General features: G+C 40.9%; 2 protein-coding genes across 3 annotated transcripts; one reads left to right on the top strand and one right to left on the bottom strand.

The window, feature by feature from the left end:
* The first annotated feature begins 4034 nt into the window (after nucleotides 1-4034).
* LOC133900727 (CRS2-associated factor 2, chloroplastic-like) lies at nucleotides 4035-15448 on the top strand. Its single transcript, XM_062341953.1, has 6 exons — nucleotides 4035-4915; nucleotides 7831-7958; nucleotides 8621-8846; nucleotides 9725-9852; nucleotides 9972-10116; nucleotides 14789-15448. Exons 1-6 carry the CDS (start codon nucleotides 4150-4152, stop codon nucleotides 15226-15228), a joined length of 1833 nt encoding a protein of 610 aa, XP_062197937.1. The 5' UTR covers nucleotides 4035-4149; the 3' UTR covers nucleotides 15229-15448.
* A 37079-nt stretch (nucleotides 15449-52527) lies between these two features.
* LOC133900737 (S-adenosylmethionine synthase 1) lies at nucleotides 52528-54837 on the bottom strand. Of its 2 annotated transcripts, none has more exons than XM_062341965.1 (2): nucleotides 54733-54837; nucleotides 52528-54136 (listed from the first exon to the last, which is right to left on the bottom strand). In XM_062341965.1, the coding sequence occupies exon 2, from the start codon at nucleotides 54107-54109 to the stop codon at nucleotides 52925-52927; it is 1185 nt and encodes a 394-aa protein (XP_062197949.1). In that variant the 5' UTR covers nucleotides 54110-54136; nucleotides 54733-54837; the 3' UTR covers nucleotides 52528-52924. The 2 variants fall into 2 exon arrangements, with proteins under 2 accessions (XP_062197949.1, XP_062197957.1); XM_062341973.1 differs by having other exon boundaries at nucleotides 54667-54793.
* Between the last annotated feature and the right edge of the window lie 17252 nt (nucleotides 54838-72089).

The raw sequence follows: 72089 nt of genomic DNA on the forward strand, positions 1-72089 counted from the left end.
CTATGTACACTAAGTTGAATGCACGTTGAAAATAAATCAAACGGTACGGTGCCTTTAATTTATAATACTGAATTATCAATATATTCCTTGCAAAAATACACTTTCATCTATATTTATATATAGTAGTCCCTCAATTTCTTTTATAGGGCATATTAGGATTTAATAAAGTCTTTTAAAGTATATTTCAACTATTAAATTCTCTTACAATATATTATCAATTTCTACGAAATCAATATTTTACTAAAAGATATGCGAAATATAAATATATTAGTACATCTTTTATGCACTAAATATGTACATAATTTAATTAATTGTTAATCTTACGAAATTTGACATTATCGAATCCTAATATGCCATATATATTTTGAAATGGAGGGAGTATATACGTGATCCGACAATTATTCAGACAAACCAATAAATTAAATATTTCATTAAATGCTCAGCTTATATAAGAGAGCTGGAATAAATAACTGAAAAGAGAATTTCTGCAGCAACCGGCCAGGCCTATCAAGACTTTTTTATGTCCTGTTTCACATTTACTGGATTTTCTTGTGCCAGTATTTTATCCTTCGAGTAACTGTTATATTTCAGTTTTTCCAGTCACAGTACTGTCAAAACACTTATAGTCTTCAATTTTCAGTAATTTTGTTTTCTTTTACATATCTAGTTTGATAACAAGGTTGTTTAGGCATCAGTTGTCAACAAATCTACTGCATTCGAACATTATATTGTCACCAGGTCGCATTGTTAGAAAGAAACACATTGCTGCCACGTCATCTCTCCATCAACTCCTTCCTTTCCATGGTACTCATATGTTCAAAAATAGTAGGGTATTTTTTTAAAAAAAAAATAAATTTTATGTACTTTGACCAACAGTTAATCAAATTATAAGAATATTTAGTATATAAAATTATATAACTAGGTTCCTAATTCAAAATGATTTCATGCTATATAGGTTTTATAGTTATAAATGATATATTTTATAAGAAAATCTTAATTAAAATCTAGTTTCGAAAACCAAACTAAAAAATATATATCTACTATTTCTAAGGGAGAGCCAATTATAACCACCACCTCAAGCAAACTATCAGCCATCACTTCCTTTTGCCATATAAATATATCTCCTCTTCTACTTCCAAGTCTACATGGCCGTTAGATAATTCATTGCTTTCTATTAACCATTTACAATCTTGCATCTACCGCTCGTTCGACGGTTAGAAATAAACTAGGCGGATTGGTGCATCTATGTCACGTCTATTTTTTTTGACAGAGTGAAAGAACAATGATATCGTCTAGAGAGACTGAATAGATGATTTTACAAAAAAATTATCCTCTTTTACCGTTGGTCTAAACTGCAGTGGAAAATAAACTAACAGATTTTTCATAAGTGAAAATCCTAAATATGCTAGGTTCAACTAGTGCAGAATCACCCTAAATAAGTGTAAAAGTTACAATCCTAGAGTGACAAAGATTATTCAAAACTAACAAAAGATATGCAATAAAACACTAGTTAAAAATCCTGAAAATACTGTTCAACGGATACTCCGGGTACAAATCTGATTATACAATATCTAGAGTATCCGAGTTAAATCCGGAACCTCCGAGTTCAGCAAAGAATGAATTTGAAATTGAAATTAAAATACGTCTAAAGAGTTTTAGCTCAAACTAAATGAAGTCGTGTGTTCCAAGTGATGATTCTAAGTAGATCCACAGAGAACCTATAATAAATTTCACACGAGCAAGTAGATCGAGCAATATGCATAAATATTAAGAAAGAATTTAAGAACAAGAAAACAAGAGAGGAGATACAAGATTTATTTCCTGAAGTTTGAACATCTCCTCTAGAGGTTCCTATGTCTCCTTTAAAGGGCTCGATCACACTTGAGCCGGATCTCTCTTAACCTTTTTTCTCTCCCAGCTCGGTCACACTAGAGCTTGGGTTTCCACTTTTGATTTCTTCTCTTTTGGAGGTGTAATCAAAGTCTTCACAAATTTTCCATGGCACACCATAACCTTGGCTGCTCGCCGGCGACGCCTAGTCGCGTAAGAGCTTATAGCTCTAAGAGTAACAAACGCGACAATGAACTTCTTGTCGATGAACTCGAGTGCTCAAGATAGGATATACGCTCACTTGCACTCAAACTTGTAATCTCTCAAGCTAACTCACTTTTCTTCTCAAATCACACACTAGATTAGAGTGAGAGGAAATTCTTTTGCCTCTATAAGATTTTTCTTTCATGCACAAGCAGATGCAACAAAGAATAGGGGTGAGAGGGTATATATTCCCAACTCCCAAAAACTAACAATTACATAGCTTTTTTATTCACCCAGAGTATCTGGATCAACTCAGAGACTCAGGGTTGACACTAGAACGCTTAACCGAGAACCCTGACCGAAGCTCATCCTGGAGACTCCAGATGGAACATCAAAACCCAAAGTATCCGAGTGAAACACTTAGGCCCTAACAGACTACCTAGCTTGGAGCTAAACCCGGATACTTCGGCCAACCTGGAGTATCTGGGTTAGCCCGTAGTGTTCGAGTTCAGCACAGTTGATCCTTTGAAAAACGGCAATAACTTTTAATCCCGAAGTCCGATTTCAATGATTTTGGACTCTATAGAAAGCTTATTCAGAGGTCTATACATCCTAACTAAATTCATAACCTTAAACACAATGGATAAAACTAAAACTTAATTTGAATACTTTCATAGTTTCTGCAGCAGGCTCCTTAAGCTAACTCTGACTTTGGGTTGGTTAGAAAACTCTTGAGCACTGAGACACGACAATTAGCTCTATTTTGCATCACTATTAATAGTGCGGTATACCTATACTCGTTTGAACAAATTTGAGTATTTGAATACTTTCAAGTACTGTTTCTTTCCTTCAAACCTTGAGGGTTGACAACTTCCATATAATCTTCACTCTATCTCTTCTTGATTCTTTATATGATTGATATGAGTCACCCATATTTCTTATGGCCTCACACGGTACATTGGCGCAAAGCCTTCACTCACTCTTCACCATTGCCTTAGTCCTTCGGTGCTAAGTCATTTGCTTGTCCTTCACCACCAGATGGTCTATCACAGCCGAGTCTTACTTGCACTTCACCGTCTTACCATAGAAAATCATTTTGTATCCGACATCTTCAATAAATTCACTTTATCATATATGAAATCTAATTTTGTTCTTCACTCTTGGCATATATGATTTCAATTCAACTTATGTCTTCTTATAGATCCTAATCTCAACTCATTCTCAAGCACAAAGCATATAAGTTAGTCCATAAAACTTTATTGATAATATCATACCTTTAGTTACTTGATCTCTACAAATAACTTAGCCTTCATTTTTTAAACTTCTTCTTCTTCTTATGAACATCACTAAGATCTTAATGACTTTGATGTAATTTTTTGAACTCATAACATTTCTCAATGAATTCATACTTCATTTCTTATGCATTTTCTATAGAATAACCTAATAATAATTCTCAATATCATTGTTAGCCATAGTTATTGTCATCACTTACTAAAGCATCACTTAGAGCTCATTGATTTTGATGTATATCTCTTATCTATGAATCACATATGGAACATCCTACTGACAATTCTTAATAACATAATTAGTCTATAGGTATTGTCATTAATTACTAAAACCACATATAAGGGTTAGATGCACTTTCACAGAGCATGACAAAAGAAGACTAAAAAATTAGTTTCACTAATTTTAGACATCTCAATATTTATTTATGAATTTATCAATATTTAACATATTTATTTAATTATGAAAAAAACAGTGATATTTTCATACATGCACATAATTTTAACATGATAGTAATACAAAACTAATTAAATTTATTTCATATTTTTTGAGTTTTAATATTTTCCTATACATTTTCCTATATATAAGAGATGTTAATGCAAATCATACGATGATAACTTTTATTGTCTAATCTTTTCGGATGAGAATCCCTAACTTTACTATTTATCATTGTTACGTGAAAGCCAAATTCATACATCATCAGTGATGATGTTGAAGTCAAATCCTCCCTTCCCACCGGAAACACTTCAAAAAATCTACTCGTTATCTCCTTCCTCGTCTTCTCCTTCACTTGATCCCCGCCAGTCCGCCACCACCACACCACTTCCCGCCATGCCGCCGCCGCCGCCGCAGCGGCCAGCTTCCTCCCGCGCTGGCCGCGCCAACCTCTTTTCCTCCCCGCCGCCTTCCCTCCCCAAACCCCGCAACCTCCAGAACCGGTCCGTACCCCTCCCGCCCCTTCCCCGTCGCCGCCGCCACCCAAGGAACCACGACGAGCTGCCTTCCCAAGAACAGCAACTGACAGACCCAGCTCCAAGAACCAACACCACCAATCCCGCCTTCCGAACGGCCCATCTTCGCACCGCGTACCGCAAGCCCGTGCCCCCGGTCGCGGCCTCTGGTGAGGGCGAGGCCCTCCTTGCCGCCGACCCCACCGACGCCGCCGCGGGGCGCGCCGTCGTTGTGGGCCCTTCCGGCCTCTCTTTCCGCCTCCCCGGTGCGCCGTTCGACTTCCAGTTCAGCTACTCCGAGGCACCCCGTGCCCCGCCGCTCGCCATTCGGGAGCCCGCGTTCCTGCCCTTCGCGCCGCCGACCATGCCGCGGCCGTGGACGGGCAAGGCTCCTTTGCTGACCAAGGAGGAGAAGGCGCGCCGCCGGGGCGTGCGCTTGCACACGCCGCTCGGGCAGGAACCGCCGCAGACGGTGAGCGCGCACGGGATCATGATGGAGGTGAGGGGAAGGAGGCAGCTGGACCTGGCCCGGGTGAGCCCCGGCGATGGAAGGAGCCGGGAGGAGGTGCTCGGGGAGCCGCTCACCCCCGCTGAGGTGCGGGCGCTCGTCAAGCCTCACATCTCCCACAATCGGCAACTCAACATTGGTAACAACTGCATTGCCATTTTCATGAAAAAAACATTGATCTTTGCCATTATTTTCTTGGACGATTACACTGAAATTTGCCAATTTTGTGAGTGTAATGGAGACTTACATAGCATAAAGTATCCAGGTATTTGAGAACAAATACATGTTAGAGTTTACTAGTCACCACTATCTGGTTTCAGTTTAAATTATGTGAAAGATTAGAAATTGTGACGCCAATAGTTTCCAGAATGAGTAGGTTGCTGTTCTTCTACAATTTACCTTTATCTCAACCTAAAAACTCACTGTCGCTTGTCAGGAAACGATGGCAAATATTGTGCATACCTGAAAACCCATTCTCACCTTCTACCTATCAGATCCTCCTATCCTTATGCCAGATCCACCAAAATACTTATTGCATAAGTAAAACTAGTGTCTGGACTCTGGACATGGATACGTAGTTGTTCTTCTGCCCTTGTTGCTGCTTCCATGTAAGAACTTTTGATTTGGAGTTCAACGCTTGATGATGAAATACATTCACATCCTTGGACCTCATATAGGAGAATCCTGCGGGATCTCAAGACAGTTGATATGCTAAAAAAACAATGCTATCCTCTTTGTAAATAGTTCTGTTTACCTTGGCATGTTTTGGAACATTTTGTTGTCAGTGCAGTAGCGCTTCACATCTTGTAGAACGAAGCATTAGTCAAGCACCTTTTCAGAACATACCATCTTCTACTGTATTTCCCTTCACACTTTTTTGTAATCCATGTAATTTAAATATGTGATTAAACTCTCAACAGTTTGCAAATCAACTTCAGTTTTGCACTTTCAACTGGCCTAAGTTCAGCCACAATAAATGGCAACAAGAAAAACCTGTGAAACAGATAATTTCCATGCTCGCAATGCTTCACAAAAGTGATATCACATTACAGAGTAGTTAAATAGTTATAGCTTGTTTTTGTACTTGGGTTGCATCTTTCTTTTTCTATACTGGAGCTAAATACATCAGCTGAATAAGGTAATGATAAAATGTTGAGACGTATATTGGTAGTAACTTCTACAGTACAATGTTATATCACATACCTTTTGATGAACAAAACTACTTATTGAATTCAAAAGTATACCACCCTACTCTCAGGCATTCTTCTTGCAGCATCAAACCTCACATGTCATCTCAACCAGACCTAGACTTTAATGTCCACTCTATTATTCAACTCAAGATCCCATGTGTCGCATGAATCTTTCCTTTTTATTTTGAAATATGAGCGAGTTAATTTGAACCGAGAACTTCTTCATAAACCATTGGATTGAGTTTCTGGTGGTATCCATATTGCTTGAGAAAGCCTGTCAGTTGGCAGTCTACTCAAAGTCCAACCATCAAAATTTCTATTGCTATGAAATATACTCCCTCCGTTTGACAATATAAGTCTATGTAGTATTCACTCTGCACGCAAACCAAGAAGACACATAATCTAATACTCCATTTGATACAAATTGACTTTTCACGGTCTCCAAATCAACATTTTGCCTACAGTCTTTGATAATAATTAAGCAGTAAAAATTATATATTTTGGAAGTATTTTCTAAGCAAATCTGATGACATGGAACATATAGTAAGTGATGTAGCCATGAGGGAATTAAACCCCTATGAAATGAAATTCTTCAACTACTAACACATTCCACAACATTAAAAGTAGGGGTTATGGTGGAAACTTTGTAATAACCACAGTTCATTTCCTCTAGGGACTTGCATTGCGAAACAATGTTCCCAAGAAAATGGTCTTATATCATGAAGAGGTGGTACTATACCACAATTTGAATTGTTAAAAACTTTTAATGTGTTATCGTTACCTGCAAATTTTGAGTCAAGTAGATTGTTGCTCATATAGAGGTATCTTGTAACAGTTAGTCAGCAAGCTGCCTTGGAAAACTCTATATGTAGGCAAAAACTAGAGGCTGAATCTAACATATTTAAAAGTTGAGTAAATTTTGCAAAACTACAGATACTTTGACAAAATTATCGCAAAACTACAAATTTAAGCAATAGTTTCACAAAACCGCAGATTTAGTGCCGATTTTATCGCAAAATTATAGATACTTTGTTAAAATTATTACAAAACTACAGATTTAAGCAACAATTTCATAAAACTACAAATTTAGCGTCAATTTTATCGCAACACTACATATTCTAGAGGAGTTGTTCCCAGACCCATTACCATGACGACTGGGTCCCGCTTGCAGTCTCACAGCAACTGCCAGCTCATGAAACAGACCGTCCGGAAGTTCATGTGACTGCAAGCGGGGCCCATTCGTCAAGTTAACAAGTCTGCGATAGAATCTAAAGTTTTACGATAAAATCGGCACTAAATTTGTAGTTTTGTGAAATTGTTGCTTAAATCTGTAATTTTATGATTTGCGATAATTTTGCCAAAGTATCTGTAGTTTCATGAGCTCGTGGACGGTCCGTTTCATGAGTTAACAACTGTTGTGAGACTGCAACTGGGACCCAATCGTCATTGTAACGGGCTGAGAACAATTCCTCTAGAATTTGTAGTTTTGTGATAAAATCAACGCTAAATCTATAGTTTTGTGAAATTATTGTTTAAATCTGTAATTTTGCGATAATTTTACCAAAGTATCTATAGTTTTGCGATAAAATCGGCACTAAATCTGTAGTTTTGTGAAACTATTGCTTAAATATGTTGTTTTGTGATAATTTTATCAAAGTATCTGTAGTTTTGCGAAATTTACTCTTAAAAGTTAAAATTCATATGGACGAGCGACGAGTTTCATTTCAGTAGATGTATTGAAACATCATTATGATCCTTGACCCAACTTGGCTTGGCATTTTCCATCCTAAGGTTATGAAGAGCTATATCTTATTATTGATGGAGTGTAGAGATAATTATGCATTTATTGATCAATTTCCTGTAGGAAGGGATGGTTTGACCCACAACATGTTGGAAATGATACATTGCCACTGGAGGCGTCAGGAAATCTGCAAAGTTAGATGCCGAGGCGTTCCAACTGTTGATATGAACAATCTCTGTTATCACCTTGAGGTATCTATTATTAGTTTGTTACTATATATGAGTTTGCAAATGTGCACATGCACATGCACATGCGTTCATGCATTCTGGGCATCTGAATATTCGGCTCCGCACAGAGCTAACATTGATGTCTACAGCATCTCTTTTTTTCTTGCACAATCCAGATTGAAATTTATGAATGTAGACTTCAGTGTCTTTGTTGAGATTTTGAAAAGATGCTAGTGTGTTCCTTTTGATTTCTTTTCTGATTTACATAACGACTTGTCATTGATCCCTCAACATAATGCTGCTAGAGTTGTTTGCAAGATCTTAGCATCATAGCAAGGAACAGAAAATATGTACCTCCTAATATTTGGCCTTTTTTGTTTATGAAAGGACTATGTGCTATTATTTTCTTTTTTAATGTAAGAAAGTAGGACAGTAGTAGCAATAGAAATATCTTGAAAACAACAGAATGCCCTAATAAAATACATGTACATATTTTGTTCACACGAGCGTATAAGTTCATAATTATGGAGAAATTGTCTATTGTTAGGGTTCTATACTTGTTGGGATCTCATCGAACAAGACCTCCATTGTCATGTATGGGTGCTTGTATATTTTTTTCAGTACAACTGTACAAGCATTTGGGCATTATCATACTGCACTCTTGTACATAACATATATGATTCCAGGAAAAATCAGGTGGAAAGGTCATTCACCGAGTAGGTGGTGTTATTTTTCTGTATCGAGGAAGACATTATGACCCACGCACTCGTCCTCGCTATCCACTAATGCTTTGGAAACCTGCTACTCCTGTATTTCCAAAACTCATCAAGGAAGTCCCAGAGGGGCTTACAAAAGAAGAAGCAGATGAAATGAGGAGGAAAGGGCACGATCTGCTGCCAATTTGTAAATTAGGTATGAATTAATTGGTTAGCTTGATTTTTATTCTACAACAATGTTCAGGTTCCAAACCGGGTTTAACCACAGACCATTTTTAGGTTTGCGTTATTCTGTATTTTCTGAAGTGTCATGTTTCTCACATGTATACAAAGAAGGATAGGAAAAGTGCCTTTTCCCTGCTGGAAACCTGAATCTTGTTCTGCACGTTCTAGATTTACCTTCTAAGCCTCTCAACACCATGGATACAGACCTAATTTTTAAGAATGGGCCTTTTGCGCATGGTTCCTCATTTTGCTTTTATTTTGTATTTGTTTGTACAATTTTGTGCCAAGCATGTGGATATGACTACCAACTAATGCTAAGTTTTGTTTTCTACCTGTCTGCTGTATGCTGAAGGGAAGTGGGGGTAAATCTTCTAGATGCACAGAAGTTACTAGGCATCTGAATTAAGACTAAATATGTTACTTGGTTCTACTCGGTATTGAAGGGTATTGAGCTGCATGCACCAACCAATTCACTCAAAAGCCTAAGCTGATGGGCAAGAGATGGGCAATTCATTTATACTTCAACAACCCTCTCACATAGAGACTCCCTCAGGCCTTAAACGTGAAAATAAGAGTCGGCTGCAATTTTATGTTTAATTGCACCCGTCAGGACTTGAACTCGAGACCTTTGACTTTGATATTATATTGAGTTGCATGCACCAGCCAACTCACCCAAAAGCCAAAGCTGATGGGGAAATATGAACAATTTACTTATACTTCAACACCCCCCTCACGTAGAGACTCCCTCAGGCCTTAGGAGTCGGTTGATTTTTTGTTTAATTAAGGGAACATTGAAATAAACAATTGGTACTGCTGATGCATCTTATCTTGTATTCCCTTATCTTTCAGCAAAAAATGGAATATATATCAGCCTTGTCAAGGATGTTCGAGATGCTTTTGAAGGAAATGACTTGGTTAAGATTGACTGTGAGGGCTTGAATCCAAGTGACTACAAAAAGATTGGAGCAAAACTAAGGGTCCTACTCCTCTCCATGAATTTCTATGTTTTCATGTTACTACATATAGAGGAAGTGAATCCTGCATATACTTTATTTCTGATCCCCTTAGCTAAAATTGCTTGCTTCTATATACGCAGGATCTTGTTCCTTGTGTTCTTTTATCATTTGATAACGAACAGATATTAATGTACAGAGGCAAAGAATGGAAGTCCAGATACTCGAAGCCTCTGACTCTCATTCCAAAGAATAACCTGGCAATGCCATCTGACGTGAGTACGTCAGGTATGTATATGTAACTTCCAATAATTATCTTGGTCCTGTTGCTTGTACATCCATGCTCATTTTTATTTAGAATAGCATGTTGCACATCGATTTTTATTTGCTCTTTCCACTTTGCATCTCTTTGTGCAAGTCATTTCTCAGATGATTATATTTCTTGTGCTCTGCTGTTTACCAGTAGAAGGGGGTGCACCATTGGTGCGCGGGCAACCGATGAGAGAGGCAAATTATTGCCGCGTATATATAACTATATAAGTGTTGTGAAGGCACTGTAGAATTGCACATAGTAATTGATACTGCAGCATAGAGATTCATACATAAGCGCACACAATAGACTAAGACACCGTAGTTTAGTATTGTGTGGTTTCCTTAACAGCAAGTAAACATGCAGCGCTAACACTAATATATGAAAACCTGCAAGTAAATCAGTATGAACATTCCAACAGGTCAACTCAACTACGATGTAGTGCAACCTTTCTAGTCTTCCTTCGGCTTCAATGCTCGCATACAGAAGCTGAACACAGAGAGGTAAGAGGCACGTCAGCCCAGTTCTGTATAACTAAAGGGGCATGCACACACCAATAGGTTATATATGGCACGGCTCAGTCTGAAGTGCTGGACGATATAAATTCACATAGGGTACATAGCACATGTAATAAAGTTCCTGGAGTCTGCCTGCAACTATATAGGCATCCCACTGTCATTGGTTCAAGTCCATCATATACATGCACATGACCAGTCGGCAAAGTAGAAGGCTCGCGAAGATCATTACGGTAGACTTCCTGACAGCAAAAGGGAGACTATTTCCATGAGTATCCTATAGATTTGGAAGGAAATGTAAATGTAAAAGTTGGAGGCAGTAGTCAGATGAAATGAAAGAAACAAAAAACCAACGCAATATTTGCACGTTATAAAAAACAACTGATACTTTCCTATCACTTCTCTCTTTTCCCTCCTAATGTTCTTTTTCAACCCATTGGGGAGCCAGTAAGCATACTGAGCGTGGTTATATACATTACTTTAGCTCCTGCTAGCTTTCTTAGGCAGCGCCGCAATGGCATTTCTTTGCCTGAGTATAGTCAGATCTGTCTGCGGTGTGCAGGAGCTCATTTCTGCAATTCAAACAAAGCATGTCAAACAAATTCAATTAGCTAGATCATAAGAAACAATGGTACTGGCAGCACTATTATATAGGTTCGTTGCACAGTAGCAGCACCCACTAAGGAACAGCTTCATCATTATCACTCCCCATCTAATTACAGAATAAAACATCAAAGTCTTCTGAATCCTGCTAGTGGATGTAAAGCAAGTGTAAATTCAGTAGTCTATCAAATAGTTTATAACTCTAAAAATGAGAAATGGAGAATTTTCAGATGTCACCCAACAGAACACTGAAAATTAAACCAATAACACACCATAAAAAGATATATTGGGGAAATACCTGTTCAATGAGAAATATTACAAACCTGATCAATTGGTTCTCAGTCTTTGAATAGGCTGCATTAAACATTTTTTCTTTGGCGTGCCCCACCCTATTGTTCGGTGGTCAGTAATTTATGAAGACCGCCGCTAGTCAACAAGGACAACCAAACTTAGCCCTTTTTAGGATCATGAAACATCTAAGGCAACCACTCATGTTTTCATATAATTGCTCAGGCGAAATGCAACCATAAGTTCAAAATGCTTATCACCTATAGCCTTTATTGAGAAAAGACACTCTCGTGATTCTTGGTAATATAATGGAAAGAGGAGTCGGAGATATTCAACATTACATCATTTTGTAAGTGGGGGCATTCGACTAAATAGAGCGCTGTTAACTAAATACCTAGATGGGGGTAGAAAACTGCACACTATCTGCAGACTGCAGAGCCATATGATCAATTTGTACGGCACAGCGTCATTGAAACCTCTAACTTGGGCCATTGTTGATGGATTCTGACCACTCAGCTGTTGATTTCTCATCTTCACATGGCTGGGATCTAGGCATCTCAAGTAGCCAAAGATCATATTGTACAAACTACATTGCAAATGAATAAATTGAAATAAACAACATGAGTGAAAAAATCGCACATGGATTATTATTGCAAGTCAGAGGAGAGGTGAAAGTAAAAATTATTGCCAACTGAAGAAATATTGAAAAAACAAAAGTAAACCTTGTAGGATAACTTTGGGTGTTTTAGTTCTCGTCTCTAGTGAAATATCAAAACCTATTAAATTTTTTTTTAGGCCTGTAAGGTATTCTTGGAAATATTCCCCTACTTCTATGTGACATTGTTCAATGATTCGATGATATAATTAACTGAAAAATACAAACGATTTAAAATAGATAACTATGGTTCATGGTTGAAATTTACACTAGCCTGCCTGTCCCAATATTGGGGATAGTTCACATCCAACTTGTGCGTATATATATCAGACATCTTCAAGATTGTGTTCGATTCAACACAGTATCAACAGCGTGGAGGGCAAGATCATCCTACTAAATTATTTGGCTCAATAGCTCATAAAAGTACCTAAGGAAAAGAACTATAACCTTTTGGCTTCGATATAATTGGCCATACGTTCTGAACTATGAGCATTTGAAAGTTCTTGTTACGCTTTTGTTTTAATTGTGTTAAAGAGAAAAATTGGTAAGCACTGTAAGAGATTTATCACTCAAAGAACCTGAGCCCATCAATAATAACTGCCGTAGTTCATATTGGACCAACATACAAGCAATAACTGAGGTATACTCTTTTTTTCTCTATCAGCAATAATAAATTTCGTTCAAGAATATTAAAGGATGACAATATCTCTTCGAAAAATAATGGTCAATGGAGGCTAATCTACCCATGTTTATACACACTCATCATGGAAAATAGGATAAGAAGCTACCTTTCAGAGAAATATTTTAGACTATCATATTTTAAAGATATAAAAGTTTATGTGGATGCCCATGGCACGCTGAGTGACTATGGTGGTTCTTTTCTAGTGCATAGTGCAAACTCGGTTTGGAAAGAGTTCATCCACAAATCTGTATTGTATTTATGTAAGTTTCAGGCGAATAGGTGTAGGTGTAGCATAAGAAAGAAATATAATAAATATAAATAGGAAACTGCAACTAAATTCTTCCAAAAACAACTTAGTTATTTTGTCATAACGATACAACTATGTCTGATACTAATCAAACCTAAACTTTCAGTTCTATGTGAGTAAATATGGTAAACAGACAGTGTCTATAGAACCAGGAATCTATTCTCACTTAGCAAGTTTTCTTATAAAAAAATGTAGAGTGAATGTTAATTCTCATTATAAGCTTTTGGCTTCAAGTTCAGTAATCAGTATGCGCACGCAGGGTGGGGAATCAACTTACCACGTCTCAATAAAGCCTAAGCAATTATTAACTACAGTACACACGAGTTAAATTAACTACGAAATAACAACAAAAAAGGGCTCATAATGTTTTCATTTTCCTTTGATACAATGACAGAATGTCCATATCAACCACATACGGGTATGATTTGCTCATAAGAAAGTTCTGAGGAACAACATCAAAGATAAAATCGAAAGGAGCATATGGGAGATTCTATATAGGTAGCTAAAATTTCAAATTTATGGCTCACTCTGCCACCAACAATGAGGACGAAATACGACATATTTTTAAGTGAATTACTCTTTGCTCAAACAAAAAGAGCTCCAAACAAACCGAGTCAAATATCATGTCTACCTCCCTTGATTGCATTAGCCCACAAAGAGTTGGCATGGGTGTTGTAGTGACAATAAAACCATCCGTCTGACTAATAAGGGTTGCTTTGGCACATTAGGAAATTTCTCACGTGTAACTTAGAATTGGCGTACCAACTCATTTACGGGAAATTCTAGAAGCTATGATATCAAATTACAGTAAAATAGAGAATAGTGGGAAGCTCCTAAAAGTTAACATATATGAAGAGTAATAATACAAATCAGTTAAGGATAACTGGAGATAAGCATAGATAGGTGGCAGCTTTGCACAGGTCAACCATGAGCTAAACAACTTACAGGTAATTCATGAATCATTAGAAAAAACAATGTTTAAGTTCATGAAGAACTAACTACAGCTTCTATTCTAGTAAAAGAAAAGGGCCTCAGCCTCCAAGCTAACCACAAGCTACAGAATTATACCTCATGTCTCTACATGTCTTGAAATAACTAAGAATGTCCAAAAAGAAAAACACATATGAACAAACACATTCAAGCTTGCATGTGATTGGTTGGACTAAATGAACACTGGCCAACAGTTATAGTCTACCACTGTACCACATATGGTCTGACATGAACCTGTATCAAGTTTAGGTTTGTAAACACCTCATTTGAAAGTGTCCATGGAACTCGGCACTGAAAGCTTTGCACAGTCAACAAGGCTATCGCATTGGAAGAACAAATTACTTTGCGAAGCTTGGTTGGTAGAGCCTCCCAGAGAGAAATACGACATATGAGCATGTGTTGGAGTCTGGTGAGCCATATGTGGCGAGGTCAAGGGAGGCTGAAACCCCGGCCCTCTAGTGGGGGAAATTCAAATATACTCCCTGAGATGTGTTGCATGGAATATGTAGTGTCTTTTTTGTTTCTGACTTGAACAAGGCCAGTTTCTCCAGATTTTGATATTTTTGACATGTACACCATGAATTAACATAACGAGGCAAACTGTTCACAGATACAGATGAAGCCACCGATGCCAACAATCAAGTCGCAATAAGAGAAGTATTGAGACCCAAAATGTTTAAATTATGGAAGAGTGCATTGGAGTCGTCTCTGGCATTGCTGCTGGATGATGCTGAAGTGAATGATCTTACACCTGATTCACTTCTTACGAGGGTCGAGGAGTTCAGTGTTACATCTCAGGCTGTGGAGCACTCATTTCCAGCCTTACTTGTGGGCAACGGTGAGGGGAACCCTGAAGTTCTAAGCGCTGAACACATAGAAGATGAGTCTGATACAGGCGGTCCTGGATACCAAGAAGGTCCGTTTGAGCAATCACCTGATCACAGCGATGATGAACATTTTGAGTTTGACATGTTTGAGCGTATGGAGTCGTCGGCGCCGTTGGGATCGCTACCGATTGACACTATGATAGAACGGATGAACAGTGAGTGAATGGGAGCAAAGATTGATGGTTAGGTTGCATTGTCGGACTGCATATCCATTTTCTGCCTTCCTCTGACCGCAGTCCGATGGTTGCAATAGCTGAGAATTTTCCGCAATTTTCCTTGAAACATGATGTAAAGAAACTAATTGTAGTATGCTGATTCACCTTCTTGTAAAGAAAACTGATCACACCTACTGCTCATCATCAATATATATCAAGTTTGTGATTGCTGCAACTGTGATTAGATGCTACTGTGCAATGTGTAAAACGCTGAGGAACCTAGCAATAACTACAGGGAGAGAGAGGTGCTAGTAATAGTATGCACGTTTTAGAATATCTTTTTGAATTAAGGAATCCATGGATGGTTCATTGGAAGAAATCTTGCAGAAACCAAATAGGAAATGGAGAAGACGATCTTGATCGAATTTAGTTACACGCTAGCCATCTCGCGTTGGTTTGCAGCTAGCCAGTTACACGCTATGGGCATTGTTGGAATATCTAGTATCCAGGCCCAGCCATCCTACCGACTGGATCCATCCTGATCGAATGGAAAGGATCTTCATGTATAGTAAGGATCCGTATGTATATAAAGGATAGTTGTAGTTTTCTAGTTTAGAGATGGATATCTTATCATGTATAGCTACTCTTTTTACCTAATTTAGCATCCTGTACATCTATATAAGCCATCCGGCTCTATTGAGAATAGACAAGCCGAGTATTCCCCAATCTCCATACTCTTTCATAGCATTAGACTAGGAGTTTCCCCTTCTTGTGCCTGTTCAAATCTGCACCCTCCCCCTCCTGTGTGCAGTAGCCCCCCACGCATGCAGCAGCCCCCCTCTCCTGCGCGCAACAGCACTGATCCACTTCACCATGGCCAAAACCTAAGCTTCCGCTCTCTTCACCATAAACGTGTGTACGTACATCCCACCGAATTACTCTCGGTGGCACAAATTATTCCAAATTCTCATCGGCAAGTTCAGTGCCAAGGGCCACATCGATGGCTCATCCCCAAGTCAGACACCAAGATAGGGACAAGCGATGCCATCTCCACTTGGGAGTCGACAGACTACGCCGTCCTCTCTCTGCTCTACGCGTCCATCTCCGAGGACATCCTCTCCATTGTCATTGTGCCTGGCGCCTCTGCACACGCTGTTTGGACTAGTTTGGAGGGACTGTTCCACGACAATAGGATGACACGTGCCCTCTCCCTTGAGGTTGAGTTTTGCAACTTGGGTCAGGGAGACCAGACCATTCTGGTCTACTCCCAGTGCCTAAAATCCTTCACCAACACCCTCGCCGACCTCGACCAGAAGGTGTCCGAGGACACTCTCGTCCTCACCATGTTGCACGGTCTGTCAGACCCCTTCCGCAACTTGCCACCATCATCAAGACCAAGACACCCTTCCCGACGTTCTTTGAAGCACGCTCACTTCTCCTTCTTGAGGAAGCCGACCTCAAGATCGAAGCGCCCGCCAGCTCCTCCATGGTTTTCATCGCCACCACCACCACCAAACCCACCGGTAGCTTTGGCCACTCAAATGGCTATGGCATTGGCACCAGGAACATCTCCAACGCCCTCTCCAGGGGCAGCAACGACAAAAGGAACAAGAACAAGAACTACCATTGTGGCGACGACTGTAACAACAATAACGACGCACGTGGCTCTGGCACCCCACCCCCTTCACATGGCCTTGGGACGCCATGTGGCTTGGGGCTAACCAAGGCATCCTCGAACCTCAACCTCAGGCTCCCGGCGTGCAACACGCCTTTGCTGCACCTAGCGTGTACAACATCCCACCTACTGCACCACCATCATGGGACCATGCCTCCCTCATCCAGGCCATGAACACCATATCTATGCAACAGCAGGCACCCTGGTTCATGGACTCAGATGCCTCCTCCCATTTGTCTGCTGACCCGAGTAACCTCTCCCATCTCCTCCCCTTCCCCAAATGTAAGACCCCAAACCCGAGATCTCCTATACCTCCTGTATCAGTCTCTGGATCAAGTAGATGATACACACAATATAATAATAGTAGTATCACAGTTACACTTTGTATATAAATATTATGGTTCAGAGTATAAAATATTTACAAACCATACTGTTTATTACAAACCTGACCGAGAGGCCAACAAAACACAGTGGAAAGTAAAAAAGCCCAAGCCACAAGCAGCTTAGGGTGCGGGTGCAACTTCTAAGACTATTCTTCATCCTTGCCTTCACCTCCGGCGAAGTCAGCATCGACTTGCTCATCTGAATGACAGCAAGAATGAGTACGGAAGGTACTCAGCAAGCCCTATACTACTTCAAAGTGTTTGATAGATGTATAAATGGGTATTCAAGGATAAGGCTTTACGGTTTAGTTTTAAGCGTAAAGTAGTTTATGCAGGTATGCAATTGTATCATTTATGATTGACTTTAAAATAGTTTAAATAGTTCAAAACCAGGTAACAAGCTATATTTGGGGTTTTCTCGGTCCTGAGAGGGGCTACACCTCACTTCGCAATACCTTTCATCACATCTGGTGTACCTCTAGTACCACACAGATCCTGACGGATTTAGCCAGCAACCTCATCATATGGACATCTATTCCACATACTCACTCATCAAGACACACGCATCAGAGTCTAGTCAAAAAAGGTTCTGCCTTTACATGTCCATGACCATGGACACGGCTATTCGAATAGATTTACACTATGTAGAGGTTGTACAACTTTACCCACGTGATATGCTCAGCCTCCAACTATTGCAAGCAGAGGAGCGAATCATACCGAGACTCTTCAAACACCTTTCTTGCCGGGCTTTTCTACGAGATTTACCCCCCAGCGTCAGAGTCCATGTATTAAAGGCCAGTCCCCTTTTTAAGCTTAGGCCAGTACTAGCAACCTCCAAACAGAGGGACAGATGACCACTTGACTACTCGCTGGTCCTAGACTCCTAGTATGATGCCTAACTCAGTCTGGTGAAGGAGAAGTCGAGTTCTGCCCATTCAGGACGCACGGTTTCACAGGGGTTGCTAAGGCATGACTGCGAAATGACTCGGTCCTTAAACGGCCAAGACATGTATCTTCTAACAATGAATACCACAAAGATAACTCAAGCCCCTAAGAGCATCCTCATCCAGAGTACTACTTCACCTGTCCTCGCCAAACAGTTTTCACCCATTTTTACACATCTCCCACCATATCCCATACAACATCAAGGATTTCATAACCATCACGGAATTCACAACCATCAAGAATTCATGGTATATGAGTTACCATTGATAACAATAAATCTTATCTCCGAGGAGAGGTGTTTTAAAAGCAACATATCTAAGGAGACGTATTCAATCCTAAGCATGCTAGACATCAAGACATTGTCTGTCATTAATATAGATAACAACAGGTAATCCTAGGGTGATGTGTATTTTAGATGATAACATTTATGGAATGGTAAGTGTTTAATAGGATTAACTACTACAAACAGTTTGTATAAGCGTAATACATAGCACATGCAATATAAGTCCAGTTTTTAAGTTAATCAGGTACATTATTTGAAAACATAGGTTCAATATGATCAAAGAGATAGGACTTGCCTTCTCTGAAGTTCTCTTTGAATTCTTGGTTGTAGTCGGGATCCTCCTCGCTCTTGACACTCGCAGAACTCTGGTTGCTTTGCAATTGCGACTACGATCAATAACGGCTATACTAGAGAAGAATCAAATAACATCAAATAGAAAGACAAAATGATCCCTAATAGATATCACAATGTGATAGATGAGTAGATCTTTAGTTTAGATGAATTTCAGCAAAAGAATCGCCGAAATTGGAGCCAGAATGGAGAAGTTATGGCTCCCGGAAGATTTAATCAAAAATTAAATCGGGAAATTATGAAATGGCACTATTCATAGGTGGGACCCACAGGTGGGGCCCATCGAACAGTAAACTAGGCCCACATGAACAATGACTCGGTGGAACCCATATGAACACCAACTAGTTGGGCTGAATTGGGCCGAGCTGGGCCTGGGCTGCACAGTACTGGGCTACACAGTACTGGCCCACTCGGGTTGGGCTGCCCGATTAATGGGCTTGGAAGCTTGGCTGGCCACGAGGCGCGGCAACTGGGTGGCTGAGCCGACCAGGCTGGCCAGGCAGCCACTGGGCCGAGCCTTGGCCCACTCGATCAGGCCGAGCTACGGCCCGTTGGCCGGTTCGCGCGAGCGCGCAGGTGCGCGAGCACACGAGCGGTAGAGGGGAGGGAGAAATGGCTAGCGACGAGAAATCCACGGCGACGCGCATGGGGGAGTTCGCTGGAGACGCGCTCCCGCCGGAGTTCTTTAACAGAAAGCTCACACCAACGACCTAGGCACTATGGGGAACACGTCTAGAGGCTCATCGATGGCGGCCGACGGTGAGAATAGCACCAGATGGCAGCCTAAGGAGAGGGCAGCAGCACGGGTAAAATGGGTAGCACCTCCCCTGCACTAGGAGGTGCCAACCTACAAAGAAACGGGGCCTGAGGACCCTAGGAAACATGGCACAAAGGCCGTCCATACACATGGAGCACCAGCACGTCAGCGACGAGCAAAGCACGGCGGCGGAAGGCAACACATGGCGGCGCGCGGCAAAAATGGGCAAGAAAGGACTCGGGGCGGCGACATGCTATCTACGTGGACGCACAAGGGGACTGGGAGGCTCACCGAGCGCAAGAACGGCGGCGAGCAGGGTGACGACGGTGATCCATCGAAGTTGCGGTGGTGGGGCTGTTCGGCTACTAACGCGGGCGGGCTCTCGTCAGGCTTTCAGCGAATGAACGGCAACACAGGGACGACGAAAAGGTCCTGAGGCTCCTTGGTGGCAGGTCGGCAACGACAGAGTTGAGGTGGAGATAATGGCGTAGTGGAGTGAGCTGTGGCGGAGATTTGGGGAAACAGAGGGAGAGAGGTCGAACGACTCTATTTATAGAGGGAGAGGGAGCATGGCAAGGCAATGCAACGCATGATGTCGTGTGGTCGTCAGCGGCAGCGCAATGGTAAGGTGGCGGAGCGGCACCCACCATATTTCCTGCGGCGTGGGCGCTTTGCACCGTCCACACACGGCTGTGGACACGGAGGTCGCGCGGTGGCAGAATATGGGCGCGTGAGCATGGGCAGCAGAGAGACAGAGCGAGAGAAGAGAGAGTGGAGATCGCGGAGTCTGGTCGGGCGCGTGGGATATTTGCCGGAGAGGGGAAATCGGCGGTGGCGATGGATGTGTCACACTGGAGGGAGGAGAAAGGGGGACAGGTGCGGGCGTGACTCAGATGGGCGACGCATGGCCACGCGGATGGCCGAGCGACGCGCGGAACGCGGGCCGGCGCGGCAGCTGGGCCGAGCGTGCACGAGAGGGAGAATAGAGGGAGCTGAGTCGATGCTTGGGCCAAAACAGAGATGGAGAGAGGAATCCGGCCCGGGGAAGAAAAGAAAAAGGGAAAGAAAATTGGTTTTGGAATTAAATTCAAATGAGAGATTTGAATTTTAATTTGACTTTGTATTATGATCATTTCAAATAAATATATTTGAATTATGATTTGAACTTGAATCTTTAGCTTCCTAAGATGATTTGAATCAAGGGATTTGAATTTTAATTGGATTTGAGCCGAATAGAATCTAAAAGTAGATTTGAATTTGAGACATTCAAATTCAAATCTCCACACAAAGAACCATAAAGATCTCAAACCAAAGCATATGAACAAATTTAAAGTAGGGATTAATTCATAAATTTTCTTGGTGATATTTGGAATACTTAGCCCAAACAATATATTTGAAAATATACATACGAGTATATATACACTTCAAATATATATTTATGGTATTCATCTTGGCCTCTCGTGCCCCTACACATCGCAGCAAAACAAGAAAGCCAAACACGTCAGTCGCACCATCAATGAAATTCTTCGCTCATTGCTCTTTCAAGCCTCCATGCCTCCTCGCTACTGGGTCGAAGCTCTCCACACCACCCCCTACCTCCTCAATAGGTGACCTACAAAATCTTTACCTTCTTCTACACCTACCAGGCCCTATTTGGTCATCCTCCCACCTACAACCATATTCATGTTTTCGGTTGCCTTTGTTATCCTAACGTCTCCGCCACTATGACACACAAATTAGCACCTCGTTCTGTCGCTTGTGTCTTCCTTGGTTACCCAAAGAATCATAAAGGTTATCATTGCCTCAATGTGGCGGCCCACGTGGCACCCCTCCTCGGCACTGCACCCCTTCATAGCATGACAAGTAGCATGGCAGCCAGCGCAGCTACAGGAACGGTCGCTGGCGCAATGGCCGAAGCAGCGACCAGGGTCACCAACATGCCTGACCTGGCTCCCACGACGCGATAGGTGGTCAGCCACCCCATGGTCATGCGGTCCAAATATCGCCACGCTTTCACTACATCCATAATATGAACAAGGGTTCCCGATCTTCCGAAAGGTTCTGGTAACTCTCGATTTGGTGGAAACGAGACACAAGTCGATCCGGCTTCCGAACAACACGATCCGAAACCCCGCAATCGCAGCACCACGTCTCCTCTGGTTATCAACCGGCGTTGCACGGTTGACCTCGCCAAGAAGGCTAAAATCCTTGCCTGCGAATCGAAGAACACAAGCAAGAACAAGGAAGAATGCAACCAAATTGCAGATGAATGATTAATCTCACGAGTTGGGGTCTCACAAACCGACGAAACGGCGAAACTGTTCTTGACAGAATAATCTAAGCAAAACCCAACCCTAATTAGGGCGGCGGCTACTGTATATAAAGGATTAGGGTCGGCCAAGGACCCCTAGACGCGTCCCTAATGGACTCCAACACGATACATGGCCCAACGGACCAAAAACGGTGACGCAGCACCGGGACAGATTCTGGACGCTGACTTGTTTCGACGTTTCCCGTTGACTCAGAAGGAATTTGGACCTCAAACCAACGCCATTGGTTTCCTTATGAAATTATCTTTCCAACCATATGTGAATCGTCGAAAACGGAGTCCGGATGCGTCCTGGGCGTCCGTTTTATTGCTCGCTGGTCCTGGAGGCCGAGGCTGATTCGGACTCGAGTTGGACTGGACCTCCTGCTGTTGTTGGACGTCCTAGCTGCTCCTCCACGCCTCCAAGCCTTCCTCTATGTGTTTCCTTGTCCTCTCCATGATTCCTAAACAACACATAATCATTAGGTAGTAATCTATTCTCAAAATTATATAAAGAGTTGCTTAGGAACGAGCTCACCTCTAAATTTAATTGTCGTGCGCGAGCTCTTGTGATTGGACCTTGAAAGTTCAATGGAGGATCATTGTATGTATCCGAGGGAGTGATGTCCTCATCATCCTCCCCCTCTTGAATTGGAGTCGTCCTCGACTCAAGCTCATCATCGGCTCCCAAGTAAGGTTTCAAATCTGCAATGTTAAAAGAAGGACTAACCCCGAACTCGGGTGGCAACTCAAGTTTATATGCATTATCATTTATTTTCTCAATTATCGTATAAGGACCAGCAGCTCTTGGCATTAATTTAGACTTACGCAGCTCTGAAAACCTATCTTTTCTTAAATGTAACCACACTAAATCACCCGGTTCAAGTTTGACTTCTTTCCTACCTTCACTACCAGCAATTCTATACTTTTCATTCATCTTTTCGATATTTATTTTAGTTGTTTCATGCAACTTACGAATAAAATCAGCACGTGCACTAGCATCACTATGTGTTCTTTCAGTGGTAGGTAAAGGCAAAAGATCAATAGGAGCGCGAGAGGTAAAACCATACACTATCTGAAAAGGACTTACCTTGGTGGTAGAATGTGTTGCCCGATTATAAGCAAACTCCACGTGGGGCAAACATTCTTCCCACATCTTCAAATTTTTCTTCAAAATAGCTCTCAACATGGTACCCAAAGTGCGGTTCACTACCTCCGTTTGGCCATCAGTTTGTGGGTGGCAAGTAGTAGAAAACAATAGTTTTGTACCCAACTTATTCCATAGAGTGCGCCAAAAGTGACTCAAAAATTTAGCGTCGCGATCATGTGGATTCAAGCGAGACTTAGCCTTTTGACATGTGGTACAGCGTGCCACGAACCGCTCAACATCTCTCCTCATCTTTGGCCAAAAGAAATGTGTGGCCAACATATCCTCTGTCTTCTTAGCGCCAAAATGTCCCATCAATCCTCCTCCATGTGCTTCCTGCAACAACAAAAGACGAACGGAACCAACTGGAATGCATAGACGGTTAGCTCTAAACACAAATCCATCATTGATCACAAACTTGTTCCATGTACGTCCCTCTTTACAGTTCAGCAATACATCTTTAAAATCAGGATCAAGCACATATTGTTCTTTTATTGAGTCAAGTCCAAAAATTCTATAATCAAGTTGGGACAACAAAGCATATCGTCTAGACAAAGCATCAGCAATTATATTATCCTTCCCTTTCTTGTGTTTGATAACATAAGGAAAAGATTCAATAAATTCAACCCACTTAGCATGTCTACGATTCAGATTATTTTGAGAACGAAGATACTTAAGGGATTCATGATCTGAATGTATAACAAATTCTTTAGGCCACAAATAATGACGCCACGTCTCTAAAGAACGTACAAGTGCATACAATTCCTTATCATACGTAGAGTAATTAAGAACAGGGCCATGCAATTTTTCGCTAAAGTATGCAACGGGCTTACCTTCTTGCATCAAAACACCTCCAATGCCAACTCCACTAGCATCACATTCTAGCTCAAAGGTCTTACCAAAATTTGGAAGTTGCAGCAATGGCGCGTGCGTAAGCTTGTCCTTCAAAGTGTCAAAGGACTCCTCTTGTGCCTTACCCCAATGGAACACCACACCTTTCTTTGTCAACTCGTGTAAGGGGGCAGCAATGGCGCTGAAATCCTTCACGAAACGACGATAAAAACCTGCAAGTCCAAGAAAACTTCTCACCTGTTTGATGTTTTGGGGCACCGGCCAACTCTTTATGGCTTCAATTTTCATCTCATCCACCTCAATTCCCTGTGGAGTAATAACATAGCCAAGAAAAGAGACTCGATCCGTGCAAAAGATGCACTTCTCAAGGTTACCAAATAAACGTGCATCACGTAAAGCATTAAAAACAGCACGTAAGTGATCCATATGTTCATCCAAAGACTTGCTATAAATCAATATATCATCAAAGTAAACCACCACAAATCGTCCAATAAAAACTCTTAAAACCTCATTCATCAAACGCATGAAAGTGCTAGGTGCATTAGTTAAACCAAAAGGCATTACTAACCACTCATATAATCCGAATTTAGTTTTGAAAGCTGTTTTCCATTCATCTCCAAGTTTCATTCTAATTTGGTGGTAACCACTACGCAAGTCGATCTTTGTAAAAATTACAGAGCCACACAACTCATCAAGCATATCATCAAGTCTAGGAATAGGATGGCGATATCGAATAGTAATGTTATTGATGGCTCTACAATCAACACACATACGCCAAGTACCATCTTTCTTAGGAACCAAAATCACAGGAACAGCACAAGGACTAAGGCTCTCACGTACATACCCGCGGTCCAAAAGCTCTTGGACTTGCTGCTGAATTTCCTTAGTCTCCTCGGGATTGGTTCGATACGCAGCACGATTTGGCAATGTTGCTCCCGGGATCAAATCGATTTGATGCTCTATCCCTCTCATATGTGGCAGTCCCGGGGGTATCTCAGCTGGGAAAACATCATCATACTCCTGCAAAAGGTTAGTGGCAGCAGGAGGTATCGAACTAATAACATCATCAAGCGAATACAAAACTCGTTTGCAAACCAAGGTGTAGCAAATATCATTATTAGAAATTTCAGCAAGGTCACTTTTTAGTGCAAGCATAACACCACCCTTCAATTTTATGCCCTCTACCTTAGAACTAGGTAAAGACTTATCCTTTTTAGGTGGGTAAAGAGAATTAGCAACTTGCTGATTTTCAGATTTAGTATCACGCCAATTAGCAGCTCGTTCTTTATCAGCTTGTACAATTTCAGCAGGGGTCATAGGAACCAAAGTAATTTTCTTTCCTTTATGCATAAAAGTATATGTATTACTTCTACCATGGTGTATAGCATCATTATCAAATTCCCAAGGTAGACCCAATAAAAGTGAGCAAGCTTCCATAGGTACCACATCACAGTCAACATAATCAGCATAGGAACCAATGGAAAAAGAAACTCTGCAAGTTTGTGTTACCTTAGCTTTTCCAGCATCATTAAACCACTGAAGATTATATGGATGGGGGTGTTGGCGTGTGGTCAAGCCAAGCTTCTTGACCAAATCTGAACTCACCAAATTATTACAACTACCTCCATCGATGATGACACGTGCTCGCCGATTTTGGACGACGAAGAAAATCTGGAACAAGTTATGGCGTTGCAGCTTCTCTGGTTGTTGTACCTTTGTGCTGAGCGCCCGCTGCACAATGATGCTCCTATAGGTCGCTGTGTCATCACTGCCCAAGATTTCGTTGCTCTCCTCAACAACTGGTTCTTCTTCTTCTTCAATGTCAGAGGCGCTGATGTACCCATCTTCCGTTGCAATGTATGCCCGTTGACTTGGGCAATCCTTCTGCACATGACCGAATCCATGGCAGCGACGGCATTGAATGCCAGAGGTGCGTCCCGTTGATGCAACAGAGGAAGCACTCTTGGAAGGTCCCTGCAAAACAGAATTTTTACCTGAGCCCGAAGGTCGTGTAGTGACAGGATTTGGTGCCGTAGCTGCTTGTTGCTTGCTCGCTGGTGAGGGTGCCCTGTAAGTGGATGGTTTGGACAGCCCAAAGGATGGTCCTGTGCGTGGCGTGTATGTGGTGCTGGCCTTGTACTTGCAATGCTGCTCACGCCCCTGCAACTCCTTCTCTGCAAGCATAGCAAACTGAAACAACTGGTTGCCATTGTTAAATTCTTTATAATCAATAATATCCTGGATTTCACGTCTCAAACCCGAATAAAATCGACAAATAGAATCTTCGTTTCCCTCTACTATGCCACAACGCATCAAGCCCTTTTGAAGCTCACCATAATAATCCTGCACAGATTTATCTCCCTGTTCTAAGCGCATCAATTTCTTACGCAAGTCTCTATGATAAGATGGGGGAACAAATCTATCACGCATAGAAACCTTAAGCTCTTCCCATGTACGAGGTGTGGCACCATCTGCAGCTAAACCAGTCCACCAAATAATAGCAAAATCTTTAAACTCACTAGTGGCTTGTCTAACTCTATGTTGTTCAGGTACTTGATGGGCACTAAATTTTTGCTCTACTGTCATCTCCCAATCAAGATATCCCTCAGCATCATAATGTCCCGAAAAAGAAGGTATAGTAAATTTAATCTTAGCATAAGGATCTTCAGGAGCTCGATTATACATACCTCGATGGTGGTGGTGATGTGGAACGCCACCCATACCTGTGGTGTTAGTGCGAAGACGACGTCGTAATCTGTTTTGCAATGTCGCCGCTGGATCAACATTAACATCGTCATCATACAACTCATCACCGGTGTTGCTTCCATTCACATCTTCGTTGTGCACAGGACGGTTTTCCAAAGCATTTACCCTGTCGGTGAGCTCGGATAACCGTTTGTCCACCCGCTCAACCGCGTTTGCGAGTTTCATCTCAATTATCGCTTCAGTGACAGCCTTGATGACTGTCTCCCTCATCTCCTTCTGAGCATTGTCTACAACAGCTTGTAGCTGCTCTTGGCTGACACACTCCTTGAAGTCCTTTGGCGTTTTATCTCCTTCAACTGACATTGTGGAAACAAACACAACAACAAACAGTGAAGGTTATCCCTAATAATCGTACTACAAAGGTGGAGTGGTGCCTCTCAATCAAGATCAGCAAAGGTAGACACCTTACCAAGCTCTTACCCGGGTTCTTACCAGCAAAGCAAAGGATACCTGGAAGGCGTGCGAGCGATTGCAGGGATGCAAAACAATGCTGTTCAGAAGAATCTGTGGGGCTTGGAAGGCTCACAAAGAGAACAAATATGTATATGTGGAACACAAATCAGAAACAGATAGTAATGCTGAATTATAGTCCCAAGTACTTGTTCTCGTTGCTGGCCTAAAGTGTTGCAAGTACCAAGTATGTGTGTTAAACAAGGTGGAGAAACAAGTATGATGGATAGCAAGAGCAACAGAAACAAAGAACTAAACAGCACACGCTAACACAGCTCACTTTGCCCTTCTCTATGTGCTCCTCTAGATATTGTTCCTCTTTTGCCCCTCTCTTTTTTCTATTTTTTTGGGCTGTCGTTGTTTTTTTGGGAAAATTCGACTTTTTCTTCTTATTTTTTTGATATTTTTTTTTCACTTAGGAGCACACAAGAGGGAACCACAGAAAATTTGAGCTTAAACAAGTGAAAGACGTGGCCTGTAGAATTTTCTGAAGTTCAGCCGTAAAATGAGAAAAATATTTGGAAATTGAAAACTCAAACTTCGGAGGCGAATTTGGGAATTCTGATTTCGCCGAACCCGGCGAAGCGGGGGACGAACGGATCCGAAACGCTGTTTCGATGCGAAAAACTCTATGACTTTTCTGAAAACGGAGTTCGTATGCGAAAGTTATGCCCGATTTGAGAAACGACTCCGAATTAGAGGACAAAACGGGAAGAAAGTGGGGAAAATATGCGACGGAGGCTAGGGTTTGATGGAAACGGTGGGGGAAAACACACGAACTAGACTCTAACACGAACTAACCAGCAACAAGACCTTGACCAGGACACAAACTCAACACGACGAACTCTGAAACTGAAATATGCAAAAGCTAAAGGCGCGGAAGGGTTGTAGGACAGGAAAAAAAAACGATATGGCAGTGGACTATGGAACGAAGGCGAAAAACACTCGAAACTAAGGGTAGATATGAACCTGACGGTATACCTGAAGCTCTGAATACCACTTAATATGAACAAGGGTTCCCGATCTTCCGAAAGGTTCTGGTAACTCTCGATTTGGTGGAAACGAGACACAAGTCGATCCGGCTTCCGAACAACACGATCCGAAACCCCGCAATCGCAGCACCACGTCTCCTCTGGTTATCAACCGGCGTTGCACGGTTGACCTCGCCAAGAAGGCTAAAATCCTTGCCTGCGAATCGAAGAACACAAGCAAGAACAAGGAAGAATGCAACCAAATTGCAGATGAATGATTAATCTCACGAGTTGGGGTCTCACAAACCGACGAAACGGCGAAACTGTTCTTGACAGAATAATCTAAGCAAAACCCAACCCTAATTAGGGCGGCGGCTACTGTATATAAAGGATTAGAGTCGGCCAAGGACCCCTAGACGCGTCCCTAATGGACTCCAACACGATACATGGCCCAACGGACCAAAAACGGTGACGCAGCACCGGGACAGATTCTGGACGCTGACTTGTTTCGACGTTTCCCGTTGACTCAGAAGGAATTTGGACCTCAAACCAACGCCATTGGTTTCCTTATGAAATTATCTTTCCAACCATATGTGAATCGTCGAAAACGGAGTCCGGATGCGTCCTGGGCGTCCGTTTTATTGCTCGCTGGTCCTGGAGGCCGAGGCTGATTCGGACTCGAGTTGGACTGGACCTCCTGCTGTTGTTGGACGTCCTAGCTGCTCCTCCACGCCTCCAAGCCTTCCTCTATGTGTTTCCTTGTCCTCTCCATGATTCTTAAACAACACATAATCATTAGGTAGTAATCTATTCTCAAAATTATATAAAGAGTTGCTTAGGAACGAGCTCACCTCTAAATTTAATTGTCGTGCGCGAGCTCTTGTGATTGGACCTTGAAAGTTCAATGGAGGATCATTGTATGTATCCGAGGGAGTGATGTCCTCATCAATCCAGCACTGATGTGCCGCTAATGCTAAAGACGTACTGTGACACTCTCAACAACCCCAACTGGCGAGACGCGATGATCAATGAATTCACTGCCCTCTCTGCCAACAACACTTGGGACTTCTTGCCTCCTCCATCGCACGACAACATCATCTTTGACACATGGATATTCTGCCACAAGTACAACTCCGATTACACTTTTGCATGCTACAAGGCCCGTTGGGTTCTACGTGGCTTCTCCCAGTAGCTCGACATTGACTACGATGAGACCTTCAGCCTCGTCGTCAACCCAACCACCAGCTATGTGCTGCTCTCCCTCACCGTCTGTAACAACTGGCTCATCCACCAGCTCGACGTCAAGAACTCCTTCATCAACGGAAAGCTTGAGGAGATTGTCTTCTACCAGCAGCCCTTAGGCTTCGTCAAGGCTGACAAGCCAAATCACGTATGCCAGCTCAACAGATCACTCTACAGCCTGAAGTAGGCTCCCTCGCGTGCTACAGTCGCTTCCAGAGTTTTGTCATCTCCATAGGCTTCTACGGATACAAGACGGAATCCTCCCTCTTCGTCTGCACCTATGGCACCAACATCGCCTACCTCCTGATGTACGTCGATGACATCATCCTCATTGCGTCCACTACAGCCCTACTTCAGCAACTCATCGCTGCTCTCCACAATGAGTTTGGCATGACAGACTTGGGTGACCTCCACTACTTCCTCAGCATCCCAGCACATCATGATTCTTGTGGTCTTTTTCTCTCCCAATAGAAATACGCCACAGAAATCCTCCAATGGGCCAACATATCTACATGCAACCCCTATGCCACATCGATTGAAGCATGCTCCAAACTCCCCCAGAAACAAGCACCCCAATCTCCAACCTGACATTGTACAAGAGTCTTGAGAGTGCTCTCTACTACCACACATTCACTGGTCCCAACATTACGCATGTTGTTTAGCAGATCTGCCTTCACATGCACGATCCGCAAGAGCAACACTTCCAGTTCATCAAGCAGATCTTTTGGTATGTCAAGGGGATGCTGAGCCATGGTTTGCAACTCTCTCGTATTTCCTCCCAGGACCTCGTCGTCTACTCCGATGCGGACTGGGCGGGTTGTCCAGACACTCGCAAGTCTATCTCAGGCTACTGTGGCTTCATCGACGATAACTTGATCTCTTGGTACTCCAAGCGCCAGCACATCGTTTTCCAATCTAGTGCTGAGGCTGAGAACTGAGTTGTCGCTAACACCGTCAATGAAGTTTGCTGGTTGCATCAGCTCCCCGTTGAGATTCGTCACCCGTTGAGCAAGGTCACCTTCGTCTACTGCAACAACATCAACGTCATATACCTCTCCACCAACCCTGTCCAACATCAATGGACTAAACATGTGGAGATTGATCTACACTTCGTGCATGAACGGGTGGCCCTCGGAGACGTCTGCATTCTACATGTCCCGACAACCCTTCAATATGCGGATATCTTCACCAAGGGTCTGCCAACCATGGTGTTCCGAGATTTTTGCTCCAATCTCAACATCCGGAGGGCTCCAAGCTGACACTGCGGGAGGGGTGTTGGAATATCTACTTTCCAGGCCCAACCATCCTACCGACTGGACCCATCCTGACTGAATGGAAAGGATCTCCATGTATAGCAAGGATCTTTATGTATAGAAAGGATAGTTGTAGTTTCCTAGTTTAGAGAGATTGATATCTTACCGTGTAATGAAAACTCGATCCAAAGGGAGAGACATTCTGAAGGTATTGTATTAAGGTCGAGAAATGACCTTGAAAGCCTGCTACACCCACACGCTATCGTTGAGCAACCGCGTCACAATCACGGGGAACACATAGTGAGGAGTTCTTTTTGCGAGAACTAGGATTCGAACCTTGGTTGATAGCCTCACATCTAAAGGTCTTGCCACTTGCTATTTGGCTCCTCTCTTACCTAGTTTAGCATCATGTACAACAATATAGGACATCCGACTCTACTGGGAATAGACAAGCTGAGTATTCCCCAACTCCATACTCTTTGAGGCATGCTTCGAATTATAGCAAATGAATTTTTTAGAAAGCACTCTGGCAGTAAAGTAATCACCGGAGTTTTACTGATTTTTCTTGTTCAATGTGCTAAACCGCAAACAGTCACTTTTTTCAAAAAAAAAAAAAAAGAAACCAAGGAGATAGTCGCGAGCAGCTTTATTAATTGCAGGGTCAAGCCTGCCCACAACTCCTCCTGCACAAAAAGTAATCAGACAAAAACATAAATTGAAATCCTATTTGTAAGTCGAGTACTCGAGTGTTTTTCTCCCCTTCCGCAATCGATTTTCTATGCGTCCGATCCACGCCAAGATTGGTGTTCTTCTGACTTTTTCTCTGGTGAGGTTAGGGGAGCGTTTTCTCTTACAAGGCTCCGATGTGGTTAGGGTCACGGATTTGGGGTTCAGGGAGGGACTTCTCCGTCGAGAATACATCGTATCCCCGGGCATAGAGGGAGGACTGGGAGGTAGGTAGGCCTGGTGGTGGCGATAGTTTGCGGGCGGTGTGGAGATGTGGCGGGTTGTCGGTAGCCAAGATGGCGATCCTAGTGGAGGATCGCTGGTTGGGAGGTTAGGGGCAAGGGCGTCAAACCATGAGAAGTTAGCGTAGGAGGGGCAGTGATAATGGATCTGGCAGCTCTCTTGCCATCGGAGACGCATGGAGGAGATCTGGGCGGCGACATCATGTGGTGGATTGGCTCGCCGGCATGGAGGAAAACTTAAGAGGAAGATGGTTGGGAGGTTCAAGATTAACATGAGCCATTGGATCTTGATTCGATGCCCAGAAAAAATCGAGTGTGGGTTGTCTTAGAAACACACGAGTGTCTTATAGCGAAACCTAAAATAAAAAGGAAAACCTCTCTCATACTAAGGGCCTAATTGGTTGGATCCCATAATATACCGTAATTTAATGTAGCAAAGTGTGGCACACCATAATTTATATAGCAAATAAAACATTCGTTACAACTATAATTAAAATTAGTAAGAAAATAAGTCACTGACAAATAGATCCTACTAACGAAAAAGTTTCGCACGTTAAAAATGTGACATCTAACCAAGCATGATCGTAGTTGATCAAACTGTCTGCCTAATAGATAGCAAACTGTGACCCGGAACCAAATATGGCCTAAATCCTACATCTGGCACAAGAGTAGAAACAACTTGATCTGTTTGTCTACTTTCATCTCATCCCTTCTTTGCCCTCTTGTCACGTGTTACAGGTTAATTGTGCAGGACAAAAGGAAAAGAAAGAGGCTAGCTGGAGATCAGACACAGACAGTGGAGTACGTTTAGGCGGATTAGCTCGTCTTCCTCGTCTCGCCGTGGCGACCATCGCTGTCTCGGTGCTTCCTACGTCGTGTCGTTGCACCGATGCACGACGTGCTGTCATGTGGCGAAGAGATGCTGCAGAGAAGAACAGAGTTAGGTTCAGACTTCAGAGAAGTGGGCAAGTGGCGCTGTCTCACGAGAGAGAAAGTAGCAGATCGTGTCCTCATCCTGTGGAAATTCAACCGTGGTTGGTCTACTTCCTCTACGGCTGCAAGAGAGGGATGCCGAATTTCAGCTGCGACTTCCTAGTCAAGATTATAGCTTTTCCTCCATTTTCATTTTCTTTTTAGATGGAACTAGCTCGACATCCTTCCTTTCTTTTTCTAAACTTGTTTTCTTAGATGGATTTTGTTTGGACAATTTCATAGATAGTGTTTTTTTTGTTAAAAAAAACCTCACCTCTATGTCTGAGTTAGAGTGGTTGCACGTTTTGACCTCACGATAAAACCCTTTTTTTAAGAAAATTGAATAGGCTTCACACCAAAGATTGAAATCGGCTGTTGGGTTTCAAGTTGAATTTTATTTTGTTCGTTTCCGTATTTCCTTTAATATTTTATTCGCTCACCAACATTAATAGACAGTGACAATATATGACGGTTTTATGGAAGCTAGATATTTAGGTTCAGCATGCATGACAATCCTGTTATTTTTTTACGAAAAGAAGAAAACAACGTCCATGGATGACAACTATAAGGTTGAGCTGGTGGACATGGACCTAGAGCTGCAAGCGAGCGATTGTGGGGTTGGTATGGGCCACAGCTCAGTGGAATCTCACCAACACTGGGATCTCACCTCTGTCCCGTCAGTTTTCTTTATGCTCTTGGCTGCACTGGTCGTTTTTGACCGCCCACGTATACCTGAGGTTCGAATTCCACTTCCTCATATTTACTACTTCCTCATATTTACTAGTACATGATTTTGCGCTGAGTTTGTTAGTTAAGTTTACGTAGAAACGAGGTTGACGATTAGAACACTAAGTAGATTTTTTAATAATTTTTTTGAAATCAATGATTTTTTTATTTAAATCACCTAACGTATCTTAAAACTCAAATATAGGTAAAAATAGAGATAAATTTTAACAAGAAAAAATCGAGATAACACGATTTCATAGATGGTTTATGAACCATAGGTTTTATTTAAGATTCATCTATATGTCTTAGCACTCGAAAGATCACAACTTAAAAAAAAAAGATAAAAATCGAGCAACAAAACTCTCTAAGTTGATTGTTAGAGGCAAAAGAATTCAATACTCTTTCACATAAGCATGTGTATGTAAATTTTATACCTCTAGTACTAAGAAAAATGACTTTACATGGTGCTAAAATTTCAGCCTAAAAATCAAAATGAAAATCAAATCCAAAAACCGAAAACTTGCAAACTTACAGAAAACTAATAGAGGAAAACTAGAAGGAGTACGCACAATAACATGAAAAAAAAATAAATTTCATTACAGTAGAGGTCAGTCTTATTTTATGCAAATTATAAAGATTTTTCTTCAGAAAGCTCTCACATAATATATAGACTAAGCACTCATCTTTCTCTTCTTAAAACCCTAACACAAGGCTTTCATATGGATGGCACAAGAGGCTTAAAATGGCTGGTTCATCTCCTTCTATAGCCATACCTCTCTATTTATAAGCCTAGGAAATTTGACCCCTAAGTTTCCTAACTTTTTTTCCAAAATACTCCTACCTACCACCGAGGGTATTTTGGTCTATTTTCTTCTCGATTAAACGAACGGTTGCGGAGCTTTCACGACTTAGCTTCGTCTCGACGCAAGCTTCGCGATGGTACCACGTACTTCTCTAGTCCTCCTATGATTTTGAGGGCATACCGCGAAACCCTAGCACGCTTCTTAAAGCGTGACTCCCCACTTGTTTACACCTTAAGCAAGCGCTTTGATATCGACGCATGTACTCTGTCTTGCGATCCTGACCGTCGGCAAGTCTCTCTTGCTCCCGATCCGTCGGGCCGCCTTATCACTTGCACCGACATCCGCTTTACTTGACTTTGTCAACACGCTATCTCCATCTGTCTCCAATGCTTTACTTGACCTCCATGTATTCAGCTATGATCACCCTTGGCTCCGTCCGGCCTCCTTGATCGTCCGGCACCAAGCACTCCACTTTGCCCCGATCATCCTGCTATCGACCGCCTAGTTGCACCCATCACATGCACAAAATAAGATAAGTAAACACATATCTCTAACTCCAATTCCAATTAGTCCATAATTAATATGCTCGAATGAAATCCCAAATCAATTCAAATCAAATCAATACTCATACAAAACAGAATATCATCAAACTAAATAAATATCAATATCAATCACTCATTATAAGTAAATCAATACACATTTCAACTTAGTTTCTCAATCTCTCCATGATGAGTGCATTGACAACCCTCAAAGCACAAAGATTTTGGTTTGAAAAAATTAAAACAAGATAAGCTCATCCAAGTGGCCAAAAATCAGAGAAAGAGCAAAATATGTCACTTGATGTAAGAAAGGTGGCAAAAACCCTAAGAGAAGCAAAGACGAGCTAAAAACCTCAAAAGAGTAAGAAAAACTCAAAAACATAGGTTCCCTCCTTGATGATTACATATTTTCTATATTCCTCCTTTCATTTCTAGATAAATGCAATTTTCTCTTCCTTTGTTGAATATTTGTGCATAACATCTTTAGGCATATTTTCTCCCCATTTGGCAATGCAAACATCAAGGATACAAGACAATGCCAAAGATGTACAAACGAAATACAAGCCTACAAAGCTTCATATATAGATCATAAAGCACTTGCAAGTACTAGAGATGTCAAAACACTATAAGGAGTAAACAATATAACTCAAAGGCGCACAAAGTTTTAAAGTGAGTTCATATCACAAGTACCAGGAGTGAAACAATTTTTGATCATATCGTTCAGTTATCCAAAAGATATCACCAAAAAACATCCACAATTTGATGATCAGTGCAAAGATTAGAGAAACTAGTGCTATATCAAATTCAAACTGGGCAATCAAGTTCAACCTGACGGGCTATGCAAACACCCACGTATCAATCCAAGCCTTAGTTTGACAACATGAAAAAGAACATTCTTAGTAGATTAAAAAGCATAAGTTAATTTTCTCATTTGATAATTTAACTATCCTCCAGCGAGCTTTAAGCAACTATGGGTTCACTTCTTTAGCAAACCATATGAAGCCTTAAGCCACCGTATTGGATTCAATTTTAGCTCAAAACTTGATATTTTATTTTATTAACTTAACATAGGATTCAAGATATGCAATTTTTTACAAAGCTAAAACAAGTTGTGCCTTTACGACCCAAAAGAGCACATGCTCTCTCAAGGGATACATGGGCTAAATATTTTACATAGACAAAGGTAAAAAACCGTTAATCCGCTGAACTAAACAAAGCGGCCTAGCTCAAGTTTTTCATAGAACTAGCCCTAATTTAAGCACTGATCAAGCTAAAACAAATACTCAAGGGTGATAACAGATTATGTTCACATTTCAAATTCATTCTTAGAAAATACAAGCTTGCTCAACAAATTTTATGTCATGTTTCAATAAGAGCCTAAGTTTGCACAAATTGTTATACATCCACTACACTTAGCACAAATTTACAACTAGTACAAGAAAATGCAAAGAACATATAAGTGAAGCTTGCTAACATGATTATCGTATAAAATACTATGCAATGCAAATGCAATAAAAGTAAGATAGTGTATGTACAAAGGCAACTCCCCCTCACACAATGCCTTAGGGATAGTACACACCAAGCTCTCCCCTCAGAAAGATAAATTTTGTTGTATCTAGAGGCTTGGTAAAGATATCAGCTAGCTGGTGTTGGGAATCTATGTAGCTCAACTTAATGTCTCCCTGCTTATTATGGTCTCTTAGAAAGTGGAATCTCACATCTATGTGTTTGGTTCTTGAGTGTTGAACTGAGTTATTGGCTAAGCTTATGACATTGGTGTTGTTACATAAAAGTGGCGCACTCCTGAAATGTAACCCAAATCCATCAAAGTAGCAATCATCCACAAAAATTGTGAGCAACAGATAGCAGCAGCTACATATTCAGTTTCAGTAGTAGACTGCGCAACGCTAGACTGCTTGCAAGAAGACCAACATACAAGAGAAGTATCCAAGAAATGACAAGTACTAGATGTACTCTTCCTGTCAATTCTCTAACTAGCAAAATCTGCATCTGAAAAGCCACGAAGAGAAAGCGAAGAGGATGCAAAAAATCAAAGGTCATACTTGAGAGTGTGCTTGAGATACATTAGAATGTGTTTCACCGCTTGGAGGTGAGACGTCCTAGGTGAAACCTGAAAGCGAGCACACAAGCGTACAACGAAGTGAATGTCAAGTCTTGTCACCCTAAGGTACATGAGGGAGTCGATTATACTCCTGTACTCCCGTTGGTCCACCTCTTCGCCACCTTCATCCAGATCAAGCATAGTCGAGGTAGCCATAGGTATCGTCAATGGCTTTGTATCGCTCATGTCGAACTTCTTCAGCAGATCCTTGGTGTACTTCGCTTGATAGACGGAGATGCCTTACTTGCACTGCTTGATTTGAAGTTCAAGGAAGAAGTTGAGCTCGCCCATCATCTATATCTTGAACTCTATGCTCATAGTTTCTACAAACTTGGCCACAAGTGCATGAGAAGAGCCAAAAAAATTATATCATCCACATAAATTTGAACAAATAAGAAATCATTGCTATGCCTGAGAGTGAATAAAGTTTTATCAGCTGACCCCACCACATACCCATGCCCTAGCAAAAAAGATTTAAGCCTATCATATCTAGCCCTAGGTGTCTGCTTAATCCCATACAATTTTTCTTTGAAGTTTGTATACTCTATTAGAGTATTTAGGATACTCAAAGCCAGAGGGTTTCTTAACATATACCTCTTCCTCTATGAAACCATTTAGGAAAGTACTTTTGACATCCATTTGATACAACTTGAAACATCGGGATGCCGCAAATGTAAGGAGGACCCTAATGGCTTTTAGCCTAGCTACTAGTGCAAAGGTCTCTCCAAAGTCTATACCCTCTACCTGAGTGAAACCCTGAGCTGCCAGTCTAACCTTGTTTCTTACTACAGACCCATCCTCCCCCTGTTTGTTTTTTAAAACCCATTTAGTGCCTATGGTGTGAAAATTTAGGGGGTGACTCTACAAGGACCTAAACTTGGTTTATCTCAAAATTTTCTAACTCTTCATGAATGACATTGACCCAACTCGAATCAGATGAAGCATGTCCAACATCATGGGGCTCAAAGAAAGCAACAAATGCAGAATAAATGAAATGAGCATAATGAACAGATTTGAACCTCGTTACCCTTTCATTGATGTCGCCGTTCATCATATATGGAACATGTCACTGCTGAATGTGTTGAGAAGCTTCACACTGCGAGATGATCTCCCCCTCAAACACTGCTGATGTAGGTTCCAAAGTAGCTGAAATGGATGTAGAGGCTGCAGGACCCTCTGCCGCTGTAGAAGAGGCAGGAACCAGCTCGAGAGCAAGTATGGTAGTAGGAAGTAGTGGATCATCCTTATTATCCCCAAAAGCTGGAAGGTCGCCATCTATAAAGAAGCTTTCGCTCATCTCCAAGTCACTGCACAATCAAACACAGGGCTAGCATAAGGGGTTGATTCATCAAAGGTCATATCATAGGACTCCATGATCGTGTTAGTGTCAAGATTAAAGACCCTGTAAGACTGACCATGAAGAGAATACCCAAAGAAAATACTATAAGAAGAACACGACTTGAACTTGTCAAGATTGTCACACTTTAGAATGAAGCACCGACACCAAGAACTCTCAAATGCGAAACCTTTAGCTTCCTCCCAAAGCGTAACATATAAGAAGTCAAATTTAAGATCGAGTACAAGAAAATTCTATAAGAGATGTAGCACGTCGTGCTAATGGACTCAGCCCAAAAGTTCCTAGGAGTCTTATGCTCATCGAGCATCATCCTAGCCATCTCCACCAAAGTGTGATTCTTCCTCTTAACCACGTCATTATGTTGAGAAACGTGTGGGACAGAAAATTGATGCTCAATGACATGCTCAAGATAGAAAGTATCAAAGAGATAGGTCTTAAACTCGGTGCTATTATCACTCCAAATTTCTTTCAATGCACCAGAGAGTTTTTTGAAAAATCTCAAAACCAAGCTCTGAAAGTGTGAAAACACTTCATCTTTACTCACAAGAAAGAAGACCTAAAAGTAGTGAGAAAAGTCATCAATAATGACATGAACATACTACTTCCCGCTCTTCAAACGAACCCGGAAAGGACCAACAGTGTCCATATGAAGAAGTTCTCCCGGTCGTTCAATCATCACTAGATTGACTGGTGGGTGAGTAACGGCAACCATCTTGCCATGCTGACAAAGAGCATAAACAAGTTTCTTCTCAAACTTGAGCTTGGACAATCCTCAGATCAAACCTAGGGCACTTAAACGAATAAACAAATCAAAGCGCATAAGCCCTAGTCTACTATGCCACATCCAAAGCTCAGAAAAAGGTTGTGCGATCAAACAACGATTTCAGCACAACTGAGACTTTGAAAACGGCGATAACTTTTGATTTTGAAGTCCGATTTCGATGATTTCTTACTCTACAGAAAGCTTATTCAGAGGGGTACACATCCCTACTGAATTCATGATCTCAAATTCATCTAATCAAAACTAGGAACACTCCAAAGACTGATTCAGATACTTTCACCCATTATCTAAAGCTTAATCCCACATGATTAAACTAGGAACCACATGGAACATGCCAAACACCACTAAGGATTGGCTACAACTACTTTTCACCACTAAGGCTGACAACACAAAGGATTAGATCTAAAATACCTTTTAGATACTCTGGACTCCTAAAGCAAACTCTCAACATAAATCCATCCCGCACTAAGCACATGATTTGAGCACTTGACACAACAATTGAGCAACGCTTTTTGGCAGTCCCTCTTGATAGTACGGCTATCGATCCTATAACCCGATCTCCCACCAAACTCCTTGAAATTGACAAAACTAGAAAACCTATTCTAGTTATACCTTTGCCTTGAGCAATCCCGTCCGACTTGACGAACACATCATCCAAGCCTCGATGCTTCTTATAGCTCTTCAAGGCTCGTCATCAACTCCTCTTCTCTTGATGACAATGATCATCCTCGCCTTCATTTTGATATTCACTTGATCTTCCGAAAGCTTGATGGAGTTTACTTGATTGCTTCTCATGCACCAAGTATGGAAGACTTCTCTTTTCATCATCTTCATCTTATTCACGACTTAGGCATGAACCGTAAGCATCAAGTACACAATTTATCCACTAAGCTTATCCTAATCTTGCTCTTCTAAATTGGCATATTGAATATCTCAATTCAACTCATGCCTTCTTATGGAACCTAATTCCAACTCACACTCAAGCACAAAACACATGTGTATAGTGTAATGATCAAAGGCTAGTGCATGACCATATATAGTGTAAACTCCTCATGATATGTGTATTTCTCATAATTTGAGTGAAACCAAATACACTTATCCAATTATGAACTATGTGAGAAGATCATGTTATACAATGGATCAAAGAGGTTTAAAGAGATACCAAAAGAGATTTCAAAGAGATACCAATTTAAGAAGATATCAAATAGAATTGCAAAATATACCAATTTAAAATTCCAAAAGATATCAATTGAATATCTAGAAGAGATACCAATTGAAAATCCCCATCAACAAGATGATGTATTGGATATGCGTTGCAATTGAGTATGCCTTGGATTTTCAAATGAAAGAGATACCAATTGAAATAGATATGAATTGAAACAACTTCAGTTAAAGGCATGCTAAGCATGAGTCCGAAATAAATATCCAAAATATATTAATTGGATACCTTCAAGAGAATGCACTTGTGTTTTAGATTAGGCTCCAAGTTGAACATAGCAAAATAGTTGATATTATAACGAATATCTTGTTTATCATAAAGTGTCAACATCTCATAAGCTTACATGTTCAATAAAGCCATTTAAAACAGAATAAAAACCTCAAGCAAAGGAGTTTGCTAAAATTTTTTTATCAATATTGCATATAGGAGCAACTAAGCATTTGAAATGAATTATTTTGCATATTTAGGATTGGATGAATTAAACATGATTATAGAATTCCCACAAAAAATATGCTACTTCAAATTGCTTATATTTGCAATAAAGGGGTTTTTAGCACTTGCATGAAAAACAAATTTTTGTAATTTATTTTCATTCTATGATGCAAGGTTGAATCTTGTGTAGGTTGCATCAATTTAGAACAAGTTATCGAGATAGAATTGGATTGATGTAGATCATTGTTCATCCTTACTTAGCTTTACTTTGATATGTTCCTTTTTTATGATTCCAATTAAAGTTGAATGAGAGGATCATCTTTATAAATAACAATTAAAGGATAAAGACATTCTTTATGAATTCCAATTGAAAAGATCATCCTTTTGGAAGGACCTTTATTATGATTAACCCAAGCATCCAATGCATCTTCATTGTACCTAAAACTCATTCACGTACAATTTGATCCCCAAACTCATTGGGTCCGAAGAGGTTAGAAAAAATCTCAGTACAAAGAGTAAACTCTCCCATAAATGGTGCATATTAATAAGAAATTGATACCAATTGAAATTCGTACCAATTGATACATTGAAAGCATATATCAATTGAAGTCAAATAAAAACTTTATGAACCTTTTAGCGATTTAGAGCTCTTGAGAGAGGTTTACTATATATGTTGGATCAAAGAAAACAAACATGCTATAGATATTAACAATTAAATTTAACAAGTATGCTTATCACTTTTAAGATCCAATAAAGATACAGTTTGGACAAAATAGCAAATAAACCATAAAGATACTGAAAGTGCATCTAGGCCCCCTATGTGAGTTTTGGTTTATTGATGACAAACGATTAAGAGACTAATGTTTTGCTGAAGTTATGAAAAGGTTTCAAGTCCCATTGGTTAAGATAAGAGATGTTGGTGTCCCTCAAAAAGAAAAGAGAAGCGGCGTATAGTTACTCAATAGGATTTAATTTATTTTATTTTGAATTTGAGTTAAGGATAGCCTTACTATCAAGAGGGATGCATGTTGATAGTCTTGAAGATGTCTCAATGCTCAAAATTTCCTTTTACAACCAAAAGATGAGAGACACAATCACTCACGGACACCGGGAAATAGTTTTTCTTGTCAGAGCCTAGAGTCACCGGGTGAACCCGGATACTCCGGACTCTGTCCAGTTGGCCAGAGTCTCCATGTGAGACTCCGCTAGAGAGTCTCGGTTTGAGTCTAAGAAACTCAACCCGGAGTCTCCGGGTTAGCTCGAATACTCCGTGGCTCTGGTTGTAGCCGGAGTCTCCAAGTGAGACTCTGCTAGAGAGTCTTGGTAGGCCTTAAGTGCTTAACTCGGAGTCTCTGGGTTGGCCTGGATACTCCAGGTTCTGATGTTTCCGAACTGTCCGGAGAGGCTCCGGACAGTGTATTTGCCTGAGTCATAGTGTGTTACTTGGAGTCTCCAGATGAACCCGGATACTCCGGGTCAGTTTAAAATAGATTGTAACGGCTAGTTTTTTGAAGTGAGCTATAAATACCCCTCACCCCCTTTGTTGGGGTGCTGCTGAACCAACTTGTGGATAAATACTTTCAAAGTCATTCAATAGCCCTCTTAACTCCTATAGAGCTCAAATTTGTGCAAGATTTGGAGATTAGGTTTTGGGAAGTGAGTTTGAGTGCTAGAAAGAAAAAATTCCACTCTTGAGCACTTGAGGTCATCAACGAGCTTTCGATTCGCATTCTTTTCTCTTGGAGCTGTGAGCTCCTAAACTGCAAGGCGTCACCCGGAGAGCACCCAAATTTATGGAGTGCTCCGGGAAGTTTGTATTACCCTCATTGATTTGAGTAAGAACCCTCGCTTGATCTTTGTGGTCGCTTGAGAGAGGAAAGGGTTGGAAAAGATCCAGCTCTTTGTAAGCTCCTCAATGGAGACGTAGGCACCTCTTTGTGAAGTGGACGATTTTTGCGAACAAATTCTTGTCCACTTTATTTTGTTGCACATTTACTTGTTTTAGTTAATCTTTGGAGATTTTCCCGATCTACTTGTTTGTGTGCTTGTGACTGCAGGGTGTTGGTGATAAGGTACTTAGACCTTCTTTAGAACATGTGGTAACTTTTAGAATCACTCAGATTTACTCAACAGTTCTTTAGTTTTGTTTTCCTGTATAATCCGGACTCTCCGGATAAGGCTGGAGTATCCGAGTTCTGTATAACCCGAAGTTACCGGATTAACCCGGAGTATCCGGATCCAGTAATTCGCTGCAAAGTTTTTAAATTTCAGAAAATGCCTATTCACCCCCCCCCCCTCCTCTAGGCGACATCTCGTACATTTTAGATATCAATTTAGATATAAATATTATAAATGGTGTCTAAATTACATCTAAGATAAAAGATCAATAAATGATCACTTCACAAAGTTCAACAAATGAACTAAGCAAAGATAATGAGCATAAAGCAAACAAATTTCATATTAGCATTGAGATAATGATTTTAACATTGAGATAGCAAGCTTTTATAAACTCATTTCCTTGCCTTTTGGAATTAAAGGAAATCTTTCACAAAGAAAGAAATCACTAGAAACAAAAATTGAAAGCAAGATGAAACAAATATTATCACTTGTATCACTAACAATTGTAAGAACATAATGGTATATACGAATATCACAAGATGGTATTGCAAAATGGCATAGCTCAACTTTCTTTCAAATAAGCATGTGAAGAATGTTTAGAAATTAAGCACCATGTTTCAAAATCATTCTTCGCAAAATCAATCACAAGTAAACATATAAAAATAATAGTTGATTTGATCCGAATGAGAAGGTGATTCAAATAATATTATGAGATCAAATAGATCACTAAAGAAGTACCACGAATCTCAAGTTTCATTTTAAAACCAAATATGGATCAATTAATGGATATTTTGCGATATTGAGCTTTATATGAGCTTGACATACCACATAGATGCTAGATAAATAATTATATCAATTCTAAATTGTTCAAATATTCACATATTATGGGTATTTGAGATGCACAAAGCATAATACTCTCCCATTATATGATAATCCATTATTTTCTCCAAAGAGCCAAATAGAATTTAATAAAACGATTGAAATCAAATAAGACTCCAAAACCACACTCTATACATGAATGTGTAATGCATTCTACTCATACTATTATATGACCTACACATACTAGTCGGCAAGAAATACTAGGTGTGCTAGAAACAAATTATAGCATACTAGCAAGCAATCATGCATAGATATGAAAAGAGTAAGCATGACAAGATTTCAATAAAATCTACATATGCTAGATAAGCATAAACCCTAAAACATAGCATAGATACAAAACCTACACATGCAAAAAGGCTAGGAACCTTTAATGTTTCTTGGCACATTCAGAAGTTCCAAATTTTAAATCAGATGTTCTGATTTGTATAAGATACCAGATTTAGAGCCGCTCAAAAGACAACATCGGATGTTCCGATACTTAAACCGGATATTCCGATATAAGTAAATTACCAGAAGTATAGGGCTACTCGAGACTAGTCGGATATTCCAATTTTGATATCGGATGTTTCGATATGTGTAAAACATCTGGTATTCTATGGCCCGATCCAAAGATTGGATATTTCGATACCTGAAAAGTTCTAGAAATTGTGTAGAATAATGAATCTAACACAATAATGAAGAATATGAATTTAAGGCATTGTAGTAGAAAGTTACCTTCATAGAGTGACATTAGGATAATAAATATAATTTACATAACTTGGCTCTTTAATCAATTAGATAAATCTTTAAACAATTTACCAAGTTTTCAATGCCCTCTATTTCACATATTGATCAATTTTGAGATTTTTGGTCCCTAACATTGTTGGGTCCTAAGACATTAGTCACAATAGGCTTGGTAACCCAAATGGTTTTTTTATTCTTTAAGCCACATTGAGTACTAATAAATTTGGCAAACACATTATCAATTTCATCATTTCTAAGCGAATAATTTTTATTGATAATGAGAGGCTTAGAATGAGTACCTTTGGGACATGATGAAGATAAATGTCCCTTCTTGCGGCATGTGTAGCATATTTTGCTGCTAAGCCTCTTTACTTGAGGCTTGTCATCTTGATGACCATCTATTTGACCCCTTTACTTGAAATAGCTTAGGGCCTCGTTTTTTTATGTTGGTCATTTTGATGAGAACTTCTTTGATCTCTTGATGATGAAAGAGCTTCTTCCTTCATAGACTTCTTGTCTTATTGTTTCTTGATAAAGGCTCTTTTCTTCTTCTTCTTCTTCTTCTTCTTCTTCTTCTTCTTTAAAGGGCACTCTCTAACATGATGACCCCCTTTCTTGCACTTGAAGCAAGTGATGACTGTGGTGATTTTCTTTTGACCTTGACCCTTCTTCTTGGAATTGTTGAACTTGCTCTTCTCGTTAGAATTGAATCTAAGACCACTTTTATCTTGTGGATGTCTTCGGTCTTTAAGCATCTCATCTAGAGCGGTTTTGCCTTTGAAACACATAATCACATCTTTCTTCAAAGAAGTGACTTGGTCCTTGAGCTCTTTTATCTCCTCTACAAAATTAAACTCACAAGTGTAACTAGAAGATACATTAATGTTAGAGCAACAAGGAATAATAGGCAATTCATCATGAAATATAGAATTAACAATAAATGAATTGCTAGGACTAGCACATGTTAAATATACATTATGCAAAGAATGCATCCTATTGTCCACATGAGGTTTATAGGATTTTACCGTTGTGATTATTACCTCATGAGTTATTTTTAGCATGGTATGAGAAGCTACAATATTTTCATGAGTGCACAAAAGCTCGTCATGATTTTCTTGTAGTTCCACATACTTGCTAATTAGCTTTTCAGTTTGAGCCCCTAGCTCAACATTTTTCTTCTCTGAAAATACTACATGAGAAATAGAGTTAGTAGCACAAATATCATCAAAATGAGAAATAGTGAATTTACCTTAGATAAAGTATTGCAATTAGGATATATCATATCTAAATCCACTAGAGGCATATCATCTAATTTATCAATCAAAGAAATATACTTAACTTTAAGATCCCCATAAATATTTGATAATAAACTATAGGATTCTTTAATTTTTTTCCATATTTCTTATTTAAGGCATTAAGTTCTTCTATTTTCTTAATGAGGAATTCATCTTGCCTCTCAAAGTTTTTCTCTTGGCCTTCTATTATACTCATGAGTTTGATTATTTTAGGCATATCCTTTTTATCCAATAGATCAAATTTGAGCTCATCACTATCACTAGCATCACTACTAGCATTATCAAGATCAACCTCACTTGTCCCTTTCTTTTTACCTTTTGCTATAAGACATATTTATGCATGAAAATGAGGGGATGAGCATCTTGAGGAAGTGGATGCTTCACTTCCAAGTTGAGGGCAATCTATGCTATAATTTCTATATTGGCGATATGTATAGAAAATCTTGTTTGTACTTGATCTTCTCTTAGGTGGAGCTTTCTTCTTGATTTTCTTTGTAGCCTCTCCATCTAAGCTTTGTCTTTTATAGACTTCTATTTCATTCAAAATTTTAGTCTCACAAGTACTAATAGAAATAGTTGCATCGCTATGAGAACAAAGAACAATGTCATCATGATAAATAGATATTTTTTCACTAGATGATATGCAAGGGTTAACAACACTAGTTGGTATAGAAATTTCACTGCAAGTGTTGTTAAAGTCCAATGAGATAATTTGATACTTACTAATCTCACTCATTATATTATTACTTGTTTGGATTTTTCAATTGATGAGGTGGATGACAAAGTGACATCCTCTTGGATAAAAGAGAAAGTCATTTGGTGCTCTTCATGATGTGATGATGAATTAGAGCACTCTCCAAATGACATCTCCAGAAGAAGACCATCTCCATCCTATTTAGGCTTGTCATATCTTTCTTTAAGCATTGTCCAAATAAGATGAGCATCTTCAAGCGGTATGATCGTGTCAAATACATCTTTGCTCAAAGCATTGAATAAAGCATTAGTAGCTTGAGCATTGAGATATATGCATTTCTCTCCTCATCAAATGATACGTGTTTATCACTAGGAGGAGAAATGCTCACATCTACAACTCGCTCTATTTAAGAAAATTATAAAGCATGAGAGTACTTCACTCAAAATAATTTGAGCCATCTAATAGGAGTGATTCTATATGCACTAATCCACTAGTCGATATCTTTACTCTCTAGGTGATAAAGCCCTAAACGAGAGACTTGACTCTAATACCAATTGAAAGGACAATAATATCGCCTAGAGGGGGGTCAATAGGTGTTTAATAAAATATCGTATATTTTTACTATTTAGCCTAAACTTGCAACGGAAATAAACTAATAGATTTTTCACACATGAAAACCTAAATTGCTGGGCTCAACTAGTGCACAAACACCCTAAACCAATATGAATCTTACAATCCTAGAGAGATAAAGATTATTCAAATCAAGCAAGATAACTGTAATATGAAAGTCTGAAATTACTGTTCATCAAAAGTTCCGGTATTGTTTATCGAAAGTTTTGCTTTTTCAAATCAGAAGTTCCAATCAGTTCGAAACAGCAGATTTTAGAATTACGAAATTAACTCTATGCACATACAAACAAGCATATAAGCATGGATATCAAAGTAAAGTACAAGAGTAAGTAAATATGGAAGCAAATGATTAGTTATCGAAGTTCGAATATACACCGATATCCTACGTCTCCGTTGAGGAAGCTCGGTCACACTTGAGCTGAGTCTTTTTCACCCCTTTTCCTCGTGAGGTTGCACACACACACTCCTTGTCTCCACTATGGCCAACTCTTCCTACACTCCGAAGATGGTGAGTTCTGCAACCACTTCTGGGCCTCCTCACAATCTTCACTTGAGGAGATCGCCGGTAATCCACCACCGAGCCATCTAGGAGACGGTGATCTCCAAAAGTATCAAACTCCCGAACTTACGCATAATCAACACCGAGTGCTCAAACACATGCAACCTATGCGGCAATCCGTGTGCTACCAAAGCACCACACCCCTTACACACCTCTCTCTCTACTCACTAAACCACCAAGGCTTGATTTTCACCAAATCTTATTAGAGAGGGAAGGGGAGCACTCAAGGTGGAACACCAAGTTCAAAATACCTCACAAGAGCGGCACAAAGCCCTCTTAGCAACCAGCCCCACGAAATGAGGCTAAGGGGTATTTATACCCCACCTGAAAAATTAGCCATTGAGTAGATTCTGTACTGATCGAAAATTCCGATCCCCCAATCAGAATTTCTGATCCTAAGAATCCCAACGGTCAGAAACTAGTAGTTACAGTCTTTTTCCAGCTCACATCAGAACTTCTGATGCTTAAATCAGAACTTCCGATTAGCAACAACCCCAACCGAGAACCTAAGGCTTTGAGGATATCGGACGGTCCAATTTAGATCAAAACTTCCTACCAAAATATCAGAACTTCCAATTATAAACTAATTAGCAAACCAAGAGCCCCGGATTCCTAAAACATCAAAATTTCTGATTGACATCGGAACTTCTGACCTTACACATCAGAACTTCCGATTTCAGCACAGCTGACACTCTGAAAACGACGATAACTTTTGATTCCAAAGTCCCATTTCGATGATTTTGGACACTATGAAAAGTTTATTCAGAGGGCTACACATTCCTACTGAATTAATGATATCAAACACATTTTATCGAAGTTAGAAACACTCCAAAGACCGATTTAGACACTTTCACTCATTGTCCAAAGCTTAATCCCCCAAGATTAAACTAGAAACCACACAGAACATATCAAACACCACTAAGGTTTGGCTACAACCGCTTTTCATCACTTGGTGAATAACAGAAAGGGTTAGATCTAAAATACCTTCTAGATACTCTGGACTCCTAAAGCGAACTCTCAACACAAACCCACCCTGCACTAAGCACATGGTTGAGCACTCGACACAACAATCGAGCAACGCTTTTCGACCATCCCTCTTGATAGTATGGCTATCGATCCTATAATCTGGTCTCCCACCAAACTCCTTAAAACCGGTAAAACTAGAAAACCTATTCTAGTTATACCTTTGCCTTGAGCAATCCCGTTAGACTTAACGAATACATCATCCAAGTCTCGATGCTTCTCATAGCTCTTCATGGCTCATCATCAACTCCTCTTCTCTTGATGATGATAATCATCCTCGCTTCCATTTTGATATTCACTTGATCTTCTGAAAGCTTGATAAAGTTTACTTGATTGCTTCTCATGCACCAAGCATGGAAGACTTCTCTCTTTTCATCATCTTCATCCGGTTCATCACTTAGGCATGAACTGCAAGCATCAAGCACACAAGTTGTCCACTAAGCTAGTCTTGATCTTGCTCTTCCAACTTGGCATATTAAATATCTCAATTCAACCCATGCCTTCTTATAGAACCTAACTCCAACTCACCCTTAAGCACAAAGCACATGGGTTAGTCCATAAAACCTAATTGACAATGTCATATCTTTAGTTATTTGATCTCCACAAGTAACTTAGCCTTTTTTCTTATTGACAATCTTCTTGAGCTTCTCATTCATCTCATGAGCATCACTAAGAGTTCAATGACAATGATGCATTTTTTTTGATCTCATAGCATTCTTCAATGAATTCATACTTTATTTCTTATGCATCTCCTATAGAATAATCCTAATAACAATTCTCAATATAATTTTTAGTCCATAAGTATTGTCATCACTTACCTGAGCGTCACTTAGAGCTCATTCATCTTGATGCATATCTCTCCTCTATGCATCACCTATGAAACAACCTACTAACAGTTCTCGATAAAATTGTTAGTCCATAGGTATTATCATTAATTACCAAAACCATACTTAAGGGCTAGATACACTTTCCTCTTCCCACTTCTCTTCACTGTCGCTTATGGATCACAAAGCTAGTAAAGGTCAATAAGTGATCATACTGGCTCTGATACTAATTATAGGAACGAGATTGACGCTAGAGTGGGGGTGAATAGGCGTCTCAATAAATTTCTTGCAAAATCGATGGTCTTCTACTATTTAGATCACCTAACGCACCTCAAAACTTAAGCGGAAGAAAAAATAGAGAGAAGTTTTAGCAAGAGAAAATCGAGGCAACATGACTCTACGGATGGTATATGAACAATATATTCTATTTAAAATGAATCCATATGTCTTAGTACTCGAAAGATCATAACTTGCAAAAAAACAAAAAAAGATGAAAACCGAGCAACAAAACTCTCCAAGTTAATTATCTAGAGGCAAAAAAATTCAAAACCCCATCACATAACATGTGTATACGAATTTTACGCCTCTAGCAACAAGAAGAATAACCTCACAAAGTGTTGAAATTTCAGCCTAAAAATCAAAACGAAAATTAAATCCAAAAACCGAAAAACTTGCAAGGGAACCAATAGAGGAAAACTGGAAGGAAGTGAGCATAATAATATGAAGAAAAATAAACTTTATTGCAGCACAGATCAACCATATTTTAGACAGATTACAAAGATTTTTTCTCACAAAGCTCTTACCTAATACATAGGCTAAGCACTTATCTTCCTCTCATCAAAAACTCTAGCATAAGGCTCTCATATCGATGGCACAAAGGGCTCAAAATGACCGGTTCATCTTCTCACATAGCCCTACTCCTCTATTTACAAGCCTAGAAAACTTAGAGGTCAAATTTTCTAACTTTTTCCTAACATACCTCTCTCTTGTAGTACACTCCTATCACCACTGAGGATATTTTGGTTCATTTTCTTTTTGATTCATCAGTCGACCACGGCTCCTTCATGACTTAGCTTCGTGATAGTGTCACGTACTCCTTCAATTCTCTTACGGTTTTGAGGGCAAACCACAAAACCTTAGCACGCTTTTTAAAGCGTGACTCCACACTTGCTTACACCTTAAGCAAATGCTCCGATATCGACACGTGTACTCCGTCTTATGATCCTGACTGTCGGCAAGTCTCTCTCACTCATAATCCCTCGGACCGCTTTGTCACTTGCACCGACATCCCTTTCACTTGATTTTATCAACGCACTGTGTCTATCCATCTTCCATACTTTGTTTGACCTACACGTGTTCAGTTAGGATCACCTTTAACTCCGTCTGACCTTCTTGATTGTCCGACACCAAATACTTCGCTTGACCCTGATCATCCCACCATCGATCGTCAAATTGCATCCATCACTTACACACCATAAGACAAGCAAACACATATCTTCAACTCCAATTCCAGTTAATCCAAAATAAATATGCTCAAATGAAATCTCAAATCAATTCAAATCATATCAAAGCTCATGCAAAACTGAAGATCATCAAACCAAATAAATACTAATATCAATCACTCATAAAAATAAATCAAACTATATTTTAACTTGTTTTCTCAGTTTCCACTCAGACTATGTATTAATTGTACGGAGAAAGAACTTAATCTTCAAGGCAAAATAGGTAAATGTGTAAAACCGACCATGAACACAAGAGATCGTTGGCTTCATTTGGCATTGCGGTGGATTTTCAATGCCACCTTCAGTTCCGTAACTTGCTCTCAAGCACATCAAGACCAACCAATGGGCGGTACAGATACTGAACTCACCACGAACAAATCACAGCTCCACCTTTGCTTGTCCGGTGTATCATATGAAACTTGTCCGGTGTATCATATGAGACTGAGCTCTAGCTCCAATGGCAGCGTCGTAGTGCCCCGTGCTCGCCCGTGGACATCGCTTTGTGCGAGTGCTCATGGGAGGTTTTTCCTAGTAGGTGTAGCATCGGGATTAGTTCAGATTAGATTAAGTATATACGTATTCGTGTTCAATAGTAATACATGTTTTCATGTACTTAGATGTCTCGTGTCTCTCAATTTTATCCTAATGTGTGTAATGTGTAGTGTGAGTGTGGAGTACAGGTATAATGTGCATTCTCCATATATAAAAAAATGAACCTTAGTTTTTGAATTATTGCAACTTTGTGTTAGAACTATCATTCTAGTGGTATTTTTAAAAGAATAGCAAATACACCTAGAACCAGGGGCGAGGCTAGAACTTAAAGTATGATGTGCTAACACAATCCAAAATAAATATTAATCATAAAATTTAATTTATCACGATGTACATAGGATTGAAATAAGATAACTACCTTTAAATTTTTAATTTACCCTATGCACTGTGCATAGGATACATCTACAGAAGTTCAGGCCGTGGATCTGCATCACCGACAAACTCAGAGTGCAGGACGTCGGTACGTGCTGCCGCTTGCAGACAACGTGGTTGACATTGCTGTGATCCATGCTTGGTTGTTCACCTGTTACTGTCGGTCTTCACATGGCCTGCTTGCTCATGACATCTTCAGAAGTTCAGATTTGCTCGTCGTTGCACACAGGTCGCGGGCGGCCATCGCCATGGGCGGACAGCCACAATTTCCACACTGCTCATCCCATGCCCGGCAGAAACAGTGGCCATTATCCTTGCTGCCGAAAATGAGAATCAAGAACACTGGTCATTTTAGGCAGAAGATCACTGCTTCTGCATTGAGGCCGACATGCACTTCTTGGTTGGCTCCAATCAGTCCGACATTTTAGGCAGAAAGTTGCCGAGTGGCCGAACAAACAAAAATCTAGCCTGTCCTCTCTGTCGGCAATCGCAGTATGAACTGTACCTTTCACAGCACTCAAAGGTCATATGAACTTAACCTTTCATACTACCCAAAGGTCAGCAAGTATAACACCAATGGAGGAAATGGCAATTTGGAAGAACAGCTGGATGCTACTATGTACGTTTCAAAATACTTGTCACTTCTGAGTTTGACTAATACAACTTCTTAAATTATTGAGTTAAATAAAGTGGAAATAGTATTGTTAGATTTGCCATTTAAGGTGCTATAAGCATGTTATATACATATAACCGTTTGCATATGTATTCGTTAAAAATTGTTAGTCAAAAGTTCAAACCGAGAAGTCAAAAGTGAAAGGCATTTTGAAACGGAGGTAGTATCACATGATCATTTGATTGACATTGAAGCAAACAGTATTACCAATGCGGTTACACGGAAGGCATCTAAAGAATAACAGTAACATACGATAGAGCAAACTGCAAATCTCTCAGCAGTTTCAGCAGACTCAAAAAGGACAAAAGATACAGACTCAAAAAGGAAAAAAGAAGGCTCATAAGGTAATGATCAGCGCATAATCCTGGGTGCCACACCAAAATACGATTCACTAAGCGGCCAGCCGACGACGTGGCTTCACCAAACGCCATTCTTCTTCTTCTCCTCCTAAGGAGCAACCAGTCGCTGATCAACGACACATCCAAGAGCAGCAGCAGCAATGCAGGTATCAGCAGCAAGAGGTAGATAGCGAGAGACAATCCTCATGCTCTCTTCTTCTTAAGCGGATGCCTTGTCAAACTTGAGGGGCTTCACCACCTCCCAGGTGAAGTCGGCGTCGTCGCGGCCAAAGTGGCCGTAGGCGGCGGTCTTGATGAACCTGTTGCCACCTTTCTTCAAGTCGAGGTTGATGCTGATCATACCGGGCCTGAAATCAAAGTTCTCCTTCACAATCTTGAGGATCTCCTTGTCGGGGATCTTGCCGGTGCCGTAGGAGTCGACGAACACAGACAGGGGCTCAGGCACACCAATGGCGTAGGACACCTGCACGAGGCAGCGGCGAGCGAGGCCGCTGGCGACGATGCTCTTGGCGGCCTGCCTGGCAATGTAGGCGCCGCTGCGGTCGACCTTGGTGGGGTCCTTGCCAGAGAAGGCACCGCCACCGTGGGCTCCCCAGCCACCGTAGGTGTCAATGATGATCTTGCGGCCGGTGAGACCAGCGTCACCGTGAGGGCCACCGATGACAAAGCGGCCAGACGGATTCAGGTGGAAGATGGTCTTCTCATCGAGGTACTTCTCGGGGATCACCGGCTTGATGACATGCTCCTTGAGATCGGCGGCGATCTCATCGTTGGTGACGGTCTCGTCGTGCTGGGTGGAGATCAGGACGGTGTGCACGCGGACGGGTACCATGGCACCGCCCTCGTTGATGTACTCGACGGTGACCTGGGTCTTGCCGTCGGGCCTGAGCCAGGCGCAGGTGCCGTTCTTGCGGACCTCGGTGAGGCGCGCGCCGAGCTTGGTGGCGAGCACGTGGCTGAGCGGCATAAGCTCGGGGGTCTCGTCGGTGGCGTACCCAAACATGTGGCCCTGGTCGCCGGCGCCGATCTCCTCGGGGCGCTTGGTGAAGTGGCCGTGCACGCCCTGGGCGATGTCAGGGGACTGCTGCTCGATGTTGACGAGCACCTTGCAGCGGTCGGCGTCGAGGCCGACGTCGTCAGAGATGAAGCCGATCTCGCGGCAGGTGTCGCGCACGATCTTCTCGTAGTCGACGGTGGCCTTGGTGGTGATCTCGCCGAAGACCATGACCATGTTGGTCTTGGTGCAGGTCTCGCAGGCGACCTTGCTGTCGGGGTCCTGCGCGAGGCAGGCGTCCAGGACGGCGTCGGAGACCTGGTCGCAGAGCTTGTCGGGGTGCCCCTCGTTCACGGACTCGGAGGTGAACAGGAAGCTCTCCGCCGCCATAGTTTTCTTCTCGGGTAAATTCTACCTCTGCGGATGGAAGCAATCAAGGAATCAGAAATCAAAATCCACCACCGCTTCCTGGAATGCTAATCAATTAGCTAGTGATTCAAGAACAAATTACCCATAGGTGGAACTAACCGATAAACAAAATAAAACAAATCGAGATCCATGCCTCCGGATCTAGAAAATAACAACCGACAACTAATCACAGAAAAAAAATTGCAACATCCACCGGCTACGAGATGTAAGCTAAGAACTACCGCTCAATCAAAACCAACACGCCATGTTTCAGTAATCGGAGCCTTGCTGGAGAGAGAGAGAGAGAGAGAGAGAGAACTTCCCTTAAAAATTAAAACTTTGGATTGGCGCAATCACGAAAATAGCAAACGAGATCCCAGATCCACAAAGTCCCTACCACCAACCCAAACCATAACCCATCGAATCCCACACCAGATCCACAACCCGCGGCCACCAGATCCAATCAACCAAGAAATGGCAATCACCCATCCCGAGAAGACCCGACCTTGTTCCCGGCAACCCCGAGCAAACGCACGAACCTAGCGAGAAGCACGATCCAGCGAAAGAAGAAGCAGGAGGCGCGGGATGCAGGCGAGCTCGCTCACCTTGCGCTGCTGCTGCTGCTCTTTATTCGGGACGGAGGAGGAAGAGGCGGACGGATGTGTGGCACGGGGTCTCGGGAATGTGCTCAGGGCCGCCATTTATAGCCGCGGTGGCGCTGGGTGCGGTGGGCCCGGGCTGGTGCGGGTGCACCTGGGTTGCGGTGCGGAAGGTATTTTGCGGGTGGACGGCATGCACGTGAGGACCGCACAGCCAGACACTGACTGGGTGACCCCCGCGACCGAGAGCCACCCGCTGGACGGTAGCCCTCCCTCACCAACCCTACGGCCACCAACCCCCATCTTGCGGGGCCCGCCTCACCTAACATATCGACATATTTCTTTTTCGTCTGTTTTTTTGGCATTTTTCTCTCTCCTGTAAATTTCTCAGCCTCCATCTCAAAAACATCTCAAAAAGGAAAATTTTCTCGGTTCACCTAACACCACTGGTTTCTGAGACTCCATTTAGTTTTTTTTTTCTTTTGTATTTTGGGTCAAGGGAAATTTGTGGATGGCTATGGCTGGTGGTTGTAAATTTTAAAGGGAAAATTTCCTTTTTTTCACATTCCTAGGTTTCTCCACTGGTTTTAGCTGGTGCGGTGAGGAATTATATGAACAATTTTAGCGTCATTGTCAACATCTAAAAATGGACTGCATGGAAATAACTTCAGAAAAGTTCAAGTGGATTTTCCCTTAAAATGGACGGGGGTGAGCATGTGTTGTCCTGGCCATTGAGCAAGCATCCAAGTTATTACAACACTAGTATTCAGCGTCCAGCATACAGATTGTACCAAATAGGTCAGTACCTGTAAGATTCTTGCATTCGGAACGAGCCTCAAACATGAATGAGAAAAAAATATCTTGTGATGATTTTTTGTTCCTTGGTTGCTTTTCCCGATTCATCTCGTACTATTTTCTTTTTGAGGTTTTTTCCCCAGAATACATGTAGTACATATGTTCTAATCCCATGGGAGCAGGCAAATTTGGGATTTTAGACAACAGACACCGCCGTATTTAAGAAAATAGACAATATATTGGCGTATTTACAAATTTAGCATCCGTATTCGAAACCTCAAACGCCGAAAACTGACTTTCGGTAACTCAGAATCCGAAAACAGCCCGGTCCCACAATTTTCGGCAACTCAGTTACCGAATACGGCACTGTTCACCGTATTCGGCAACTGAGTTGCCGAAAACACTGTAAACAGTGCCGTATTCGGCAACTGAGTTACCGAATACGGCCTCTGCATGCATGCGCCGGCGCCGGAGCTACATTAAACAGCTAGCAAGCAAAAGTGTATAAAAGTGCATGTTTTTTATTTAATTCACGATTTTTTTTGAAAATACAAAAATAGTCCAAAAATTCTAAATGTTTTTATGATCAAACTAGAGATCACCAGCAACCCATTTTAATTAGTTTGGTCCAAAAAGCCTGAGCCAATATTTAATTAAAATTCTCCAAATAAATCAACTTTTATAAATTCTAGCAATATTTAATGCCTCAAATAATTTCTAAAAATCTAGAAAAATTCACTAATATTGTTATAATGTGATATACTAATTTATAAAAATATTTCCATCCCTATGTTATTTGGTGAAAAAGTGAGTTCCTTTATAATGTTTCGTTTATATGCATTTTTATCATTTCATGTGATATTCTCTTTTTAATTCAATTTGAATAAAAATAATGCAACAAAAAAATACATATAAATAGAGCATTACAAAGGCTTTAATATTAATCTGAGAACCAAAGTTTGGTGCATGTTTGAATTTTTTATTCAAATTGAATTAAAAAGATAATTTGGCATGAAATGATAAAAAATATATATAAATGGAGCATTACAAAGGCTTAATATTAATATGAGAACCAAAATTTTGTGCATGTTGCATTATTTTTATTCAAATTGAATTAAAAAGAGAATATCACATGAAATGATAAAAATGCATATAAACGAAGTATTACAAAGGAACTCATTTTTTCACCAAATAACATAGGGATGGAAATATTTTTATAAATTAGTATATCACATTATAACAATATTAGTGAATTTTTCTAGATTTTTAGAAATTATTTGAGGCATTAAATATTGCTAGAATTTATAAAAGTTGACTTATTTGGAGAATTCTAATTAAATATTGGCTCAGGATTTTTGGACCAAACTAATTAAAATGGGTTGCTGGTGATCTCTAGTTTGATCATGAAAATATTTAGAATTTTTGGACTATTTTTGTATTTTCAAAAAAAATCGTGAATTAAATAAAAAAACATGCACTTTTATACACTTTTGCTTGCTAGCTTTTTACTGTAGCTTCCGGCGCCGGCGCATGCATGCAGAGGCCGTATTCGGTAACTCAGTAGCCGAATACGGCACTGTTTACAGTGTTTTCGGCAACTGAGTTGCCGAATACGGTGAACAGTGCCGTATTCGGTAACTGAGTTGCCGAAAATTGTGGGACCGGGCTGTTTTCGGATTCTGAGTTACCGAAAGTCAATTTTCGGCGTTTGATGTTCCGAATACGGATGCTAAATTTGTAAATACGCTAACATGTTGTCTATTTTATCAAATACGACGGTGTCTGTTGTCTAAAATCCCAAATTTGCCATGGGAGCAAGTGTTCTTGTAAAGTCTTGTTCGGGCTGCTGATCTTTAGCAGAAAAAAGAAGAGAAATAATTTCAATTTTTTCCCTAAAGACAAACTATGCACTGATATGCATTTTGTTTGTTAGCATATATAGGAGGCAGGCAAAAGTTAAAGGCCCAACTGACTGGAAGAATACGGACGCGGATCCTCTGCTTTTGCATTAGCTCTCATCTCAGCCGTCCCATCATATCCTAATGGTTATCAAGCACAGTGAGAGCCATGAACAGTACCAAGCTTATTTACTTCTCACCTCCCCTCTCTGTCCAAACAAAAATCTTCTTGTACATGAAAAAACTATAAATTTTTATGGGCTCTATAATTTATATGTAACTCATTTTAATAAGTTTGACTAAAAAGACTAGGCCAATCTTCAATTAAATTCTTTAAAGTTATAAACTTTTCTAACTTGCTCTAATTTTTAAGTCTTTAATTCCAAACCCTAAAATCTAGAAAAATTCACCAAAATTCTTCACATACCATAGAATAATTTCTACAATTATTCCCCGCCCTAGGTTGCACAGTAATTTTGTAAGAGGAAAGTAACTAATACAATTAAATTTAATCAGGAATTGTTAAGTTTAATGAGAATTAATGCCTCGTGAAGGAACTCACAAAATGGTATGTGTCGGAGGATTAATTCCTGTCGCAGGGATCCTGAGAGACCCCTTTTTAGATATTCGGCCGGGGGATGATCCTGAATAAGTTCGTCGGAGAAATAAATTGAAGTGAATGTAAATGCAACGGCCGGTGGTGGGGGATGGTGACCTAGTGCAAAAGAAGTAAATGCACCGGAGTTTAGACAGGTTCGAGCCGCACGGGGGCGTAATACCCTACTCCTGTATGGATGTAATAATTGTCCTAAGGAAGTCCCTCAAGGATGTTGCTGGTTACAAGAACACTGGCCTAACTAAGAGCTTGAGGCTCCTTGTTCTTCGGCAGGGACTGTGCCTTGTGCCTTGTGTTGTTCTACGTATCCTCTGGCTCTGGATCTCTTTCTTCGATTGCTTCTCTTGGTTCTATCAGTTCCTTGTTCGCTTATCTTCTCTTCTGTGCCGCCGGCTCTTTTAAGTACCTGCCGGCCGAGTCATGCCCCGAACGGGAAGGAGGGGGGCACAAGTTCCAAGACGCCATGACTGAAAAATGCGTCATCATTTCTTCTGGGTGAGGTGACCGGGGGTGGAAAAAACGCCACACGCCCGGTCACCTGTCACCATAAACGCCTTGCCAACGGGCGCCGTGGAGAGGGCCCACCAGGCAGCCGCAGAGTAGCCCGGCGTGCCCATCCTATCTTGTTCCTCTACCACAGCAGGGCGGCAGACGGAACGCTTTGATCTCTGCGATGTTATCCCAAGGCAAGCCGGATGACGCGGGATGGGACCTGTGCAATTAATGACCCCACGCCTCTATGCCAAAACATGGCAGGAACTGACGCTGCGGCGGGAGCAGTTGGATGTGTCAGGCCACGCACGCTCATTAAATACGGCCTCGGACCTCTGACTGGTGGACACCTCATCGACAGGCCCCTCGGGGGCCTTTCTGAGTCGTCGGGATACTGAGTGCTCGGGAGTACTGTTCACATCCCCGAGCACTCTCTCCCGATAATGCCCAGCTTTGTCTTCGGGCACTTGCATGGACCTTTGGGGAACCGGGTGCTCGGGGGCTGCCACGTGCAGCCCCGAGCACTTTCTCCCGAGCACTCTTTGTATGGATCCTCGGGGAACCGAGTGCTCAGGGGCCGCCACCTGCAGCCCCCAGCACTCTCTCCCGGAACTCAACTCTTCTGATCATCGGGGGACTAGGGTGCTCGGGGGTGACCAGACACCTCCCCGAGCACTTTCTTCCCGGTACTTTAGGCTCTGCGGATCATCGGGGAACTGGGGTGCTCGGGAACCACTGACTGTGACCCCGAGCACCTTCTCCCAGGACTTGAGCTTTTCTCATCCCTCAGGAGGGACTTCGTGGAATAGCGCTATGTAGCGGGTGGCTGGCCAGGCCTCGGGACTTAGGGACCTCCGGTTCCTGATACACTGACAGTATGTGAAGAATTTTGGTGAATTTACCCATATTTTAGGGTTTTGAATTGAAGACTTAAAAATTAGTGTAAGTTAGAAAATTTTACAACTTTAAAGAGTTTTAATTGAAGATTGACTCAGGTTTTTTTTTTTTATCAAATTGATTAAAATAGATTGCATATGAATTATAGAACCTCGCAAAAGTTTATAGATCTTTTGTTGTATAGGAAGATTTTTGTTTGGGAAAAAAGAGGAGAGAAGTAAATGAGCTCGGGTCCTGTTTATATCACTCATTATGCTTGATGACAGCTGGGATATAGTGAAACGGCTTAGATGAGAGCTAATGCCGCCTCTACATTTACTTTAGGATCCGCTTCCGAAGAATATAGAGCCTCCACACTCGCAGGAAAGTCTTGCTTGCTCACGCATGATCCCAAAACCGCTGCACCTCTTTTTACGGTATTCTATACTATTTATAGGTAAAAGATAATATGAATTTAATTTAATCGTGTACGTAATTGAATATTTCTGTAATTATGACAGTAATATTAATATTTACCCATCATATTATTGAAGGGCATTGTAGTCTTTTTTCACCTAATCCTTAAATAATCGGTTCGTTCAACACGCGAGAGGAGCGGTGCTCGCAAGAGAAGGCAGCGGCACGCTTGAGCACGTCGTCGGCGAGGGCGGCTACGGCATCCGTGCTGGCGTGCGCAAGTTTGGCAAAGAACCAGGCTCTTGGCGCCACGCCTTCCCCCGCGAATCGAGATGTCGTCACCACTACTCGTGTCGCCATAACCTTAGTCACCATCAAATGGATAGGTCGGACTGGTTCTCATTCAAACCGGTCTAAACATTGAACCTATGAATTTGCACGATATAATTATATGTTTTTTTTCCTAAAAATACCATTATACTACATATATTTCTCTCATATACTACTCATACTACCTCTAAATAATATATAGTATTCTAATTAATCTGGATCATCGATCTAAAAATAAATAGTTCAAGTTCATCTGAGACCACGTAAATTATTTAAAAAACGATTCCACTTGGCCTTTACTTGTTTGTTAATAGTGTGATTTTCCTCTTCGTTTACTTCGATCCACATGACATGAATTAATTTATAGTAAAATGAAAAAAATAAACAAATTGCAGATTAATTTGCTGGCCAAGCTAGGTTTTTTTCTTAAAAAAATAAACAAAATGCAGCAGCAACGCATGCGTTCACGGGCTGCGTAGAGCACTCCAGCTTCGTCCTATGAGAGACGATGGACAAGTATCCAGCAGTTGCTGCATGGCCATGGCGACATCGTCCTGCACAGCACAGCACAGCATGACGCGTCCCGTCGGCAACTTGAGTTTACAAACTGTAGTCTCTGTCTCTCTGACACGAATGTGATACAACATTATGAAAAATTGGTGAAGGAATAGCAGGTATATTCGGGTATCTTAAGCTCAAATATTTCAGAGCTTTGGATGGATCACAAAGCTCTTCGAGCACAAGCCTTTTAGAGTACTATTAAAAAAATAGTACTGTATAATGGGAAGAGGACGAAAGGAACCCGTACAGCGCGTGCGTGCTTCATGCTGGCTGGAGCTAGGTTCACAAAATCGTTCTTTAACCGTTCGGTTATCAGATTAATTTGGTCTGTATTGTATTTATAAATTGATCAGTTTTTGTTAAGTTCAAATTTAAAATAAAAAATCGAAAATTTGATGAAATTCAGGTTTCTAACGAATTTTATCGAATTATTGTACGGTTAATATGGTTTTCGTGATAATCAACTGGAACCGGTGTTTTAAAGGTCAAACGTATTTGTAAACTGTAGCGGAAGCATGTTATTTGTTTACCCACGAGAGGAGAGCAACGACGGATCCAGAGTCTTTCGAGCTTTTCCTATCTTTTTTTCTCTCTTTTTTCTCTCCTTTCTTTTCTCTTTAATACTAAAAAATTAAAAAGAAAGCTTTTGAAGCTTCCACGTGTGCCCGAAGGTAGGGGGTTGAATCCCTCCACCCCTTGCTGAATCCACACCTGAGGAGAGCTAGTACAATCTCTATGTGCACTTGGGCAGCGAGATCCTGCCTGCCCTCTCCCATTCCCTTTTCTTCCCTTCAAAGCTAACCCATGCATGCAGCAAGACAGGTGGCTGAACTCGCGAGGTTCATGCCGGCCGTGCGACTACGAGAGCATCAAGCAGGCAAAAATAAAAAATAGATAACATATACTAACATATATATCAAAATAGATAACAGATCAACGTATTTACAAAATTGGCACATATATTTGGCACCTCAAAATTCGAAAACCCGATTTTGATACCTTAAACACCAAAAATATGGCGGCTCCACCTTTTTCGGCAACTTAGGTGCAGAATACAGCACTGTTCACCGTATTCGGCACCTTAGTTGTCAAAATCATCATGTATTCAGCAACTGAGCTGCCGAGTTGCCGAATACGGTGAATTCGGCAGCTCACCTCTGCCGTGCGCAAAGCTAGCGAGAAGCTAGGAAGCTAAAGCGCATAAAAATATAATTTTTTATTTAACTTACGATTTTTTAAGTATAAAAATAGTCTAAAAATTCTAAATGATTTATTCAACCAAGGTTTTGTGCATGTTAAATTATTTTTATTCAAATTTAATTAAAAAAAGAATATCACATTAAATGATACAAATGCATATAAATGAAGCATTACAAAGGAACTTACTTTGCCACCAAATAACATAGGGTTGAAAATATTTTTATAAATGAGTACATCACATGAGAAGAATATTAGTGAATTGTTTTTAGATTTTTGAGAATTTATTTGAGGCATTAAATATTGCTAGAATTTATAAAGGTTGGTTTATCTGGAGAATTTTCCTTAAATATTGGCTTAGGATTTTTGGATCAAACCGATTAAAATAGGTTGTTAGTGATCTCTAGTTTTCTCATAAAAACGTTTAAAAATTTTAGACTATTTTTGTACTAAAAAAATCATGAGTTAAATAAAAAAAATTACATTTTTATGCGCTTCAACTTCCTACTTCTTGTTAGCTTGGCGCACCGCAGAGTCCGAATTCGGTAATTGAGCTGCCGAATACGTCCAAATACACAGATATTTTGGTAACTAAGGTAACGAATTCGGTGAACAGTATCGTATTCAGCACCTCAGTTGCCAAAAAAGGTGGGGCCAGCTCGTTTTCAGTGTTTGAGGTATCGAAATCAGGTTTTTGGATTTTGAGGTGTCGAATACAGATGCTAGATTTACAAATACGCTAATTTATTATCTATTTTGATAAATACACCTACGTATATTGTCTATTTTTACATTTTGTCCAATTAAGCAAGAACAATTCAAATCATTTCTAAGTAAGAATAATCTGCGTAGTTAGATACAAACAAAAGATAATTGGGTTAGAGTAGTCAACGGATGACTTACCAGAATATGCATAGTTGGTACTAGAAAATTTGAAATACTAACTGGCACTAAAAAATAGTTCCAAACAGACGACTGGTTCAACGTAGCTAGTGCCATGCATCCTTGAATTGTTAAAGTCCTAAAAAAAATTATTAACATTAGATGATCTGATGCTTAAGAAGATTATACATATCAACAAATGTATAAAGATAAGTGGCTTGTTCGGATCAAGTCCACACATCAGATAATCTAGTGATGAAGTTAAAGTTTACACCGGGATATTCGGTGTTCACAAATAGGTTTGAGTGGAGTTTCAATGGCTAGTTGCTTCTATTGTATATACCAGATGGTCCGATGTTAATACTGTTGTTGACACCGAATTATCTGTTGTTTACAGTATGTTGAAGTCATTGGAGCAATAGTTACTTTACAGGGTTGAGACTATAAATACCCCTTCACTCGGCTATTTAAAGATGACGGAGTTCAGAGAAGCTCACATACACTTGAGAAAACATTCAAATCACCAAAGTGCTAAAAGTGATCTAAGACAATTCGGCATAAGATTAAGGAGTGATTAGTGCTAATAGATCTAGAGAGAGTTGTGTCTAGGTGTTATTGCTTAGAGAGCGGATCAAGGAGTGATCCTACATTATAGCAAGTGGTATACCGGCACCTTAAAGTCTTGGTAACTCACTGGCACCATGAGTCTTGGTGGCTTATACTTGTTAACCCTCCGATTTGGTGTAGAACGGCAGTAAGACTCTTGTACTAGGACGCAGAGATCCTTACCTTAGTGGGTCAAGTTTCGAATTGAAGACGACAGCAAGTGATCGGAACACATCCTTATGATGAGACATTGCCTTAGCGGCTTAGTGGCTCAACCTACTTGAGGTTTAAGTGGCTCAAGGGTCATGACCGAGTGCCGTCTAGAAGCTATAGGGTGGGTGGTTGCTCCAATATGGATTAGGAATGGCGTTTATATCATTGATATCACGAGATAAAAAATCACTTGTGCCGAGTTTTGCTCTCTCTACCATTTTTACGTTTCCGCATTTGCATACTTGTGACTTACCTTTATGTATTTATATTTCTAGAGTAGGTTGCTAGGATTGACTATATGTTGTAAATTTTTTTAAACAGTAGAGTGGACATACTAGATGAATTTAGAGCATATTTAGATAGAAATTGGTATATGTTTATCTTGTGAAGGTTTTGGAGCCAATTAATGTTAAGTGTTCTAATTCACCCCATCTTTGGACGCTACAGATCCCTTCACGGGGTCATGAAGCTAGACTTGCAGTGACGATGAAGGGAAAGTACCCACACTATACTCAATATAGTGTCAATAATAATTGGATAGTTTCAATTCCCTAAGATATATTAGGTTTAGAATCGGTATATGTCTAGATTACTTTCAGAATTATACCGTACATGCTAATATCATCGTTACTTTCTGTATGTGACTTTTTTAAATTTCTTAAGACAAGTTAGGCTTCTCATCAGTACATACCTATGATGAAATGAAAAAGGTACCGGACAAACCACTATCGTTGTTACATTCGGTGTATGACCTATGATGCTTTACGTTGTTAACATATCAATATTACAAGCGGTATTGTTTAGTGTCGACATATACCTAATGGGTTTGAAATGGATGTACACTAAATTTTGCTCTAGCTATATCTCATTAAATACATATTCTACCTAAATAAAAATTATTAAAAAACAAAGAAATTACTGAAATGCAAATTATTAGCACGTCAGTTGCCAACAGACCTATCAGCTGCCGCATAACCCGACAACAATGCTGATAGGTCCTTAGTCGGCGATCCGAATGCTGACAGGTACCTGTTCTTATCATTTTGTAAATTTAGCTATTATTTTTATAATTTTTTAATAAAATAAAATTATTAAAAATGGGTAAAAGTCAGAGGCCCAACTGACTGGAAGAATACAGAGTGTCCACGTTCGCAGGAAAGTCTTGTGCTTGCTCACGCATGATCCCACTACCACTGCAACTCTCCTTGGCCGCAAATTACCAGCAAAAAACGATTCCACTTGGCCTTTATTTGTTTGTTAACGGTATGGTTTTCCTCTTCTTTTATTTCGATCCACATGAAATGAATTAATTTGTTGCAAAATGCAAAAAATAAAAAATGCAGATTAATTTGCTTTCCAAGCTAGGTTTTTTCTTAAAAAATAAACAAAATGCAGCAGCAACGCACTTCTGCTTCGTCCGATAAGAGACGTAAGACAAATATCCAGCAGTTGCTGCATGGCCATGGCGACATCGTCCTGCACAGCACAGCATGACGCGTCCCGTCGGCAACTTGAGTTTACAAGCTGTAGTCTCTGTCTCTCTGACATGCACGTGATACAACATTATGAAAAGTTGGTGAGGCAAGAGAAGGTATATTCGGATATAGAGGGGTTATTTGGTAGAGTTTTGATTATGTGGGGAGAGTGATTTTGCGGTGGAAGTAGAGTGGGAATGATTCTGTGGTGGGAGTGATTTTGTTTGTAAAATCGTTTGATATGCTAGTTGTAGAAGTGATTCCTGAGAGAATATTGTGTTGAAATTGAGGAGAATCAGTCGGGAATCAGGTGGAAGCTACTTTTTTCAGCTTTCATCTCGCTATATAAAACAAGAAGTGATTCCCGCGCAGAATTACTCCTTCATCAACCCGTTTAGCAGCGCTGAGAGCGATTCTGGCACAGAATCAGCTTCCAAAACTCTACCAAATGGAACCTGAATTAATCGTTTGGTTTGAAGAAAGGATCATTTAAATGTTTTTGGTAGGGAGGATGAAACAAATTTATTTTAAATCTGAGATTTACCGTCATCCTCATATCTAAGTAAAATAACTGCTTATCGTCATCCTCGTGTCTTCATGCTCGTAAGTTTTAAAAAAGCTTTTAAGGCTCCCAGTTGCGCCGGAAGGTAGGAGGCTTGAATCCCACCGTCCCCTATACTGAATCCACCCCTGAGGAGAGCTAGTACTATCTCTATGTGCACTTGGGCAGCGAGATCCTGCCTGCCGTTCATGGCTCCCCGTCCTTTTTCTTCCCTTCAAAGCTAACCTATGCATGCAGCAGCGAGGTTCACAAAACTGTTTGATTCTGAAAACCACTCACCTCACCGGTGGTTATCGAAAAATCATGGTTATCAAGATAATCGGATAAAATTTGGTAAGAATTTACTCAAAATTCACTTGATCAAATTTGAAATTCGGTGAGAATTTAAACCGAATTAACCGAAAGGTAACCGGTCGGTTTGCTATGGTTACCAACCGTATTTAGCGATTTATCGAGCGATTTTCCATATTTTGAGAATTGTCGGTAACCGTTCGGTTTTAGCGATTTATTGAGCGATTTTTTCGAATTTTAGTGAAGTTCAACAAAAAGACCAAAAATGGCTCAACCTTGTAAAATGAATAACTAATTCATCTGAGCTTCAAATAAAATGAAACAAATTTTGTTGGTTTTCTTGTAATATGATATACATGATAAAAGTATTTATACTCATAAAAAGTTTAATATTTTCTGTGAGAAAATGTATTTGCTAAATGTAGTTAAATACAAAGCTTACTCTTTGCTAATCCAAAAATCATGAAACCAAGTTTGTTAGTCTTCTTATATGATTTTATGTCTTTTAAAAATATATGAACTCATGAAATAGTTATTGTTACATGTATGATTATATAAATGTATTGCAACTAGATTAATTCGTAACTAACCCATAACACCTCAAAAATTAGTGAAACCACTTTTATTAGTTTACTTATACTATGCTTTATGTATGAAAAATAATGATAGATATGAAAAAGTTAATTACAGTTCTGTTTCTTAACACATTTACTTTATGCTTGTGAACTTTATAAAAATTATGAAGAAATTAATAAAAATCTAAATAAAGTGAAACCAATTTTAAAGATCCTCTTAGATACTCTCTACATAAGAAAAATATGTGTTTATATGTTAAACTTTTTCTTAACATAAGTTAATAAATGAGTTGTACGCTTCAAATGTTTTCTTTTTTTTTCAAACTTCTTCCGTATAGAATATGATACAAAGATATTATTTTTGAATTATTTTTAACAGAAGGTCTTAGAATTGTCTGTAGTTTTTTAGGATTTTTTGATTTTTTTATTGTTTTGAATTTTTTAATTCAAATTCAAAAACCGGTCGATTTTTATTATCAATGCGGAATGATAAGCTCGGTTACCGTGATTTTCGAGCGATAACCGTCGAGAAGTTGAACCCTGTGCAGCAAGACAGGTCACTGAACTCGCTAGGTTCATGCCAGTCGTGCGACTACGAGAGCATCAAATTAAGCAATAACAATTCAAATCATTTCTAAGTAAGAATAATCTGTGCAGTTAGATACAAACAAAAGACAATGTCTAAGACCTCAGAATAGACCGCTAGGAATCTATATGTGGTACTCTGGTGTGCATACCCTAGGAAGACACAATCGATAATTTTTTGTCCTAATTTTCTTTTCTTCAGCAAGGGAACATGTACTTTAGCTAAACAACTCCAAGTACGAAGAAATGATATATTTAGTTTCCTCCCCTTCCATCCTTCATAAGGGGTTACCTCGCGATTTCAAGGGGCAACCCTGTTCAGGACATAGTTAACGGTGAGAACAACTTCACCCCACCATGAGTTAACCATACTAGAACTTTGTAATAAAGTGTTAGCCAAGTCGCAAATCATTAGTTTCTTTCTCTCGGCTATTCTGTTGGCCTATGGTGAGTATGGTGGCATAAACTCATGTATTATGTCACTTTCTTCACAGAACTTAGAGAAATCTTTGGGAATATATTCCCCACCTCTGTTAGGCCTCAGTCTCTTTATTATCTTCCCCAGTTGGTTTTCCACCTTGGCCTTATAGGTCTTGAAGTATTTTAATATTTCATCCTTTGTTCTAATCAAATAGATATAGCAGAACCTAGTAGCATCATCTATAAGAGTAAAGAAGTATCTTCTACCACCCTAGTTAATATTCCATTCATCTCACACAAATCAGCTCAAGTGGCGAGGTGTTTCTCCCCTCGACCGAGTGAAACGGTTTGCAGAGCTGCTTAGCTTGCACACACACCTCGCATTTATGGTTCTTGTCATAATTATATGAGGGAATAAGATCCATCTTTCTCAAACACATAATTACTTCATTATTAACGTGACACAAGCGAGAATACTATATATCAATGTTCTTATTAGAATATAAAAAGTAGAAAATATTTGCAGAATTATCAAGAATAGAAATACGAAACATGCCTCCGCAATCATAGCCTTTTCCTACAAATGACCCACACCTGGTCAACACTACTTTATTTAACTCGAAGACAAACTTTATTCTTTGCTGGCACAATATTGACCCGCTGAGTAGATTACAGATCATGGTAGGCACAAACAGTACGTCCTTAAGGACAAGAGTCTTGCCAGAAGTTAGCTTCAGGCTCACTTGTCCTACTCCGCGTACTGTTGCCGAAACCTCTTTCTCCATTAGAATGGATCCACCGTCTGCACCTAGAGAGAAGTAAAACACGTTTAATCAGCACAAATATACCTTGTAGCACCTATATCAATCCACCAACTTACTGGTAAATTTACCATACAGGCCTAAAATACACACCCACTAGTGGAGTCCCCTTTGCCGGTATCATCGCCCGATGCAAATTGCCACATGCACTTGGGCTTTGGCTGGCTTCTGCTGCTTAGGTGTCGGCCCCTTGCCCTTACGATCGCGACATCTGTTGGCTTTGTGATCCAACCCGCCGCAGACATAGTAGACAATCTTGGGCTTCTTCTTATTCTTCATAGCATTAGCCTTCGGTCCTGAAAAGCCAGGCTTGGTCTTCTCTTTCTTCACATTCCTCCTTGGCTGGTTCTTATGCTTGACAAGGTTAGCTTGAGTGGGTGCCTTCACCCCACCATAGCCTGCCTTAGACTTCTTCTTGACATTTATAACAACAATGAGCTCATTAACAGTCAATCACTACTTTAAGTGCCAACGTGCAGTGACAAAGTCACGCCAAGAAGTAGGCAGCTTGGCCAGAATGGCATTAACCTGAAAATTCTCAGGGAGAACATAGCCGTACTGACTTAAGTCTCGCACGATTAGCTGTAACTCATGGGTTTGTTACATGACTAATCTACCATCTCCCATACGAAAGTTCAGATAGCTTGCCACCATGAAAGACTCGTTGTCGTTGTTGCTTTTAGCATACTTATGATTCAGCTCTGTCCACAGCTTCTGTGCTTCCCCAAACCCCATGTAGACATCGAAGAGTCTGTTCGATAGGACAGCCAAGAGGCGTTCTAGGGCTGAGGCATTGGCCTTCTCCCAATAGGCCCTTAACACGTCAAGACGCGTTCTTTCAACCTCGTCTTGCACGGCTTCCCCCGAAGGGGTAGGCAGCTCTTCGGTGAGGACCCAAAAAAGTCCGAGCTCCATCAACCATAGCCTCGTCCGAGCCTGCCAGCGCTTAAAGCCAGTTCCATCAAAACTCTCAGGCTTAATCGTGTCCGAGAACGACGATGGTAGGACATAAGAGTTGGAGCTAGCCATCTCAGAAGCAATCGGATTTCTGGATTGTTGTAAAATGTGCGATAATGAAAGCATATAAATCCATATTCCATAAAAGATAAAACAAGAGCATAACAATAAGAATTCAAGACACATGTAACAGTTTCACAACAAAGCTGAAATAACAGTGACAGAAAACATGTATAAGCCATGAACTGAACAACACTTAGAGTTCATTTGAGTAATTGCTCTCAGTAAAACAATTGGCCCAGAACTAATATGATCTTGCTCCCTAATTATAACAGCGAGTACATCATCGACTAAGACATGTTCCTAAGCTCTCAACTAGCAAAAGAACCTAAACTGAGCTCTTAAAACTTAAAGGTTTTTCCAAGACAGTGTTGCAGTGATACTTCAGGGTGCACAAAATGAACAGCAAAATTAAAATCACTACCAAGACAGATGTGAGAATTGAACAACCAATTTCAAAACACAAGAACATCAATATGGACTAGCAATTCGTCTAGCAACAAGCAGGCATAGCATACTCTGAAACCACTGCAACACTAGACTAGGAATTAGTTGAGCAGCCAGCAAACTGATGCTCCAACCCACAGATTGTATCACAGAGTACAAAAACAAAATTGATGCACACCAATTAGCCTTCAAGTGCTACCAAATCCAGCCGCACAACAAGAGGAATCACAGTCCTAAGCTAGTGTATCTTAGTGAACATGCTCAGTCTCAGAATCTCTAAACATCATTAAGCTTTACTTAAGCAACCGTACTGTCCAGACCAACAGAGAGGGTGAAAGGAGTAAACCTTGAATACTCATAGTGATAAGCAATCAAATGAGTCAATAAGTGAGGCAAGGCACAACTTGATAACCGCTGTACCAGAAACCTGATCACCCGCTAGTTACGGCCGGTGAGAGGAAGATGAAGATACAATGCCTCAACCGTATCACCACTGCAAGTACGAGCAAGCCTCGATGAATACAGCTCCAATCAACACCAACACAGGAGCTCCACCCCCCAATAACTCCGAGAATCGAAGCACCAAAGCCAGGATCAAAACCACCTTCCAATCTGGCTCAAAGATGTCAACCAATCGAGAGAAATCAGAGGAGCACCTGAAGGAGAAACAGAGGTATTTCTCTGCTATTTTGGGAGAAGAGGCCGGCCCTCTTGTAGTTGTGGCCTCGCCCTCCTGCAACCCCCAATCCCCGAAGGAATTGGGAGGAGCGGTTGCGTCGCCGCTGCTACATCTGAGCTGCCGCCAACCCTCTCTCCCTTCCTCATTTCGTTTCTTCCTGCCACCCTCAAACAGCCCCTGCACCGCTGCCCTAGAGGAGTTGAGCTCCCAACATGGGCTTGGGCCACAAAAAGGTGAACGACTAGCAAAATCTAGCAAAAGGAAAAGCCCGAAAACATTGAAATTCATCATTTTTTTTTTCAACACACAATACAGTACTTGGTGATGCTTCTTCCATCTAATGTTTGGCTCGTTGTACATGTTACGCCCACCATACTCCCACATCACTGCAAGAGACCCGCTTCACTCTCACTCCGCTGCAACCCCATATTTTCATTTGGTTATGCTAGTTATATGTTGATTGACTTTTGAGGATCTATCAAATTTATAGCTATTCTATCTCAATCCGATGCTCCAGGTTGGCTTAGCCATGAAAAAAAATACTAACTCTAATCTCCACCCACTCTACCCTGTCCGCCGCCGCCTCCCCATATACCCCCTCCTTATACATAGACTCTACACAGCCGTCACTGTTTTGACCCCCTCGCGAGCTCCTCTGCCGCCACCCACCATTCGACCTCAGTACCCTAACCACAACCCCAGACCAGAAGATCAGACGATGAGGACACAGCTGGTGAGCACGAATCTCTACGTAAATCCTGTGGTTTAAAATTCGACAGAATTTGTCCACATAAATCTAGCAAAACTGTTCTTTTAGGATCCTGCTGCAACGCCATTATGACACACGCACGAAATCCAAGGAACTGTAGAAAGCATCTCCCTATCCGATCGAGGTGAAAGTATCGGCTTCTCTCGATCCGATGGATTCTTGCTGGAAAACAGAGTTGCATAGGACAATAAACAGGCAGGACTAGGAAAGATGGGAGGACGTGTGGGGCGCACCGGGACGGCGCGTGCGTCCAGGTTCATTCAGGACCAGGACGTAAATAAAGGGCTTGTTTGCTTCTTGAGATATTATCCATCTAGTTTTTGAGTCCATTTTGTTTTTATGGATGTTTAGTTGGAAGACACTAGATAAGATGATCAGTTCGAAAGAATACTCTGAGATGCTGCATAAAGTTGGCCAACTAGTCTTGTCGAAGACTCACCACCCTCAGCGTCTAGGCGTTGCTGATGCTTTCCACCGGCTTGCCCGCAACCAGCTTGGTCATCGCATCCTGCAGCTCATCAAATTCAAAGAAGAAAATCAATTACGTGCACGAGCGTGGCCTTATCCTCGTCGCGCGCCAAAAAATGCTGGACCATCCGACTGCGCCACCTCCGCTGCCACCGCGTCTTGCTGCACCTCTGGCTCCGGTGCCCCCAGCACCAGCCATGGCATCATCCAGCGCTAGGTATTGACCTGTGCACAATACGAACGTGTGCATAATAAGGTGTCTGCCCATTCATCTGTGATGCTGCATACTTGCACTTGTACACGTACAAACGGATGCCTCAGGCATTCACCTAGTCAGCGATGAACTCGGTGACCATATGGCCACCTGGAAC

Source organism: Phragmites australis, chromosome 2 (genome assembly GCF_958298935.1).
Source record: "Phragmites australis chromosome 2, lpPhrAust1.1, whole genome shotgun sequence".
NCBI classification, from domain to species: Eukaryota; Viridiplantae; Streptophyta; class Magnoliopsida; order Poales; family Poaceae; genus Phragmites; species Phragmites australis.

What these genes read in the sequence shown, in the direction of transcription:
- LOC133900737 (XM_062341965.1), bottom strand. Translation starts at nt 54,109, where the DNA reads ATGGCGGCGGAGAGCTTCCTGTTCACCTCCGAGTCCGTGAACGAGGGG.
- LOC133900727 (XM_062341953.1), top strand. Translation starts at nt 4,150, where the DNA reads ATGCCGCCGCCGCCGCCGCAGCGGCCAGCTTCCTCCCGCGCTGGCCGC. An exon ending in ATCTCTGTTATCACCTTGAG is followed by an intron (nt 7,959 to 8,620) that starts GTATCTATTATT and finishes ATATGATTCCAG; the next exon opens with GAAAAATCAGGTGGAAAGGT. An exon ending in ATCTGACGTGAGTACGTCAG is followed by an intron (nt 10,117 to 14,788) that starts GTATGTATATGT and finishes AACTGTTCACAG; the next exon opens with ATACAGATGAAGCCACCGAT.